The sequence below is a fragment of the Musca vetustissima genome, unplaced genomic scaffold, assembly GCF_032173495.1.
Source record: "Musca vetustissima isolate MV318-11 ecotype Yass unplaced genomic scaffold, APGP_CSIRO_Mvet_v1 utg90833, whole genome shotgun sequence".
Classification (NCBI taxonomy): Eukaryota; Metazoa; Arthropoda; class Insecta; order Diptera; family Muscidae; genus Musca; species Musca vetustissima.
In genome coordinates this window covers 9,210-81,298 of record NW_026873261.1, presented here as the reverse complement: position 1 = coordinate 81,298, position 72,089 = coordinate 9,210, and the positions used below count along the sequence as shown (strand labels likewise).

The following is a 72,089-nucleotide window of genomic DNA, read 5'->3' as shown; positions in this document are numbered from 1 at the left end:
ATCTGGCCACCAGTCTTGCATAGTTCGGCTGGTAACTCATCGGTTCCTGCTGCTTTGTTGTCCTTGAGCCGATTAATTGCTTTTATGAACTCATCTTGGCTAGGTGGTATACACTCTATACCATCATCTCTTATTGGTTCTAGGGTATCTTCTTCAACGCCACTATTTGATACCAGAAGCTTTTCAAAGTGCTCCTTTCAGATCCTCAACACGGTGTCTGTATCTGTCACCAGGTTTCCTTCTTCATCTCTACAGGAGGATGTGGACTTCATTCTGACTCCTGTACTTCATTCTGACTCCTGTACATCTCGATTTGCTCACGCTCACGTTTTTCTTGTTCTTTCTTCTTTTTTTCTGAAAACACGTTTCTCCTCTCTCCTAATTCTCCAACACGTTACGTGTTGCTACTGTCTGCAGGGTTGCCCTATACGCTGCGTTTCATATGCTGTTCTAGGCGCTCGTAAAATATGTCTTTGGTCTGTTCATCTTTATCTTCGGTCGGAGCATGGCCGCAAATGAGACTGATGTAGAAGAACTTCGCTTTTATACGGATTATAGCAATTCGCTCATCTACTGGAGTGAATCTGGAGACGAGGTTTTTTATTCTCCTGTTAACCATAAATCCGCAGCCAAATCCATGTCTCGTTGCATGGCAGCTATAATACAGGGCGTAATCGTTTGATTTACTTACGCCTGTCCCTTTCCATCGAATTTCCTGTAAGGCAATAATATCGGCTTTGTACTTCTTGAGTTCGCCAAAGCGAACACTACGCCTGTTCTGTACAACGTGCGCACATTCCAAGTGCACTTTCGCAGATCGTGGTCCTTTATACGTTAGCGGGGGTCGTCAAAATTAGGGAGGTTTGGTTTTCTTTTTCTTAGCTTTTTCATAGTAGGTTGGGGTTTCCGAGAGTGGGCAACTAACCCGACGCCTCAACCTATTTTTTAAAAGTTCTTATGGGTGAACTCGCGGCACATATTCGCTCACTATTCCAATCGGATGATGACAATAGCTCCCCAGGTGGCACCGCGGGGAGGTCAGTGTCCACAATTGAGATGAAAAAGGGACCAAGATAAGCCTGGACTTCGCCATGTTAAAGCCAATCAGAGCCCTTGCTTGGTATCTATCATCCCCTACGCCACCCAATATATATCTAAATCTGAACCGATTTTCTCCAATATCAATAGGAATCGTTATTGGGGTAAATAAGCGACCTTTGCCAAATTTCGTCTAAATCGGATCATAAATTCGACCTGTACTTTGCTCACAAAAATACGTGGACGGACAGACAGACGGACATCCATATAATCGGCCCAAAAAATCTTGGTGAACGGTATAAAAAGGGCTTATACATTTTTCTACTCTAAAACTGTACCTCATCGAAATATCGGTTTTAGATCCCACGTCTCCTTGGACGTACTGATTTTTTTTTTTTTTTTTTGTAGAAATAAAAAAATCTTTCTTTTATTTCGGTCAAATCATATTCAAGCCTTCTAAAATGTTTTCATTTAGAAGTTGGCATCATTTCCCCAGGAGGATCATTCCAGTCTTCAGTTTTCTTTGGGCATAGTAATATTTTTACCAGACCTAAATCAAATATGAGGATGGAGTATCGGTACACACCTAAAGTGTAAATATTTTGAAAACTTGTAAATCTCGTATGAAGAGAACAGAATATTTTTATCAGATTCAGATCATGTTAGAAGATGGTGCCCATCATTTCACTACTTCTTGTAGCTTCCACACAAAGGATCAACATTTTGAACACTTATGAATTGTATATGAAACGAATGCAGTATCGCATTTAATCCATCGATTGCACATCGTTGTGTTTTTAGCTAAACTAGATTGGGTTTTAATATAGAACCCATTGGTACCGTCCTTGTTGGTACCTCACCGCCATTTATGAATGTCCCCAACGATTAATGGCATTCTAAACTTTCTAAAATATTTGGTTTTAGCATAAATGCCAAAAAAAAAGCGTGCCTTATTTAAATTTTGGAAATTTTAATAAAAAAAATATTATGAAATAAATAAAAATAAATTTCAATTCTGGATCTATGACCAAGTTTTTCCTCTAATTACATTTTATTAGCTAAATTAATATACCAACACTTATAAATCATACATGAACTATTGTATGACATAATAATCCGACCATAAGAATTAACAACCAGCCATCCATCTCCTCCATCCCTTGAGCGTATGACAAGTTCCTTTGCTAACTGCTACCAAACCATCCTATCCTCTTAAGCAATATTGGTAAGCGAAAATATTTGCAGCAAAAATAACATTAAATCGAAAACAATAACCGAAACCTAGAAAGGAAGAAGAAAAAACAACAACACACAGAAAACATTACGACAACATGCAAGAAAACAACAAAACGGAAATGAGAAAATGATTAGAAGCAAAAAAGAAAATAAATACGTTATTTTTTTTTTTTGCAAATTTCTTTCAACTTTCACCTACTCACCTGCGTCAGGGTCTCACTGTTCAGCTCATAGAAATCGTAGGCCGTAAATTTGATGGGATTTTGCCGAATTTGTAAAATGAAATCGTCCAGCAACGGCGATTTCATCGGCGATGATGTCAGCTTCGATAGTATGGCCGATGTCTATTAAAAGAAACAATGAAATATGCCAAAAAAAATTAGCGATTACTTAGAGAATGAGGCATAGAATGAATTGAGGTAATCGAATATATAATCACTGGCTCAGACAGTGACTAATATGGTAATGGAATTTGCACAAAAAAAATGTTATTGAAAAGAATGAAAAATTTGAGACATTTACAAAGGTCATGGAGTATTGAAATATATTTAAAAAATGTTCAAAATATGCACACTCCAACAGTTGAAAATCACGACATTAGATCCAATATTTAAGGTTTTTAAAAAAATGCTATTAAGTGCTCAAAAATTTCAACCTTGTTCAAAAAAAAAACAGGTAAAAAAGCGGTAAGTTCGGCCGGGCCGAACTTTGCATACCCTCCACCATAGATATATTGACAGGTACTAGAAATGAAAACATAGGGAACATATCAAAAAGTGGACCTATACCGACATTTCTAAAAACGGATTATGTAAACCATAATACAAATTTTAGAAAATTTTAAAGGATAATTATACCCTCAGCCTTATGGCTAATGAGAGTGTATACACTTTAACACGTGAAAATGTGCCTCATCGAAATATTGGTTCTAGACCCCATGATTCTTTGGACCAAATTCGTTTCTGAAAATTTATATTTCATCCAAACTTTGCCCATCTTATTATTTCTTCCAAGCTTAGTTCAAATTCTGGAACTTCCAATCAGGGGCTAGGTCTAAATGCAGCTATAGTTCATTATCGAACTTTACGTTCTAATTGTTTATCTCTCTATCCTCCGCAGAGGACAAAAGAGTCTTAGAACCAAGCTCAAAACGCGGAACAAACCAGATAACTATTTTAATATAAACCAGTAAGGAAAGTAGTAAAGTCGGACGGGGCCGACTATATGATACCCTTCACCACTATGGGTATATTAAACAGGACTATTAACATGAAATTGGATGAAATAATATATGTGATAATGTGAATCTACCTGGATATATCCATAAAGTATGTAAATCGAAAAATATGTCAATCTGACTAACATGAGGAGTTTGATGTCCAATTTATTTGAAATCGGGCGAAAATATATGTGGAAGCTCTATCCAAATATTAAGCGATTTCAAGCAAACTTGTCACAGGTTAGGTTATACTAATTTCAGAACGTTTTGTTCCTATTGGTTCCTTGTTGCGTCAATTACTTAAAATATGTGAGCTATATATGTGGGAGCTATTTAGAAATCTGGACCGATTTTCTCGAAACTTGGCAGACATCACTCTAGGCTCAATTCAGTACGTTATGCCAAATTTCGTGCAAATCGAAAGATATATAGGGACTTTGGGGCACCATTTACATGAAATCGGACGAAACTATATATGGGAGCTATATCTTAATCTGGACCGATTTTCTCGAAACTTGGCAGACATCATTCTAGACCTAAATGATTAGGCTGTACCAAATATCGTACAAATCGAAAGATATATAGGGACTTTGGGGCACCATATACATGAAATCGGACAAAACTATATATGGGAGCTAAATCTGGACCGATTTTCTCGAAACTTGTCAGACATCACTCTAGGCTCAATTCAGTACGTTATGCCAAATTTCGTGCAAATCGAAAGATAAATAGGGACTTTGGGGCACCATTTACATGAAATCGGACGAAACTATATATGGGAGCTATATCTAAATCTGGACCGATTGTCTCGAAACTTGGCAGACATCAATCTAGGCTTAGTTCAGTACGTTGTGCCGAATTTCGTGCAAATCAAAAGGTATATAGGGACTTTGGGGCACCATTTACATGAAATCGGACGAAACTATATATGGGAGCTATATCTAAATCTGGACCGATTTTCACGAAACTTGGCAGACATCAATCTAGACCTAAATGATTAGGCTGTACCAAATTTCGTGCAAATCGAAGGATACATAGGGACTTTGGTGCACAATTTACATGAAATCGGACGAAACTATATATGGGAGCTATATCTAAATCTGGACCGATTTTCTCGAAACTTGGCAGACATCACTCTAGGCTCAATTCAGTACGTTATGCCAAATTTCGTGCAAAACGAAAGATGTATAGGGACTTTGGGGCACCATTTACATGAAATCGGACGAATCTATATATGGGAGCTATATCTAAATCTGGACCGATTTTCTCGAAACTTGGCAGACACCAATCTAGGCTTAGTTCAGTACGTTGTGCCGAATTTCGTGCAAATCAAAATATATATAGGGATTTGGGGCACCATTTACATGAAATCGGACGAAACTATATATGGGAGCTATATCTAAATCTGGACCGATTTTCATGAAACTTGGCAGACATCATTCCAGACCTAAATGATTAGCCAGTACCAAATTTCGTGCAAATCGAAAGATATATAGGGACCGATTACATTAAATCGGTTAAATATATATATGGGAGCTATATCTAAATCTGAACCGATTTTTCCCAATTTCAATAGGGTTCGTCCTTGGGCCGAATAAGTGACCTATGCCAAATTTCATCCAATTCGGATCATAAATGCGACCTGTACTTTGTTTACAATTTAACACCAACAGACGGACAGACGGACAGACGGACGGACGGACGGACATGCATAAATGGACTTAAAAAGTGATTATATGCATATTCTCAAAAGGAACCATGTGTCTATCTCGTTTCCTTTTGTCTGTTACAAACATATGCACAAAGACATAATACCCTGTACCACAGTGTGGTGAAGGGTATAGAAAGGGGGTTATATGGGGACTAACCCAAAAAGGGGGCGAATATTAATAATTTTTGGTAGAGAGATTTGTTACCATATACGACTACAAATTACCAAATTGAACCCCCAAATACCGAAAATTGGGTGTACCCTTATATGGGGGCTAGCCGAAAAAATGGACCTATATTCATAATTTTTTGTGGAGAAATTTGGAACTTATTAAGAACCCAATGTACCAAATTTCAGCGTATTCGGTTGAAAAACGCGCCCAAGAACCCCAAAATACCGAAAATTGGGGGGTACTGTTATATGGGAGCTATGTCTAAACGTGGGCCGATATATCCCATCTTTGAACTTGACCTGCCTGCAGACAAAAACCAACCATATTCAAGATTTCAGCATCCTATCTCAATTCCTTCAGAAGATAGCGTGATTACAACAGACGGTCGGTCGGACATGGCTAGATCGATTTTTATTAGAATTAGAATTTATTTAGAATTTTACCTTGATCAAGAATATATATATATATATATATATACTTTATAGGGTCGGAAATGAATATTTCGATGAGTTACAAACGTAATGACAAAATTAATATACCCTTCATACTATGGTGGAGGGTTTAAAAACAGTAAGGAAAGTAGTAAAGTCGGACTGGGCCGACTATATGATACCCATCACCACTGTGGGTATATTCAACAGAGGACCATCAACATGAAAATGGATCCATAAACATGTCTTTCTGCAACCTATACTAAATTTTTCATTTGGTCAGATACAAGGTTGCTTCAAGCTAGGTTATTTTAACTGCAATACGTCCTGAGGTCCTTGGTGAACCATTTATCTATCGGACGAAAATATATATGGGAGCTGTATCTAAATCTGGACCGATTTTCAGGAAACTTTACACACATCATTCTAGACCTTATTCAGTACTCTGTGCCAAATTTCGTGCAAATCGAAAGATATATAGGGACTTTGGTGCAACATTTACATAAAATCGGACGAAAATATATATGGGAGCTATATCTAAATCTGAACCGATTTTCAGGAAACTTAACACACATTATTCTAGACCTTATTCAGTACTCTGTGCCAAATTTCGTGCAAATCGAAAGATATATAGGGACTTTGATGCACCATTTACATTAAATCGGACGAAAATATAAGTGGGAGCTATATCTGAATCTGAACCGATTTTCATGAAACTTAACACACATCATTCTACTCTTGATTCAGTACTCTGTGCCAAATTTCGTGCAAATCGAAAGATATATAGGGACTTTGGTACACCCTTTACATAAAATCGGACGAAAATATATATGGGAGCTATATCTAAATCTGTATCGATTTTCAGGAAACTTAACACACATCATTCTGGACCTAATTCAGTACTCTATGCCAAATTTCGTGTAAATCGAAAGATATATAGGGACTTTGGTACCCCATTTACCTCAAATCGGACGAAAATATATCTGAACCGATTTTCTTGAATTTCAATAGGGTTCGTCCTTGGGCCAAATAAATGAGCTGTGCCAAATTTCATCCAAGTCGGATCGTAAGTGCGACCTGTACTTTGTTTACAATTTAACATCTACAGACGGACAGGCGGACGGACGGACTGATGGACATGCATCTCCAATAGGCTTGCATTTTTAAAGAATGTTTTCCGGGCATCTATAAAAGGCGGGATTTTTAAAAAAATATATATTTTTTAAGTCTTAATTTTATTTTTTCAGCGGATTAAAAATATATATTTTCAGGGATCTCTAATGGTGTGCTGATTTTTAAAGAATATTTTTTCAGGCATTTCCAATGCCCGTGAAGATGGCATGGACTTTTAATAATATTTTTCTCAAGAATCTACAATTGGCGTGGGTGTTTAAGGATTATTTGTCTTTTGTTTGCAGCCACGTCAAGTTCGAAGATGAACTATATCGATCCACGTTTAGGCATAGCCCCAATTTCTATTTTGGAGTTCTTAAACGCGCTTTAAAAAATATTATTTTATCCCTTTAAAATATATTAAAAATAAAAACCAAGTCTAAAGCTGTAGCCCTGGCTGGCTTACAGGCGACACAGACTAATGGGTGCTCATTTTCTACCGAATATCAGCTTCTTCTCAACAATCGAACCTGCTCTAATCTACAGCATAATTAGAAACATAAAGTGGTTAGGAGCATACAACCTTGGCACGTAACACTTTTTCTGTCTGACTCATAGGGCCATCGACCTTCATTCTTCACTCCTTTGATTTACTAATGTTCTCACCCCTACAGATCTGTCCTTGGTCTCCTCTCTTCACTGTATCTCTTCTTGTGGATGATCACGGCGGACCTAACCGGTCTCAGAGTGTTGCAGTCACACATGTGACTACACATCCCCAAACCTAACCTATGCCTAAAGCTGTCCCTAAAAAATGTTTTCCTTTTAATCCCCACTTATAGCTTTACTTCGAAAAAAATATATATTTTTTTAATTCCAATTTAATTGTAATATAGCTTATAACTGTATTAAAAAATTACATATATATTTTAAAAATCCAGGTTTGGGAAAAAAAAAATTTTTTTTTGCGACTCACCATTTGCGAAAACTTATCACACACTCGACACAAAAATATAAATTTCAAAATGTTTGGCAATATACTAAATACCAACTTTGCTATAAATGTCCATTCAAGTTCCACTTCCAGTACAGTCACGATAATAATATAACACACTTCGGTGAATTCCAGAATACACAAATTGTGGATAAGAAATAAACGGCTGCCATATAGACGAGAACCACACGTCGAGAGATGGGCAATTTTTTGATAGATCCATTTCAAGGTAACCAAACATTGCAATTGATTTGGATGGGAACCAGATGTGAAATGATTCCGTTCTTCTATACTAAGTTTGATTTCTCCATAAGTATTCTGATTATTGACATTTGTATTTCTATAATTTGCAATATTATCCTCCTCCTCCACCTTCGTTAAATACAGATCTACAACTTTGTTGAGCTGATTTAAGTTTGTCACAAGTTCCCAGCTGAACAATAACGCCTGCAAATAAACACTGGTCACTGCTAATCGGGGTAGCAAATAATAGCAAATATATTCAAAATCCAAATCAACATCACTGTAATCCAAGTACAATTCCGCAATTAGCCATGCCCCTTCGAGCAGCCAATAATAATCGAATTGACTTATCCTCATCAGAGGTTGCACGGAATTGTAAACATTTAGTACTTGCAGGGTATTCGAAACCTTTTGAAATTCTGCAAAAATCTGCCGCTCCTGATGACGCTGAGCTATGCAGCAGAGACACATAAACACATGACAGGATTCATATCCGGACTCTAAAAATTGCCAAATTATAATGGTGATGCTGTTATAACCCCATTCGCCATTCACAGTTTGCGATACCGTGTAGATGTATGAAATCCACAGGCCAATGGCCAATAGGAAGGTTGTGTAAACGATCAGCAACACTTCAAGGTTGTTGTTTGGGGCAAAACATGTCAGACCCGTTAAACGTAAATACCAGAGATAAATTATTTTCAAAATTCCGCTTAGTCGACAACTATGTGTTGTGTGTGACCGGTATGTACCTTGCATGACTTCGTACTGAATGGGAAAATGTATTTTTCCCATTAGTGGTGAAAGTGAAATTTTTATCAAAAATGGCAATTATTTAATGTCAGGGTGGGTAATTAATTAAAATGTTATTTTTTAATTTATTTACAAATGGTCTTAGGTTACATTTTTAAAGTCCCTTAAGGGAGCCTAAGGCGTGGATTTTTTTAAAGAATATTTTTTCAAGGACCAAAAGACCTAAGGCGTGGATTTTTTTAAAGAATATTTTTTCAAGGACCAAAAGACCTAAGGCGTGGATTTTTTTAAAGAATATTTTTTCAAGGACCAAAAGACCTAAGGCGTGGATTTTTTAAAGAATATTTTTTCAAGGACCACTAAAGCGTGGATTTTTTAAAGAATATTTTTTCAAGGACCACTAAAGCGTGGATTTTTTAAAGAATATGTTTTCGAGGACCAAAAGACCTAAGGCGTGGATTTTTTTAAAGAATATTTTTTCAAGGACCAAAAGACCTAAGGCGTGGATTTATTAAAGAATATTTTTTCAAGGACCTAAAGACCTAAGGCGTGGATTTTCTTAAAGAATATTTTTTCAAGGATCAAAAGACCTAAGGCGTGGATTTTTTAAAAGAATATTTTTTCAAGGACCAAAAGACCTAAGGCGTGGATTTTTTTTAAGAATATTTTTTCAAGGACCAAAAGACCTAAGGCGTGGATTTTTTTAAGAATATTTTTTCAAGGACCAAAAGACCTAAGGCGTGGATTTTTTTAAAGAATATTTTTTCAAGTACCAAAAGACCTAAGGCGTGGATTTTTTAAAGAATATTTTTTCAGAGACCATCAAGGAGTGAATTTTACAATTTTCGAACTCACCATTTGCGCAAACTTATCACAAACTCGGCACAAAAATATAAATTTCAAAATATTTGGCAATATACCAAATACCAATTTTGCTATAAATGTCACAAGTTCCCAGCTGAATAATAGCGCATGCAAATAAACACTCGTCACTGTTAGTCGCGGTAGCAAATAATAGCAAATATATTCAATATCATAAATCTCCAGTCCTCTGTACTCCAAGTACAGTTCCGCAATTAACCATGCCCCTTCGAGCAGCCAATAATAATCGAGATGACTTATCCTCATCAGAGGTTCCTCGGAATTGTGAACATTTAGTACTTGCACGGTATTCCAAACATTTTGAAATTCTTCAAAAATCTCTCGCTCCTGATGACGCTGAGCTATGCTGAGCAAACACAATAACAAATGACAGGATTCATATCCAGACTCTAACAAATCCCAAATTATACTGGTAATGCTAGTATAAACCCAATCGCCATTGACGTTTTGCCATACAGTGTAGATGTATAAAATCCTGAGACCAATGACCAATTTTAAGGTTGTGTAAACGATCAGCGACACTTCGGCATTAGTATTTGGGGCATAACATGTCAGACCCGTTAAACGTAAATACCAGAGATAAATTATTTTCAAAATTTCGCCGTTTCGACAACTATGTGTTGTGTGTGACCAGGTTGTACCCTGCATGGTTTCGTACTGAATGGAAAAACTGTTTTTCCCATTAGAGGTGAAAGCGAAGCGGGGGTTTTTTTTTATCAAAAAAAGGCAATTATTTAATGTCAGAGTAATTAATAAAATCTTTTTTTAATTCAATTACAGAAATTATTTTTTTAAGACGTTCTTCCAGTTTTTTTTTAATGAATTGTTAAAGTTTTATAAGTCCTAGGGGCAGATTTTTTAAAGAATTAATTGGAGTAATTTTTTTAAAGAATATTTTTTCAAGGGCCATCAATGCGTGGATTTTTTCAAGAATAGCTTTCAAGGACCAATACAAGGCGTGGATTTTTTAAAGAATATTTTTCAAGGACCAATACAAAGCATGAATTTGTTAAAGAATACTTTTCAAGGACTAATACAAGGCGTGGATTTTTTAAAGAATATTTTTCAAGGACCATAAAGGCGTAATTTTTTTTAACAATATTTTTTCAAGGACCATAAAGGCGTAATTTTTTTTAAGAATATTTTTTCAAGGACCATAAAGGCGTAATTTTTTTTAAGAATATTTTTTCAAGGACCATCAATGCGTGGATTTTTTCAAGAATAGCTTTCAAGAACCAATACAAAGCATGGATTTGTTAAAGAATACTTTTCAAGGATCAATACAAGACGTGCATTTTTTTCAAAGAATACTTTTCAAGGATAAATACAAGGCGTGGCTTTTTTATATATATTTTATATTATAGAATATTTTTTTCAAGGACTAATACAAGGCGTGAATTTTTTATAGAATATTTTTATCAAGGACTAATGCAAGGCGTAGATTTTTAAAGAATATTTTTCAAGGATCAATATAAGGGGTGGATTTTTTAAAGAAAATTGTTCAAGGATCAATACAAGGCATGGCTTTTTTAAATAATATTTTTCAATACTAATACCAGGCGTGTATTTATAAAGACTATTTTTCAATACTAATACCAGGCGTGTATTTATAAAGACTATTTTTCAAGGATCAATACAAAGCGTTGATTAATTTTTTTTAATAATTAAAAAAAGTATTTTCTCAAGGATCAATACAAGGCGTGGACTTTTTAAAAAAATATTTTTTCAAGGACCCATACAAGGACCATACTAACACAAGGCGTGGATTTTTTAAAGAATATTTTTCAAGGATCAATATAAGGGGTGGATTTTTTAAAGAAAATTGGTCAAGGATCAATACAAGGCGTGGATTTTTTAAAGAATATTTTTCAAGGACTAATACCAGGTGTGTATTTATAAAGAATATTTTTCAAGGACTAATACAAAGCGAGGATTAATTTTTTTTAATAATTAAAAAAAATATTTTCTCAAGTATCAATACAAGGCGTGGACTTTTTAAAAAATGTTTTTTCAAGGACCCATACAAGGCGTGTATTTTTTAATAAATATTTTTTCAAAGACCGATACAAGGCGTGGTTTTTAAAAAATATTTTTTTCACGGACCAATACAGGGCGTGGATTAAAAAAAATATATATTTTTAAAAATTATTAAAAACAAATATTTTTCGCCAATACTAGGCGTAGATTTTTATTTATTCAATGACCAATACAAGTCGTGGATTTAAAAAAAATATATTTTTTCGGGGACCAATACTAGCTATCAAATCGATAGCAAATAAAATATTTCCCAAAAATATTCCGGGGCCATATAATGAAGCGCCAATGCGGGAAATCGCCAGCATTTGATTGTAAATGTGTTTCATGGCCACCAGGCGTTTTATTTGAAATGGACGAAATTTGATTTGGGTTCTCCTTTCACCATCTTCGCGACATATCCAACCCGGACTTTCATTTTGCTTATAAGTTTTACTAAACCCAGGTTTATTATGGACCTCCAGACAGTCATGTAACTTCTTCAATTTTGCATCCAACTCCAGCACAATAAATGTCATTTGCGTTAAGACATTCCACACCCCTTGCACGGTATAGAAGTAGCGTATCGCAAATGACACATAGTCCCACCGTTTCGTTTCAAAATAGACCATAATTATGGCTCCGATATACCAGGTTAAATCAAACAAAATGAAGTAAATATTCCCGAATGAATATCCATCGTTTTTAAGCGTATAATAGAGTCGCAATTGTAAAGTATCCTCAATATCCTGGAATATTTGATGAAGCCACTGTTCCTTACTTTTCATGAGTATAGCCCACAGACAAACGGCAATGTGGGCTAAATGAAAAATAATGTACAAAATAATCCACGTAATGTTCATCACGCTTATCAAGCCGTCCAACGACTTGTGCATGAAATATAACCGCAATTCATTTATTTCGAAAATGATTATCAGACCATTGAATATTTGCAGACCTATTTCAAGGTACCGATTTTCGGAACAACATTTCAGGCCGAATAAACGAAAATAGTTGTCATGAAGTTGTTTCACAATGCGACTAGCCATTTTTACGTTCAACACTGGTACTGGAAATTTCGTTGTATTTGTGAAATAGAAATTTTCCATTATCGTAATTAGTTAATGAAATGAAATAAAAAAATTAAGCTTCGATATTATATGCTAAGCTATTGCAATTGGAAGCGTTGAACTTAAACTCAGGGGAGATAAAAATATATTCTCTGAGTTTAAAGCCTTGAACGTGTTTTTTTTTAATATGGAAAATATTCTTTAAAAACACACGCCTAACGGATTTTTTTTCTTTTAATGCGGATTTATGAGTGGATTTTTAAAAAAATGTTGCCAGGCGTGGATTTTTTTAAATCTGACCAAGTCCTTTTTCAAAACATGAAATATGAGGATTTCTTGAAAACTATTTCAAGTTCAATTTAAATAAAATATAAATATAAATAAAAAATTAAATATACATAAAAAATATGCTTTAAAAAATCCACGCCTTGTTTTGTTACCTGAAAAAAATATTCTTTTAAAATCCACGCCTTGTTTTGTTACTTTCTTTAAAAAAATCCACGCCTAACAGAAGCTTGAAAAAATATTCTTTAAAAAAATCCACGCCTAACAGAAGCTTGAAAAAATATTCTTTAAAAAAATCCACGCCTAACAGAAGCTTGAAAAAATATTCTTTAAAAAAATCCACGCCTAACAGAAGCTTGAAAAAATATTCTTTAAAAAAATCCACGCCTAACAGAAGCTTGAAAAAATATTCTTTAAAAAATCCACGCCTTATTTTAATACTTGAAAAATATTCTTTAAAAAATCAGGAGCTTGAAAAATATTCTTTAAAATCCACGCCTTATTTTAATGCTTGAAAATTTTTCTTTAAAAAATCAGGATCATGAAGAATATTCTTTAAAAAATCCACGCCTCTTTTGTTGCTTGAAAAAATATTCTTTAAAAAATCCACGCCTCTTTTGTTGCTTGAAAAATATTCTTTAAAAAATCCACGCCTTGTTTTGTTGCTTGAAAAAATATTCTTTAAAAAATCCACGCCTTGTTTTGTTGCTTGAAAAAATATTCTTTAAAAAATCCACGCCTTGTTTTGTTGCTTGAAAAAATATTCTTTAAAAAATCCACGCCTTGTTTTGTTGCTTGAAAAAATATTCTTTAAAAAATCCACGCCTTAATGGATCTTGAAAAAATATTCTTTAAAAAATCCATGCCTATGGTGGGCCTTGAAAAACTATTCTTTAAAAAATCCACGCCTTAATGGAGCTTGAAAAAATATTCTTTAAAAAATCCACGCCTTAATGGATCTTGAAAAAATCCATGCCTTAATTTAATGCTTGATAAAATATTTTAAAAAAAATCGACGCCTTAATGGATCTTGAGAAAATATTCCTTAATAAGACCACGCCTAACAGGAGCTTGAATATATATTCTTTAATACGTCCACGCCTAACAGGAGCTGGAAAAAATATTCTTTAAACCAGTGAGCGGAGCAATATAGTCGGACGGGGCCGACCATAGGATACCCTACACAACTACTACGGAACTCAAATTTTCTGCGGATGTTTATTCCGAGCCTGGGCAATATTTCGTGATATTTGCATATTTTCCGAATATTACGAGTATTCACTACAGCTATTGTCCAGATTCCCTTCACCGTGGGTTGTGTTGTGATGTTCGGCTTTCATTTGTGGTCTATAGATCGACTCGAAATTAACACAAAAAATTAAGTTTTCGGTCCACTTCATTCCAAAATTATCTTCACCGAAAATTATAGGCGTTGTTCTTGACCATAACTGGAACCTCATGGAACATTTCAAAGCGATCACCGTTATAGTTTCGCACTCTAGAGTGATAATGGATTACTAAATAATATACGAATACGGAGATACCTGTAAATATTTAGGAGCAACTCCCACATCAAATTGGTATTAATTTAAAGGTCAACCACTCCTCTTGGATATAATATAAACTTCTCGGGTCTATGTCCTTCAGGAGTAAATATATACGCTATAAAATACAAATTTTGTAATTTTTCACACAAAAGTCAGAGTCCATTTGACCCGCTAAATATTGACCGATCTGCTTATTCTGTGGCCCAATCCTTTTCTCTCTGGAGCGACCAGAAAAACCGACAGAAATTTAGTATTTGGTCCATTTCATCCCCTAAATAATAACCGATCTTTCCCAAAAACAATAGGGCTCTTCATTGGCCAGAACCCAACCTACATGCAAAATTTCGTGAAGATTGGTCCATAACTGTGGCCTGTATCGTGTTTACAAATTATAATGGACAGACGGACGGGCGGACGGACACACATGTCTAGATCGACTCAGCTAGTCGAGATATGACGATCGGTATACTTAAAGGTGGGTCTAGGACCAATATTTCGCGGCGTTACAAACTTTGGGGGCTGCACAAAGCTATAATACCCTGACAACATAGTTGTGTAGGGTATAAAAATCCACGCCTAACAGGAGCTTGAAAAATATTCTTCAAAAAATACACGCCTAACAGGAGCTTGAAAAAAATATTCTTTAAAAATACACGCCTGTGTTGGTCCTTGAAAAGTATTCATTAAAAAATCCGCGCCTATGGTGGCCCCTGAAAAACTATTCTTTAAAAAATCCACGCTTTTTTCGGTCATACCTTACCTTTTCGCTGAATTTAGTACACCGACGACACAAGAAGACATATTTCACAATTGGCGGTAATATCGAATAGAGATTCATAATTATTTCAAATCCCTCGAACACACCATGTGTCATTGTGGTAATAATTATGTAACAATATTGTGTTAAATCGGAGACAAATAAGACATTTGCCAATAGCACACCGGGTCCATACAATGAAGCAGCTAACAGGGAAATTTCATGTATTTGAGTGTAAATTTCTTTCATTGCCAAAATTCGTTTCAATTGAAATGGTCGGAATTTATTGAGGTGTTTCCGAGTCGAATTTCCAATATGATTTGCATCTCTGAGAACATTTTCTACATCCGGCTTCTGTATATAACCCTTCCTGGTCCATGGTTTATTGTGCAATTCCAAATGTTCATTTAAATTATCCAACTTCTCCTCCAAGTCTGTGATAATAATTGTTAACTGGGTTAGAACATTCCATACCGCCTCCACGGTATAGATGTAACGCATTACGAAAAATAGATAATTCCAATTTTTCTTTTGAAAATACCATACCGATATGACACCCATAGCCCAGGCAATATCGAAAACCACAAAGGAAATTTTCCACAAATGACATCTCATTTCCTTCGATTTGGTACTCTTAAAATATAGACATAATTGGAAATTATCCTCAATATCGAGCAACAGTTGCTCCATCACCTTCTCGGCGTTTTTCATTAGCATGGCCCACAGACATAGAATAATGTGCACCACATGAAACGTAATATATAAATAGATCCATGTACTACCAATTACGCTTTTCATTTCGTTCGATTCGATATCCAAAATATAGAGACGCAACTCATTCATCTCATAGATGATAAGGGAGCCGTTGAATATTTGTAGGCAGAATTGCACATTGCGATTTTCGGAATGACACGTTAAACCGAAAAAACGAAAATAATTACAATGAAATTGTTTCACAAGGCGACTGACCATAACCTCCGATTCAAATGATGGTAATTAAGTTACTGGGAAGGATGTCACATTTGTCAAATGTCACGACCTCCGCTAGCCATCTTTTTTTTTAATTTGTTTATTGTTTCAAATTTTAAAAATTAATACTAGACCATTTTTCATGAACATATATTTACAATCAGATCAGAATAATAAAGGTGGGTGGAATTAATGAGGATAACATAGAGCAGAGTTTTAGGCGCGGATCTTTAAAATAATATTTTCTGATAGAACAGAGTTTCAGGCGTGGATTTTTAAATGAATATTTCCTAAGGTAATAGCAGAGTTTTAGGCGTGGATTTTTAAATGAATATTTTCTAAGGTAACAGCAGAGTTTTAGGCGTGGATTTTTAAATGAATATTTTCTGATAGAGCAGAGTTTTAGGCGTGGATTTTTAAAGTATCTTTTGAGGCGGATTATAAGTGTTTTAGGCGTGGATTTTTAAAGTATCTTTTGAGGCGGATTATAAGTGTTTTAGGCGTGGATTTTTAAATGAATATTTTCTAAGGTAACAGCACAATTTTAGGCGTGGATTTTTAAATGAATATTTTCTGATAGAGCAGAGTTTTAGGCGTGGATTTTTAAATGAATATTTTCTGATAGAGCAGAGTTTTAGGCGTGGATTTTTAAATGAATATTTTCTAAGGTAACAGCAGAGTTTTAGGCGTGGATTTTTAAATGAATATTTGTTGATAGAGCAGAGTTTTAGGCGTGGATTTTTAAATGAATATTTTTTGATAGAGCAGAGTTTTAGGCGTGGATTTTTAAATGAATATTTTTTGATAGAGCAGAGTTTTAGGCGTGGATTTTTAAATGAATATTTTTTGATAGAGCAGAGTTTTAGGCGTGGATTTTTAAATGAATATTTTTTGATAGAGCAGAGTTTTAGGCGTGGATTTTTAAATGAATATTTTTTGATAGAGCAGAGTTTTAGGCGTGGATTTTTAAATTAATATTTTCTGATAGAGCAGAGTTTTAGGCGTGGATTTTTAAATGAATATTTTCATAGTTTTAGGCGTGGATTTTTAAATGAATATTTTCTAAGCAGAGTTTTAGGCGTGGATTTTTAAATGAATATTTTCTAAGGTAACAGCAGAGTTTTAGGCGTGGATTTTTAAATGAATATTTTCTAAGGTAACAGCAGAGTTTTAGGCGTGGATTTTTAAATGAATATTTTCTAAGGTAACAGCAGAGTTTTAGGCGTGGATTTTTAAATGAATATTTTCTAAGGTAACAGCAGAGTTTTAGGCGTGGATTTTTAAATGAATATTTTCTAAGGTAACAGCAGAGTTTTAGGCGTGGATTTTTAAATGAATATTTTCTAAGGTAACAGCAGAGTTTTAGGCGTGGATTTTTAAATGAATATTTTCTAAGGTAACAGCAGAGTTTTAGGCGTGGATTTTTAAATGAATATTTTCTGATAGAGCAGAGTTTTAGGCGTGGATTTTTAAATGAATATTTTCTGATAGAGCAGAGTTTTAGGCGTGGATTTTTAAATGAATATTTTCTGATAGAGCAGAGTTTTAGGCGTGGATTTTTAAATGAATATTTTCTGATAGAGCAGAGTTTTAGGCGTGGATTTTTAAATGAATATTTTCTGATAGAGCAGAGTTTTAGGCGTGGATTTTTAAATGAATATTTTTTGATAGAGCAGAGTTTTAGGCGTGGATTTTTAAATTAATATTTTCTGATAGAGCAGAGTTTTAGGCGTGGATTTTTAAATTAATATTTTCTGATAGAGCAGAGTTTTAGGCGTGGATTTTTAAATTAATATTTTCTAAGGTAACAGCAGAGTTTTAGGCGTGGATTTTTAAATGAATATTTTCTAAGGTAACAGCAGAGTTTTAGGCGTGGATTTTTAAATGAATATTTTCTAAGGTAACAGCAGAGTTTTAGGCGTGGATTTTTAAATGAATATTTTCTAAGGTAACAGCAGAGTTTTAGGCGTGGATTTTTAAATGAATATTTTCTAAGGTAACAGCAGAGTTTTAGGCGTGGATTTTTAAATGAATATTTTCTAAGGTAACAGCAGAGTTTTAGGCGTGGATTTTTAAATGAATATTTTCTAAGGTAACAGCAGAGTTTTAGGCGTGGATTTTTAAATGAATATTTTCTAAGGTAACAGCAGAGTTTTAGGCGTGGATTTTTAAATGAATATTTTCTGATAGAGCAGAGTTTTAGGCGTGGATTTTTAAATGAATATTTTCTGATAGAGCAGAGTTTTAGGCGTGGATTTTTAAATGAATATTTTCTGATAGAGCAGAGTTTTAGGCGTGGATTTTTAAATGAATATTTTCTGATAGAGCAGAGTTTTAGGCGTGGATTTTTAAATGAATATTTTTTGATAGAGCAGAGTTTTAGGCGTGGATTTTTAAATGAATATTTTCTAAGGTAATGGCAGAGTTTTAGGCGTGAATTTTCAATGAATATTTTCTAAGGTAATGGCAGAGTTTTAGGCGTGAAATTTCAATGAATATTTTCTAAGGTAGTTTGGTTTTATGTTCATTAACATTTAGAAATATATTATTTATTAGAAATCTTACCTTTATCGTGCAGCTATTACAAAATCGGCATAAAAATAAGAACTTCACAATGGGTGGTATTACCGAATATAAATTTAATGCGATTGTACTCCATTCGATAGAATAATGTGTTATATTGGCTATAATTAGATAGCAATATAGTGTCAACTCACAACCCATTACCATATTGACCTGTAACACTCCTGGACCATATAGCGAACAGCAGTTCTGCGAAATTGCATGGATTTGAAGATAGATTTGTTTCATTGCCAAAATACGTTTCAATTGGAATGGTCGCAGTTGGACACTAGGTTGAACTGCCATATTGGAACTTGGAATATTTTTATGTCCTGGCCATGGTTTATTATGCAACGCCAGATATTCATTTAATTCGTTTAATTTGCCATCCAGGTCCATGGCAACAAATGTCAGCTGCAAGAATATATTCCATACCGCATCGACGGTATACAAATATCGCGTGGCAAAATATATAAAATCCTCTTCCTTGTCTTGGAAATGGACCAATATCAGGGCTCCGATGACGTAAAAAATGTCGAAGAACATAAAGAATATTTTCCAAAAATAAATCCTTCGTTTACAATTGTCATTTGGTGTCGTTTGGAATAGGCGCAATTGAAAATTATCCTCAATATCTTGAAATAATTCATATACGATCTTCTCTTGTCGTTTCATTCGAATAGCCCACAGACTATTGGAAATGTGCGCCAAATGGTAGAATGTGTATATGAACATCCATGTCACTGTTATGACACTTTTTACACCGTCCAACAACAAATTCAGAAAATATAGTCTCAATTCATTGATCTCAAAGATGACAAGGCAGCAATTGAAGATTTGTAAAAAGGTTTGAAGAAGGGGGAATTCGGAGCGACAGCTTAAGCCCAAAAAACGAAAATAGTTACAATGCACTTGTTCCCAGAAGCGCTTAGTCATAACTTGCTACACTGAAGGTAATTAAGGTACTGGAATTTCGTTTTCTGTTACCTTGTCGGAGCAGTATATTGAGTACGTGATTAATTACACTTTTTAATAACTGATAGATAGATATATTTTTTCTTTTTTTATTGATAACAGGACAAATACCCACCATGTCTTAAGTGTATAATACAAAACATCGTCGAATAAGGTGAACGCAATTTTTTTTTAAACTAAAAAATATTATCTTCTCCCCGGTTGGAGCTTGAAAAAATATTTTTTAATGTACCCATAAAGCAACGACGTAGCCAGAAGTGGTTCCTGGGGCCCAACATTTTTGAAAATACAAGCAACGTTTTAGGCATGGATTTTTTAAAGGAATATTTTGATAGAGCAGAGTTTTAGGCGTCGGTTTTAAAGAAATATTTTCAGATAGAGCAGAATTTTAGGCGTCGTTTTTTAAAAGAATATTTTCTGATAGAGCAGAGATTTAGGCGTGGATTTTTAAAGGAATATTTTCTGATAGAGCAGAGTTTTAGGCGTGGATTTTTAAAGGAATATTTTCTGATAGAGAGTTTTAGGCGTGTATTTTTAAAGGAATATTTTCTGATAGAGCAGAGTTTTAGGCGTTGGGTTTTAAAGGAATATTTTCTGATAGAGCAGAGTTTTAGGCGTGGATTTTTAAAGGAATATTTTCTGATAGAGCAGAGTTTTAGGCGTGGATTTTTAAAGGAATATTTTCTGATAGAGCAGAGTTTTAGGCGTTGATTTTTAAAGGAATATTTTCTGATAGGGCAGAGTTTTAGGCGTTGATTTTTAAAGGAATATTCTTCGATAGAGCAGAGTTTTAGGCGTTGATTTTTAAAGGAATATTTTCTGATAGAGCAGAGTTTTAGGCGTTGATTTTTAAAGGAATATTTTCAGATGGAGCAGAGTTTTAGGCGTGGATTTTTAAAGAAATATTTTCTGATAGAGCAGAGCTTTAGGCGTGGATTTTAAAGGAATATTTTCTGAAAGAGCAGAGCTTTAGGCGTCGGCTTTTAAAGGAATATTTTCTGATAGAGCAGAATAGGAAGTAAATATTCCTAACAAAAAGTATCGATAACCGTTCATATTTTAAGATATCCCCCATAAGAGTTTTGGCACGGTGTAACATTATTATCAGTATGTGGGGATTTTTATTACGTTTCATAACCGATTCGGCCTTAAATTTTAATTTAGGCCTCTCATTCCTTTCCTGCCGAAATAATAATAAAGGTGTACCAAACGGTACCACCAAAATTTTTTAAGATTTGTAAGAAAGAGTTTCGTTTGATATTTGCGAATTTTCTTTTACAGAAAAAATTAAAACCAGGGTACAAATTGGGACCAAAGGTTCTGTGATTTTTTTCTATTGAAAATTGACTGTGATTTTTTTCTTGAAAAATAAACTTTAGTTCAGAAAATTTGCAACCAAGAGTTTGCGGTTTTTTTCTATAAAAAATTGGTCCCAATTGTCGGCCATTTTTTTCTGCAGAATTGTAGCCCAATTGTCTGCGAATTATTTTCTATACCAAACATTGCATTCAAGGGTCTGTTATTTTTCTATAGAAATAAATATACTAAAGGCCAGTGACTTTTTTTATCAAAAAATTGGACCCAGATATCTGTAGATTATTTTCCACAAAAACCTTGGACCCAAAAATGTTTAAATTTTTTCTATAGAAACAACATAAGTTTGTGTGACCGTTAATTTTTTCTATATAAACAACTTAGATCCAACAGTCTGCGATTTGTGTCTATAGAAAATAACTTTGTCCCAATAGTCTGTGAATATTTTTCTATAGAAACTAATTGCACACAGGGCAAGGCCCAAGGGTCTGTGCTTTGTTTTCTATAGAAAACATTTGCAACCAAGGCTCTGGGATTTTTTCTATACTAAAAACTTGGACTTAAAGCATGTGAGATGGTTCGGTTGGTTTGAGACGGGCTTGTTATATTAAAACATTGAAACCAAGTTTCTGTGATTTTTTCTATTGAAAAATGTGGACTCATGGTTCAGTGATTTTTTCTACAAATTTAATAATGTAATTTTTTCCTAATAAAAACTGTGTGAATTTGTTTCTGTAGAAAACATATGCCGCCAAGGTTCTGTGCATTTTTTTTCAAAAAAGGAGGCAAGGGTCTGTGATATTTTTTCTACAGAAAACCAGTAGGGAAAGCTCAAAAGTTGGACGGGGCCGACTATAAGATACCCTTCACGACTTTAAGGTACATGCAAGACATGTTTGGGGGACTACCCCAAAAAGGGTGCATATTAATATTTATTTGTAGGGAAATTTTTTACCATATACGACTACAAAATACAAAATTTCAGCGAATTCGGTTAAAAAACGTGCTCAAGAACCTCAAAATAGCGAAAATTGGGGGTACCCTTATATGGGGGCTACCAGAATAATTGGACCTATATTAATAATTTTTGGTGGAGAAATTCGGAACCCAATAAGAACCAAATGTACCAAATTTCAGCGAATTCGGTTGAAAACCGCACTCAAGAACACCAAAATACCGACATTTGGGGGGTACCCTTATATGGGCGCTACCAGAAAAATTGGACCTATATTTATAATTTTTGGTGGAGATATTTGGAACCCAAAAAGAACCAAATGTACCAAATTTCAGCGAATTCGGTTGAAAAACGCGCTCAAGAACCCCAAAATACCGACATTTGGGGGGTACCCTTATATGGGGGCTACCAGAAAAATTGGACCTATATTTTTTGGTGGAGATATTTGGATCCCAAGAAGAACCAAATGTACCAAATTTCAGCCAATTCGGTTGAAAACTACGATCAAAACCCCCAAAATACTGAAAATTAGAGGGTACCGTTATATGGGGGCTACCAGAAAAAATGGACCTATATGAATAATTTTTTGTGGAGAACTTGGGAACCCAATAGCGACTCAATATACCAAATTTCAGCGAATTCGGTTGAAAAACGCGCTCAAGAACCCCAAAATACGGAAAATTGGGGGGTACCCTTATATGGGAGCTATGCCTAAACGTGGACCGATATATCCCATCTTCGAACTTGACCTGCCTGCAGACAAAAGACGACTTTATGCAAAATTTTGGCGCTCTATCTCAATTCGTTTAGACGCTAGAGTGATTACAACAGACGGACAGACGGACATGCTTAGATCGTCATAGAATTTTACGCTGATCAAGAATATATATACTTTATAAGGTCGGAAATGATTATTTCGATGCGTTACAAACGGAAAAACAAAACTATAAACGTCCAACGAGTCCAACAAATGGTAAATCATATTCTTCATTGTAGACAATAAGTAGAGAGCCACAGAACCAGGCAATGTCGAGGGGTATAAAACCCACAAAGATCAATGTATTCCAAGAATAGTTACTACTACTTCTACTCCTCCTCCCGATCTTATGAAACAAATTCAATTGCAGTTTATCATCAATGTCCCTCAGCCATTGTAGAATTTCCTTTTCCTGTCAACTTCTTAGAATCGACCACAACGAGTTGATGACATGACTCCCCTTATAAATCAGATACATGAATATGAAAGCGATATGCACAATACTCTTTATGGCGTCCCACTGAATATCTGCATAAAACGCGCGCAGTTCGTAAAACTCGAACACGACAATAGCACAGCAATAGATTTGCAGGAATACCTGAAGATAACGACACTCCGAACGATAAGTTAAACCCATAAAACGAAAATAGTTACGGTACAACCGTTTGCCGAGTTCGCTTTCCATGACTAATCATTTTTGGTGTTTTTTTCTGGCTGGCATTGGTTTGGGATGTGTTTTTTTTTTTATTTTCATCTATATGTATATTATATTGTAATGTCAATTGTTCTATGTCAAGGTTGTAATCAGTCATATTGGAAGTTCAATCGTGAATTGCATATTTGCCTAATTGGTCGCATAGTGACAGAGATGGAAATGTATTAAAAAAAATTGGAACCTTGCCACACACAATTCTAATATTATTTCTAAAGAACTACCATGAGACGTGGAAATTTAAACTATGTACCTCAAATTAATCGGTATATTTATATGTGAATATATTTTTTTACCAAGAAATAACCAAACAGTAACATCCACGCCTAAAACTATGTGGGGTCTCCTTGAAATATTCTCTAAAAATCCACGCCTAAAACTATGTGGGGTCTCCTTGAAATATTCTCTAAAAATCTACGCCTAAAACTATGTGGGGTCTCCTTGAAATATTCTTTAAAAATCCACGCCTAAAACTATGTGGGGTCTCCTTGAAATATTCTTTAAAAATCCACGCCTAAAACTATGTGGGGTCTCCTTGAAATATTCTTTAAAAATCCACGCCTAAAACTATGTGGGGTCTCCTTGAAATATTCTTTAAAAATCCACGCCTAAAACTATGTGGGGTCTCCTTGAAATATTCTTTAAAAATCCACGCCTAAAACTATGTGGGGTCTCCTTGAAATATTCTTTAAAAATCCACGCCTAAAACTATGTGGGGTCTCCTTGAAATATTCTTTAAAAATCCACGCCTAAAACTATGTGGGGTCTCCTTGAAATATTCTTTAAAAATCCACGCCTAAAACTATGTGGGGTCTCCTTGAAATATTCTTTAAAAATCCACGCCTAAAACTATGTGGGGTCTCCTTGAAATATTCTTTAAAAATCCACGCCTAAAACTATGTGGGGTCTCCTTGAAATATTCTTTAAAAATCCACGCCTAAAACTATGTGGGGTCTCCTTGAAATATTCTTTAAAAATCCACGCCTAAAACTATGTGGGGTCTCCTTGAAATATTCTTTAAAAATCCACGCCTAAAACTATGTGGGGTCTCCTTGAAATATTCTTTAAAAATCCACGCCTAAAACTATGTGGGGTCTCCTTGAAATATTCTTTAAAAATCCACGCCTAAAACTATGTGGGGTCTCCTTGAAATATTCTTTAAAAATCCACGCCTAAAACTATGTGGGGTCTCCTTGAAATATTCTTTAAAAATCCACGCCTAAAACTATGTGGGGTCTCCTTGAAATATTCTTTAAAAATCCACGCCTAAAACTATGTGGGGTCTCCTTGAAATATTCTTTAAAAATCCACGCCTAAAACTATGTGGGGTCTCCTTGAAATATTCTTTAAAAATCCACGCCTAAAACTATGTGGGTTCTTCTTGAAATATTCTCAAAAATATCTTTTAAATTTGATTTGAAAATTTAGTTTTCAAAAAATATACATTTTACACTACTTACCTTTCCAGTGAAAGTACTACAACATCGAGATAGAAATAGGCTTTTGACAATTGATGGCAATATGGAGAATAAATTTAGCAATATTTTGCGGACATCGACAGCACCATTCGTCAAATTTGTAATAATTAAATAACAGTAAATGGTTAAATCCGTGGCAAATAATATATTGGCCAAAAATACTCCGGGACCATAAACCGAAGAACAACTACGTGAAATGGTATGCATCTGATTGTAGATTTCTTTCATAGCCGAAATGCGTTTCACTTGAAATGGACGGAATTTTGTGTGGGAAGTTTTCTCCCTAGTCTCCCCCTTAATATTACTTTCTTCTTTGATTTCTCTATAAATATGTCCTGCGTATGGTTTGCTATACACTTCTAAACATTCAACAAAAGTATTCAAATTCTTCTCCAAATCCATAACAACAATGGACATTTGTAGGTAAACATTCCACACAGCTTGCACCGAATAATTATATAATCCGACAAATATGACATAATCTAGTCGCTGCTTTTGATAATAGACAATGATCAACGCCCCCAAATACCAAACTACATCGAAAATAATGAAAAATAAATACCAAACATATTTTCTATTCATCGTTTTGAAAGTCGTCGGATGGTAAAGACGTAACTGAAAATCGTCCTCTATATTGTGAAGCAACTGATGTATCCGTTTCTCTTCCGTTTTTCTTAGCATAGCCCACAAACAATCGATAATATGGCAACATCGAAAACTAATATACAACAACATCCATGTCACACTTATGACACTTGTCAGACCATCCAAGGTCATATCCCGACAATATAAATACAATTCATATATTTCGAAAATGATAATGCTGCAGTTGTATAGCTGTAGACCGATTTCGAGATGACGATTTTCCGAACTGCATGTTAAACCCAAAAAACGAAAATAATTTCTTTGAAAAAGTTCAAGGCAGCGGCGTGTGTGCATTACTTGTTATTTCGAATTTAAATACAATACTAGAATGAATATTTGTTACGTTAGTCTGATACGAAGTCCCATTAAATTCTTAATTACGTCAAAGATTATTGATTACTTTCGTCGTTTTATTATTGCTGTCAATACAAAGGACATAAAACCATGGGCATACAGCGAATAGAAAATATTTCTTAAATAAGCCACGCCTAAAACTCTGCAATACTCACTAAAATATTCTTAAATAAGCCGCGCCTAAAACTCTGCAATACTCACTAAAATATTCTTAAATAAGCCACGCCTAAAACTCTGCAATACTCACTAAAAAATTCTTTAAAAATCCGCGCCTAAAAGTCTGCCGATACCTCACAAAAATATTCTTTAAAAATCCACGCCTAAAAGTCTGCCGATACCTCACAAAAATATTCTTTAAAAATCCACGCCTAAAAGTCTGCCGATACCTCACAAAAATATTCTTTAAAAATCCACGCCTAAAAATCTGCCTATAAAATTCAAGCCTTAAAATCTACCGATAAAATCCACGCCTAAAATCAGTTTTTGCCTTAGAAAAATAAAAAGATTCTCAAAACTTACCTTCGATTCACAGTTATTGCAGATCCTGCATAAGAAAACGCATTTCATCGTGGGCGTTACAATTGCATACAAATTGGCCAATAGTTTGTGAACATGCCGAATTCCTTGCATAATATTCGTTATATGCAGATACAAATCCAGAGTCAGATGCATGAAAAATAAAATATTTGCCATAAATACGCCTGGACCATACAGAGAAGAACAATGCTGGGAAATGGCATAAATCTGAGCATAGATGTTGCGCAAGACCATAATTTGTTGTTGCATTTGTAATGGATGAAATTTGTGTGTCATCGATGGGTTTCTTTCACCATATCTATGCAGATTATTCTGCATATAAAATACTTCCATCAAATATTCATCTAAACATTTCAATTTCCCCTCCAGTTCCATCGCCACGAAGCCCATTTGTAAATAAATATTCCACACCGCAGCGATGACATAAAAATAACGAATCATAAATATTAAAAATTCCAAGGTTCGTCCTTGAAAGTAAAAATACACCAGGGGCATTTCGAACCAAAATATATCGAATAGGAAAAAGAAAATTATTTTCCAATTCACCGCATTCTTTCGATGGTGGTGGGAATGCAATTGAAAATTCTCCTCAATATCGTGCAGTAATTCCAGCATACGTCTCTCTTCACCACAGTCCCATATGGCCCACAAACAATCACCGATATGGAAACTATGATAGAATATAAATAAAAATCTCCAGGCAATGGTAATAACACTTTGGGCGCCATCGAAAATTTGGCGATTCCGGCAATAGAGATACAATTCAAATATATTCCAGATGATGAGGAAACAATTAAAGATTTTCAAGAAAATTCGAATTTTACGTTTTTCCGAATGACTCTTCAGGCCCAGAATGCGAAAATAGTTGGAATACAGACGTTCTATTAAGCGTCGAATATCCATATCGTGTCGGGTAAAGGGAATTTCTGCAACTGAACTCCCCTAACAAATGTTTACTCCGTATTTGTATTTTCTATTAATTAAATGATGTAAACTGAATAATTACAAACAATTAATTAAAATCGGATACTTCATCGCTCTCATAGCTAAAGCGAATTATGAATGGCAAAGTGAAAATTCAATACGTAGGTATTTTAGATTTTTAATGAATATCTTTTCAAGGGCCACCATAGGCGTGGATTTTTTAAAGAATAGTTTTTCAAGGACCACCATAGGCGTGGATTTTTTTAAAGAATAGTTTTTCAAGGCCCACCATAGGCGTGGATTTTTTAAAGAATAGTTTTTCAAGGCCCACCATAGGCATGGATTTTTTAAAGAATAGTTTTTCAAGGCCCACCATTGGCGTGGATTTATTAAAGAATAGTTTTTCAAGGCCCACCATAGGCGTGGATTTTTTAAAGAATAGTTTTTCAAGGATCCAAAAAGGCGTGGATTTTCTTAAGAATAGTTTTTCAAGGCCCACCATAGGCGTGGATTTTTTAAAGAATAGTTTTTCAAGGCCCACCATAGGCGTGGATTTTTTAAAGAATAGTTTTTCAAGGCCCACCATTGGCGTGGATTTATTAAAGAATAGTTTTTCAAGGCCCACCATTGGCGTGGATTTATTAAAGAATAGTTTTTCAAGGCCCACCATAGGCGTGGATTTTTTAAAGAATAGTTTTTCAAGGCCCACCATAGGCGTGGATTTTTTAGAGAATAGTTTTTCAAGGCCCACCATAGGCGTGGATTTTTTAAAGAATAGTTTTTCAAGGCCCACCATAGGCGTGGATTTCTTAAAGAATATTTTTTCAAGCATCCAAATAGGCGTGGATTTCTTAAAGAATATTTTTTCAAGCATCCAAATAGGCGTGGATTTCTTAAAGAATATTTTTTCAAGCATCCAAATGGGCGTGGATCCAAGGATCGAAAAAGGCGTGGATTTTTTAAAGAATATTTTTTCAAGGATCCAAAAAGGCGTGGATTTTTTAAAGAATATTTTTTTAGGGATCCAAAAAGGCGTGAATATTTTTAAAGAATATTTTTTCAAGGATCCAAAAAGGCGTGGATTTTTTAAAGAATATTTTTTCAAGGATCCAAAAAGGCGTGGATTTTTTAAAGAATATTTTTTCAAGGATCCAAAAAGGCGTGGATTTTTTAAATAATATTTTTTCAAGGATCCAAATAGGCGTGGATTTTTTAAAGAATATTTTTTCAAGCATCCAAATAGGCGTGGATTTCTTAAAGAATATTTTTTCAAGCATCCAAATAGGCGTGGATTTCTTAAAGAATATTTTTTCAAGCATCCAAATAGGCGTGGATTTCTTAAAGAATATTTTTTCAAGCATCCAAATAGGCGTGGATTTCTTAAAGAATATTTTTTCAAGCATCCAAATAGGCGTGGATTTCTTAAAGAATATTTTTTCAAAGATCCAAAAAGGCGTGGATTTCTTAAAGAATATTTTTTCAAGCATCCAAATAGGCGTGGATTTCTTAAAGAATATTTTTTCAAGCATCCAAATAGGCGTGGATTTCTTAAAGAATATTTTTTCAAGGCCCACCATAGGCGTGGATTTTTTAAAGAATAGTTTTTCAAGGGCCACCATAGGTGTGGATTTTTTAAAGAATATTTTTTCAAGCATCCAAATAGTTCCCTATTTTTTTCAAAATTATCCTCCAAGTAACTACACTACTTACCTTCCTCGTGCATTTTTGACACAACCAGCATAGATATAATCCCTTAATTGTCGATGGCAGCAACGAATACAAATAATTCCAAATCATATGCATCTCAAGCGTATTTCGTACAAGATAAACAATAATTATATAACAATATCGGGTTATATCGACAACAAAGAGGAAATTTGCCAAACCTACTGCAGGACCATAACGGGTGGAGCAGTGACGTGAAATTTTATAAATTTGGAGGTAAATATGTTTCAGTGCTAAAATTCGTTTCAACTGGAATGGTCGGAATTTTGGGGATATTCGTTTATTTCCTATCGAAGATTGGAACTCCACTTTGTCGCCCTGCAGATTCTCACTCGTTTTTCTGTAAAAATCCAGTTTTTTTAATTATTTATTGTTCTCTTCTAGTGACCGGTTGAGTAAATAACTCCAAATATTCCGCGATATTATCCAGCTTCTTATCCAAATCCATAATTACAAAACCCATTTGCAGATAGACATTCCAAATGGCAGTGACTGCATACAGTAGGCGGCCCACAAATCCTATAAATTTCACTTCGAATCCTTGCCGGTACATGATTATGCAAACTCCACAAAACCATCCAATATCGAAGGGTATTAAACACAAATAAATAAATCGTTTCCAAAAATCTCTCCCTGACGTCTCGGTAGAGATCTCCACTTGATGATATAATCGTAATTGTAGTGTATCTTCGATATCCTTTAGCCAGAGATGGATTTCTTGTTCTTTCTTTACTTCAATAATCGCCCATCGACAGATGATAATATGACTACCCTTGTAGAGGATATACAGCAAATTAAAGACAATAATCATTACACCCGTTTGACTATTCGGTATCATCATTGTCTCTAAGTAGGCATACAATTCGTAGAATTCGAAATTTCCCACCAAACAGTTAGATAACTGCAGGACTCGTTTCAAATACCAATTTTCCGAATGACATGTTAGGCCCATAAAACGTAAATAGTGACGATAGACTCGTTCAAAGTTGTTCATGGTCATGTCGACACGCTGGAACTGAAATGAGAGGTTAAACGATTGAATCGATTGTTTGTGGACTTTAAAAAATTTAAATTAATTGAAATGTCATCATGGGGTAATATTTTCACAATATGTCTATTCAATTGTGATACTATGTCAGGCCATATAAAATAATTATTATTTCATAACATGTTTGTTTAATAATTTACAGGAGCCGGTTCCGTGCTTATAAGTGTGTATTTATACCCTTCACCACACTGTGGTACAGCGTATTATGTCTTTGTGCATATGTTTGTAACAGGCAAAAATAATGGAGATAGACCCATGGTTCCTTTTGAGAATATGCATAGAATCACTTTCTAAATCGATTTATGCATGTCCGTCCGTCCGTCTGTCTGTCTGTCCATGTTAAATTGTAAACAAAGTACAGGTCGCATTTATGATCCGATTTGTATGAAATTTGGCATAGGTCACTTATTCGGCCCAAGGACGAACCCTATTGAAATTGGGAAAAATCGGTTCAGATTTAGATATAGCTCCCATATATATATTTTACCGATTTAATGTAAACGGTCCCTATATATATTTCGCTTTGCACGAAATTTGGTACAGGCTAATCATTTGGGCCTATAATGATGTCTGCCAAGTTTCGTAAAAATCGGTCCAGATTTAGATATAGCTCCCATATATAGTTTCGTCCGATTTCATGTAAATGGTGCCCCAAAGTCCCTATATATCTTTCGATTTGCACGATATTTGGCATAACGTACAAAATTGAGCCTAGAATGATGTCTGCCAACTTTCCAAAAAATCGGTCCAGATTTAGATATAGCTCCCATATATAGTTTCGTCCGATTTCATGTAAATGGTGCACCAAAGTCCCTATATATCTTTCGATTTGCACGAAATTTGGCATAACGTACTTAATTGAGCCCAGAATGATGTCTGCCAAGTTTCATGAAAATCGGTCCTGATTTAGATATATCACCCATATATAGTTTCGTCCGATTTCATGTAAATGGTGCCCCAAAGTCCCTATATATCTTTTGATTTGCACGTAATTTGGTACAGCCTAATCATTTAGGTCTAGAATGATGTCTGCCAAGTTTCGTGAAAATCGGTCCAGATTTAGATATATCTCCCATATATAGTTTCGTCCGATTTCATGTAAATAGTGTCCCAAAGTCCTAATCATTTGGGCCTATAATGATGTCTGCCAAGTTTCGTAAAAATCGGTCCAGATTTAGATATAGCTCCCATATATAGTTTCGTCCGATTTCATGTAAATGGTGCCCCAAAGTCCCTATATATCTTTCGATTTGCACGAAATTTGGCATAGCGTACAGAATTGAGCCTAGAATGATGTCTGCCAAGTTTCGTGAAAATCGGTCCAGATTTAGATATAGCTCCCATATATAGGTTCGTCCGATTTCATGTAAATGGTGCCCCAAAGTCTCTATATATCTTTCGACTTGCACGAAATTTGGCATAGCGTACAGAATTGAGCCTAGAATGATGTCTGCCATGTTTCGTGAAAATCGGTACAGATTTAGATATAGGTCCAAAATATAGTGTCTTCGATTTCATGTAAATGGTGCACCACATATATCTTGCGATTTGCACGAAATTTGGCATAACGTACTGAATTGAGTCTAGAATGATGTCTGCCAACTTTCGAGAAAATCGGTCAAGATTTACATATAGCTCCGATGTATAGTTTCGTCCGATTTCATGTACATGGTGCACCAAAGTCCCTATATATCCATCGATTTGCACGAAATTTGGCATAACGTACTTAATTGAGTCTAGAATGATGTCTGCTAAGTTTCATGAAAATCGGTTCTGATTTAGATATAGCTCCCACATATTTTTTCGTCCGTAAATGGTGCACCAAAGTCCCTATATATCTTTCGATTTGCACCAAATTTGGCATAACGTACTGAATTGAACCTAGGATGATGTCTGCGTTGTTTCGTATAAAATCTGTCCAGATTTAGATATAGCACCCTTTTATTATAGATTGATTTTAAGTAATTGACGCACCAAGAAACCAATAGGAACAAAACGTTCTGAAATTAGTATAACCTAACCTGTGACAAGTTTGTTTGAAATCGCTTAATATTTGGATAGAGCTTTCATATATATTTTAGGCCCATTTCAAGTAAATTGGGCATCAAACCCGTTCGAAATAGTCAGTTTGACATCAAGTTTTGTCGACACGCTGGAACTGAAATGAGAGGTTAAACGATTGAATCGAATGTTTGTGGACTTTAAAAAATTTAAATTAATTGAAACGTCATCATTTTGTCCCATTTTCACAATATGTCATTCAATTGTGATACTATGTCACCATATAAAATAATTATTATTTCATAACATGTTTGTTTAATAATTTACAGGAGCCGGTTCCGTGCTTATAAGTGTGTATTTTTTAAATTCAATTTTTCCAAGTGACCTATAAGTGGATTTTTTTGGAAAATCAAAAACCTTATAGTTAAGAGATCAGAAATTGAAACATTTAATACAATTATCCTTAGATATCCTTAGATAATGACTTATTCTTATATTATGTAATATCCACTTTTATTTATGCCCCTTTTTATATCGTTCCAGTGCTAACCGTTTTGACATCAACTATAAAATACAACGAATACGTGACCGATAAAGGTGAAAATATTTCAATACCATGCATAGCTGATGGTAATATCATGTGGGTCAAAGAGAATGGCAGCAATAATAATACCATAATACAGGTGAGTTAGTGTGTGTGTGTCTGTGTGTTAATGTGCTATAATAAAATGTTCGTACGGATATGTGCATGTCAGGATAATATTATATTTAAAAATCTGTGGAAAGAGATATTTTTTTTTTTAAATTGAAATTAATTATTTATTGGATAAATTTACATTAATTTTTCTATAGAAACGGAACACGATGAGCGTACACTTATTGACAATAGTTATACGCTCTATTGTTACTTAACTTACTTTGCTGGCTTGCGACAGAACTTTCGTTCCATAAGCTGAGCTTAAAAAAAGATTGCAAGGCGCGTCGGTCTTTTGCGCAGTTGACTCATCAGCTTGCGCGAGTACCCATGCGCAGCTGACTCATCTGCTTGCGCGAGTACCCATGCATCAGATCCATATAACAGCGCGGGTAGTATCAGCGTCTTATAGAATGTGAATTTGGTCTGGCGGGAGGTGGCCTTGCTTTTGTGTTATTTGCTCAGAACATAGTAGCATTTTTTGGTCATCACTATCCTTCTCCGAATTTCAAAACTGATGTCATTCGTTTTATTTATGGCGGTACCAAGGTATATAACATCTTTGACTACCTCGAAGCTGTAGTTCTCAAGTTCCACAGTTGGTCCGAGTCTACTGGACGCCTTGCGCGTTGATACCATCAGATTGGTCTTCTCGCCGTTTACTGAGAGACCCACTTTGGCAGACTCCTTCTCGATTTGTTCAAAGGTAGCTGTTACCGCTCGAGTGTTCGACCCATTAGTCGATGTCATCGGCATAGGCGAGTAACATGTGTTGTTTGGTGTACAGAGTGCCATTTCTGTTCACCTTTGCCTCTCGTATGACCTTTTCTAGCAGGATGTTAAATAGAACACACGACAAACTGTTACCTTGTCTGAATCCTCGTTCGGTATTGAAGGGCTGCGATAGGTCCTTTCCTACTTTAACTGCTGACCTTGTGACACTTAAAGTTATCCTGCATAGCCGTATTAATTTTGCAGGATGCCGAACGTAGACATGGCTTTCAACACCTCTGAACGGATAGGGCTGTCGAATGCGGCTTTATAGTCAACAAAGAGGTGGTATGTGTCGATGTGTTTTTCGTGGGTCTATTCCAGGATTTGGCGCTGAGTGAAGATCTGGTCAATGGTGGATTTGCCAGGTCTGAAGCCGCATTGGTATTGTCCGATGATGTCATTGACCATTGGCTTCAATCGTTCACACAGCACACTGGATAGCACTTTATATGCGATGGGAAGGAGACTTATTCCTCTATAGTTGGCACATATCGTCTTGTCTCCTTTTTTGTGCATGGGACACAGGATGCTCATTGGTTCCAAAATTATACATTGGCTCCTGGCATTTTTTATAGCATTCATCTCCCCAGGTGGCAGCCAAATTGAGATGACTAATCAGTTATCTATCATCCCCTGCGTATACATGTTGACAATAGTTATACGCCCTATTGTTCTCTAATATAAACTGGTCACGATGGGAGTATACATGTTGTCAATAGTTATACGCCCTATTGTTCTCTAATATAAAATAAACATTAAGATCACGAAAGGAAGCTCTTAAAATCTGGTATCAGATTTTGATCGAATCATTTTCTGAGACCAACAGAATCGTAGATTTGTTAAAGAATATTTTTCCAGGGACCAATAGAAGCGTGAATTTTTAAATTTTTTAGAGTCCTTTTTATTCCCTTCACCCCACTGTGGTACAGGGTATTATGTCTTTGCGCATATGTTTGTAACAGGCAAAAGGAAACGAAATAGACACATGGTTCCTTGTGAGAATATCCATAGAATCACTTTTAAAGTTGATTTATGCATGCCCGTCCGTCCGTCTGTAAACAAAGTACAGGTCGCATTTATAATCCGATTTGGATGAAATTTGGCACAGCTAATTTGTTTTGCCCAAGGACGAATCCTATTGAAATTGGGAAAAATCGGTTCAGATTTATATATAACTCCCATATGTATTTTCGATTTAATGTAAATGGTGTACCGAAATCCCTATATATCTTTCGATTTGAACGAAATTTGGTACAGCGTAATGAAATTAGGTCTAGAATGATGTGTGTTAAGTTTCCGGAAAATCGGTCCAGATTTAGATATAGCTCCCATATATATTTTGGACCGATTTAATGTAAATGGTGTACCGAAGTTCCTATATATCTTTCGATTTGAACGAAATTTGGTACAGCGTAATGAATTGAGTCTAGAATGAAGTGTGCTATGTTTCGAGAAAATCGATCCAGACTTAGATATAGCTCCCATATATATTTTCGTTCAATTTAATGAACATGGTCTACCAAAGTCCCTATATACCTTTCGATTAGCACGAAATTTGGTATAATGTACTGAATTAGGTCTAGAACGTTGTGTGTTAAGTTTCCTGAAAATCGGTTCTGATTTAGATGTAGCTCTCATACATATTTTCCGCCGATTTAATGTAAATTATGCAATAAAAAGGCCCAAAGTTTGTCCGATTGCTCCACAGAATAGAATATAATGTGGTTAATATAGGTTAATCTCTGGCAAGTCTCATTGAAATCGGTTCAGATTTTGATATAGCTTCTAAATGTATATTTTCGTCCAATTTTACACAAAATTGACAGAAATTTTGCACAACCTACTGAAGTTAGTATAACCTAGAAGATGGATATAAATGCTTCACCGTACTGAAATTACTATAACATAACGTGTGGCAAGTTTAAATGAAATCGGTTTAGATATAGCTACTATATATAGTTTCGCCAGATTTTAAGTAAAAGGTGCAACAAAAACCCAAAGTTCGGCCGTGTGCTACAAAATTTTGCAAATTGTACAGAATTTAGTTAAGAAGTATTGTAAGAATCGGTTATGATTTAGATATAGCTTCGTCCGACTTCAAGTAAAGTTAGGCCGATTTACGCAACATTTTGCACAACGTACTGAAGTTAATATAACCTAGCGTGTGTAAAGTTTTGAAATCGGTGCAGATTTGGATAGAGCTTCTATATATATTTTCTCCCGATTTTGAGTACATGATGCACCAAGAACTCAAAATGTGGGCGATATGCGCAAAACCTACTGGGTCAGAAAGAGCACATGTCTGTCTCTCGTATAAACTAGGATTATTGACTTCGCTCTCAAATTAACAAAATGGCGGACCTTTGAAAAAATATTTTTGGAAAATCGCCGATTTTTTACCAAAAACCAAGTTAAAATAAAAAATAAGGATGATCTTCACGGATTAGCTTTATCCTAGTTCATACGATAGCTATACACTCACAGAGAAACGTGTAAAAATTTGGAATCGAATGGGTCATTAGTTTTTGAGTTATCGTGCCCGCCATTCACAAAAGAGAGAAACGTAATAAATCGGCCATATCTTCAAGAGTTCTTGAGATTTTCTCTTACAATTTTGTAGGGACATTCATGAATTAGTGTAGATACAAATTAAATCAAAAAAAATGTTGACCCCTAGAATGGGGGGGTCCCCTTAAATTGATTTACATAATTTGTCCCATTGTAAGAAGCAACCCTGTATCTGACCAAATGAAAAATTTAGTATAGGTTGCAGAATGACATGTTTATGGATCCATTTTCATGTCAATGGCCCTCAAAAATTCGACGTCTGTTAGGATTAATCTGTTGAATATACACAAAGTGGTGAAGGGTATCATATAGTCGGCCCAGTCCGACTTTACTACATTCCTTACTGTAGCTGAAAAAGTTGTTTTTTTTTAAGGGAACCCCACCCATTCTCGATTTTAATTTTTGAAGATTTTCAATGGGCTGGTAAATCAATACCAATGCTTGTTAAGTTTTGTAACTTTTGCACATATATAATTGAAGATTTAAAAGAGAAGAAAAATAATTTACAACATTTTTTTGTTATTGTTTTGTTGTTGTTTTTTGTAATTAAAGAAAAGTCCTTATTTTTGATGGCGGGCATGATAACTCCTCACTGGAGCATCGGAATCCGAAAATTCCAACGGTGTTAGAAAATGTACATGTGTGGCTCTCGTATGAACTAGGATTATAGACTTCGCTCTAAAATTAACAAAATGGTGGACCTTTGAAAAAATATTTTTGGAAAATCGCCGATTTTTTACCAAAAACCAAGTTAAAAAATAAGGAAGATCTTCATTGGCTTTATCCTAGTTCATACGAGAGATATACACTCCCAGAGAAACGTTGCAAAATTTGGAACCGATTGGATTATTAGTTTTTGAGTTATCGTGCCCGCCATTAGCAAAAAAATGTTTAGAGAAAAACTCGTTTAAAGTTTGAGAAGCCCTTTAGCCGTCACTTGATGCTGACACAATAAATCGGATATATCTTCAAGAGTTCTTGAGATTTTCACTTGAAATTTTGTAGGGACATTCTTTAATTAATGTAGATTCGAATTATATCAACAAAAATTTTGACCCCGAGAATGGGGGGGGTCCCCTTAATCAATGTTCAATGGCTACGAGTAATGGGGGGAATACAGCGTTTTATATGAATTTTGGGACAAAGGTAGTGTTGGGCGTATACATGTTGTCAATAGTTATACGACCCATAGTTCTCTAATATAAATAAAAATCTAAGAAGTGTTTTTAATAATATTTTATTGAAGGGACAATATAAGGGTGGATTTTTAAAAAATATTTTTTGTGAGGCCAATAGAAGCGTGGATTTATAAAATAATATTTTTTGAGGGCCCAATAGAAGCCTGGATTTATAAAATAATATTTTTTGAGGGACCAATAGAAGCCTGGATTTATAAAAGAATATTTTTTGAGGGCCCAATAGAAGCGTGGATTTATAAAAGAATATTTTTCAAGGGTCCAATAGCGTGGATTTATAAAAGAATATTTTTTGAGGGCCCAATAGAAGCGTGAATTTATAAAAGAATATTTTTTTAGGGACCAATAGAAGCGTGGATTTATAAAAGAATATTTTTTTAGGGACCAATAGAAGCGTGGATTTATAAAAGAATATTTTTTGAGGCCCCAATAGAAGCGTGGATTTATAAAAGAATATTTTTTGAGGCACCAATAGAAGCGTGGATTTATAAAAGAATATTTTTTTAGGGACCAATAAAAGCTTCGATAGAAAAAATCTATTTTTTACTATAAAATATCAATCTGTAGTGCCAGAAGAATGGAAGGGCGTATACATGTTGTCAATAGTCATACGACCTATTGTTCTTTAATATGAAATTAAAATCTAAGAAGTGTGTATTTTTTAATATTTTTTAGGGAGCCATATAAGGTTGGATTTATAAAAGAATATTTTTGAGGGATTAATAGAAGCTTGGAATTGTAAAAGAATATTTTTGAAGGACCAGTAGAAGCGTGGAATTGTAAAAGAATATTTTTCGAGGGACCAAATAGAAGCGTAGATTTAAACCAGTGAGCGGAGCAGTATAGTCGGACGGAGCCGACCATATGATACCCTACACAACTACCACGAAAATCACACTTTCGGCGGTTCTATATTCTGAGCCTGGGCAATATTTCGTGATATTTGCACCCTTTTTACAGATTATAGATCAGCAACTCCTATTTCTAAGTCTTGCATATTTTCCAAAATCCTTTTTTCTTGAAGAGAATTTTTACGCCATAGAATAAAAAATTGGTCACTTTAGGTTTTGATTGATTTGACCCTCGGAAACCGATCATCATATAAACAGCCGCTCTAAGTATTTGGTCAGATCCCCTTCACTTTGTAAAATATATGATGTTCTGTATATAATATTTGCCTCTAAAGCGACTAGAAAATCGGACAAAATTAAAGTTTTCGGTTCATTGCACCCCCTGAATGAAATCTTAACCTCACCGAAAACTATAAGCCTCGTCCTTGACCATAATCGGAACTTCATGTACAATTTCAAAGCGATCAGCGCGAAATTTCCGTCCTCTAATGGAGTTATGGTAATAATATGCACATAGTCACCTTTACTTAATTACGTATAACTCCCGCATCGGAATACATACAGCCATACAATTGGTACCAATTTGAAGGTCAACAAATCATCTTGGACATACTATCAACATCTCGAGTATATGTCCTTCAGGAGCAAGTATATGCGTCCCAGAATAAAAATTTTGTAATTTTTCACACAAAAATCAGGGTTCATTTGACCCGCTAAATATTGACCGATCTTTATCAAAACAGGTATGCTTATTCTTAGCCCCGATCCCCTTCTCCATATAAAATTTCACGATGTTCGGACCATAACTGCGGCCTCTGGAGCGACCAGAAAATCATACAAAAATAAAGTTTTTGGTCCAATTCATCCCCTAAATATTAACCGATCTTTCCCAATAGGGGTCTTCATTGGGCAGAACCCATCCTACATGCAAATTTCGTGAAGATTGGTCCACAACTGTGGCCTGTATCGTGTTTACAAATTATAATGGACAGACGGACGGACGGACGGACACACATGTCTAGATCGACTCAGCTAGTCGAGATATGACGATCGGTATACTTAAAGGTGGGTCTAGGACCAATATTTCGCGGCGTTACAAACTTTTGGGGTTTCACAAAGCTATAATACCCTGACAACATAGTTGTGTAGGGTATAATAAAAATCTAAGAAGTGTGGATTTTTAAATAATATTTTATTGAGGGGGCAATATAAGGGTGGATTTTTAAAAAAAATATTTTTTGTGAGGCCAATAGAAATAATGATTTTTATAGAATATTTTTTGAGGGCCCAATAGAAGCGTGAATTTATAAAAGAATATTTTTCAAGGGTCCAATAGCGTGGATTTATAAAATAATGTTTTTGTGGGCCCAATAGAAGCGTGGATTTATAAAATAATGTTTTTGTGGGCCCAATAGGATATAGGATCCCGTTTTCCGCGATATAGTATTTGGTTTTGTTTTAAAAAGCCTCTTCGACGATGATTATATATTTGCTTTAGTTTATATATTCATGGCCTTATTTTTTTCTTTGAAAAATTATTTCTTCATTATTTCTAACTGCCATTTCGTTTTCCTTTTTTATTTTCGCCTAATCTCTTACAGACGGGTAAATATTTAATTCTACGAAATGTCTCAGCCTCTGATCGTGGTATCTATGTGTGTTTTGCCGCTGTAACACCACGAAAAAGTATTGCCACCACCACAAAAGCCCATGATGATGTTCAGCAATCCAAAGTGGTGGAGGAGGTTGATGCCACTAACATCGAGAAAGAAAGTCAAAATGAAATTACCCAAGTGACGAAAAATCAGACAAATATTGTCTCCAACATCGAAGAGCCTTCTGTAGAAAATAACCAAATAAATATAAAAACAAAAAATGCTTCAACTACCTCAATGCTTCCAATGCCTAAGGATGCTACAGACAGCAATAGCCGCAGTGTAGCATCTATACCAACAACAAAAACAACAGAAACAGCTTCACCGCCAGCCTCCGCTTCAGCCAACAATATTAGCAGCAGCATCAATGAAACAATGCCAGCAACAAGTAGCAGTTCAAATGATGTCACCAACATTCACAGCACCACAGACACCACAAGCGCCACCAGTAGTATCCCAAGCAGCAGTCACAACACTTCCAGCAAAAGCAACAACAACAACAGTACTAGTAGTAATATTCGTAGTAGTAGTAATCCCAGCGAGGAAATCCTTATAACCACAACCACCACCACTACACTTCTCCCATCCCCCGAGGGAGGTGAACACGAGAAACAGAAAGACGATGTTGATGATGACGAGGATGCTGTGCAGGAATTTCAAGCATTTCAAAAAATCAATCTTACCGTTCGTACCCCACCTGGTCCCGTTTCACAGTTGTACTTTAAGGCCTCCACGATTTTGGGTTTCCTTGTGTGGCGTTTTAATAAAACCAATTCCGGTGGATATCCGGTGCGTAGCTTTACAGCGGAATTCCGTAACGTTTCGTATGATACACCGCCGTACAATAGTAGCTTTGAACATCAATGGAGTCGCATGGATCCCATTAATATTGCACCGAATGTGGTAAGAAAAAGCTAATATTTTTCTATGATATTCCAGTTAAGGGTTATGGTGGGCCTATACATGTTGTCGGTAGTTATACGACCTATTGTTCTTTAATGTAAATCTATTTCAAGATCATAGAAGAATTTAAATCTTCAGACACTTGGATTTTTCAAAAAAAGTTTATAAAAGATTATTTTAAAGGGAAGCGCCAATAAAATTGTGAATTTGAAATAATGTGGGTAATGTCGAGCGTATACATTTTGACAGTAGTTATACGACATAATGTTCTTTAATATAAAATGATTCAGATGTGCGGATTATTAAATAAATATTTTTAGGTATCAATGGAATATTTTTAAAGGGACCAAGAGACGCGTGGATTTATAAAAGAATATTTTTTGAGGCACCAATAGAAGCGTGGATTTATAAAAGAATGTTTTTTGTGGGCCCAATAGAAGCGTGGATTTATAAAAGAATGTTTTTTGTGGGCCCAATAGAAGAGTGGATTTATAAAAGAATATTTTTTGAGGGACCAATAGAAGCGTGGATTTATAAAAGAATGTTTTTTGTGGGCCCAATAGAAGCGTGGATTTATAAAAGAATATTTTTTGAGGGACCAATAGAAGCGTGGATTTAGAAAAGAATATTTTTTGAGGGACCAATAGAAGCGTGGATTTAGAAAAGAATATTTTTTGAGGGACCAATAGAAGCGTGGATTTAGAAAAGAATATTTTTTGAGGGACCAATAGAAGCGTGGATTTAGAAAAGAATATTTTTTGAGGGACCAATAGAAGCGTGGATTTAGAAAAGAATATTTTTTGAGGGACCAATAGAAGCGTGGATTTAGAAAAGAATATTTTTTGAGGGACCAATAGAAGCGTGGATTTAGAAAAGAATATTTTTTGAGGGACCAATAGAAGCGTGGATTTAGAAAAGAATATTTTTTGTTTTAGAAAAGAATATTTTTTGAGGGACCAATAGAAGCGTGGATTTAGAAAAGAATATTTTTTGAGGGACCAATAGAAGCGTGGATTTAGAAAAGAATATTTTTTGAGGGACCAATAGAAGCGTGGATTTAGAAAAGAATATTTTTTGAGGGACCTATGGAAGCGTGGATGTATAAAAGAATTTTTTTTGAGGAACCAATAGAAGCGTGGATTTATAAAAGAATATTTTTTGAGGGACCAATAGATTTATAAAAGAATATTTTTTGAGGGACCAATAGATTTATAAAAGAATATTTTTTGAGGGACCAATAGAAGCGTGGATTTATAAAAGAATATTTTTTGAGGGACCAATAGATTTATAAAAGAATATTTTTTGAGGGACCAATAGAAGCGTGGATTTATAAAAGAATATTTTTTGAGGAACCAATAGAAGCGTGGATTTATAAAAGAATATTTTTTGAGGAACCAATAGAAGCGTGGATTTATAAAAGAATATTTTTTAAGGAACCAATAAAAGCGTGGATATATAAAAGAATGTTTTTTTGTAGACTAAATAGAAGCGTGGGTTTATAAAAGAATATTTTTTGAGGAGCCCTTAGAGGTGTGAATTTATTAAATAATATTTTTTGAGGAACCCATAGAGGCATGAATTTATAAAATAATGTTTTTTGAGGAACCAATAGAAGCGTGAATTTATAAAAGAATATTTTTGAGGGACCAATAGAAGCGTGGATTTATAAAAGAATATTTTTTGAGGAACCAATAGAAGCGTGGATTTATAAAAGAATATTTTTTGAGGGACCAATAGATTTATAAAAGAATATTTTTTGAGGGACCAATAGAAGCGTGGATTTATAAATAATATTTTTTGAGGGACCAATTTTATAAAAGAACATTTTTTGAGGGACCAGAGAAGCGTGGATTTATAAAGAATATTTTTTGAGGAACCAATAGAAGCGTGGATTTATAAAAGAATATTTTTCAAGGGCCAACTGAGGCGTGGATTTATTAAAGAATATTTTTCAAGGGCCAACTGAAGCGTGGATTTATAAAAGAATATTTTTTTGTGGAACCCTAAATAGAAGCGTGGATTTTTAAAGAATATTTTTTGAGGAACCCTTAGAGACCGATAGGCGTGGATTTTTAAAGAATATTTTTTGAGGAACCCTTAGAGACCGATAGGCGTGGATTTTTAAAGAATATTTTTTGAGGAACCCTTAGAGCGTGGATTTATAAAGAATATTTTTTGAGGAACCAATATAAGCGTGGATTTATAAAATATATTTTTTGAGGAACCAATAATATGGATTTATAAAAGAATATTTTTTTAAGAACCAATAGAAGCTTGAATTTCCAGAAAAAATGAGTGACCAATAGAATCGTGGATTTTTCAAAGATCATTTTTTTTTTTTTTTTTTTTTTTTGATAAACCAATAGAATCGTGGATTTTTTTAAGACTATTTTTTATAAGAAACTAATAATTAAACTATTTTTGAGGGACAAATTTTTAAAAGAATATTTTCAATGGACCAATAGAAGCGTGAATTTATAAATGACTATTTTTTGAGGGACCAAGAGAAGCGTGGATTTATAAATGAATATTCTTTAGGGACCAATAGGTGCGTGGATTTTTTTTAAGAATATTTTCAAGGTTTTTGTTTTTTTTTAAGAATTTTTTCTTTGTGATATTTTCTATGATTTCGTGACAAGTGTAATAGTGGGCGTATACATGTTGACAGTAGTCATACGTCATAATGTTCCTTTGTATTAAATTATTCAAATGTGCGTATTTTTAAGTATTATTTTGTAGGGACCAATAGAAGCATGGATTTTTTAATGAATATTTTAAAGGATTTTTTAAGGAACAATTTTTAATGATATTTTCTATGATTTCGTGACAAGTGTAATAGTGGGCGTATACATGTTGACAGTAGTCATACGACATAATGTTCCCTTATATTAAATTATTCAAATGTGCGGATTTTTAAGGATTATTTTTTTAGGGACCAATAGAAGCGTGGATTTATAAAAGAATATTTTATGGACCAATGGAAGCGTGGATTTATAAAAGAATATTTTTTAGGTATCAATGGAAGCGTGGATTTACAAATGAGTATTTTTTTAGGTACCAATGGAAGCGTGGATTTATAAAAGAATATTTTTTGAGGAATAATAGAAGCGTGGATTTATAAAAGAATATTTTTTTAAGGAATATTGGAAGCGTGGATTTATAAAAGAATATTTTTTGAGGAATATTAAAAGCGTGGATTTATAAAATAATTTTTTTTATGGACCTATAATAGGCGCGGATTTATAAAATAATATTTTTTGAGGAATATTAGTAGCGTGGATTTATAAAATAATATTTTTTTGAGGAATATTAGAAGCGTGGATTTATAAAATAATATTTTTTGAGGAATATTAGAAGCGTGTACTTTTAAAGCAAATTTTTCAAAAAAAATTGTAGAATCTTTTTTCAAGTTTTTTCTAAGTACCAAGAGATGCGAATATTTTAAGGATGACCAACTCCCTTTTTTGTTTCTTACTTACAGAATATTGTAGAGGTGAATTTTTTACAGATATTTTTCCGGTACCATTAAGATGTGGAATTTTTGCGTCAACTAAAAGCGTAGATCTTTTGCGTTTTGAAAATAATTTTTTTAAGTATTTCCTTCCCCTTAAATCACTTCTCAGTTTAGTGGGCGCGTATACATGTGAACGTTAATCATACGGCACTATGCAAATTTTTATTTTCATTCTGATTGAAGGGCGTATACATATCGACGTTAATAATACGCCCGCATGGGCAAATTGGCGTGTTCATTCTATTTGCTAATTATACCATGCTAATAATATACCAACTGAAAAGAAAATCGTTTGAAATACGCTTGTTCTACAAATCAATTCATGCTTTGTTAAAACATATCCATTGTTTAACAATTGCGATTGTCAAAACTAATTGACTGTTATGAGCTCTATTAAAATTGATTGGCATCTGCTGCGAACTGCTAATGATAGGTTTTTGGCCCAAAAAAAAAGTGCAGATCTAATTTTGATATGCAACAAAGCATTTAAATGTACACTTTTGTGTAAATGACATTCATTGCGAGATTTAGTCTGTGTGACCTACAGCCAGCAGCTTGAGTATGATAGGCTTCGGATGTCAGTTGTTCCATGCTGATATTCGATTTGGAATGTTGTGTTTTAAAAGAATATTTTGGAGAGCCCCAGACGTAGCTTATTTAAAGAAGATTTTCACAGCGTGGATATTTTATAGATGTTCACAGTTCTAGGCGTGGATTATTTAATGAAGATTTTCACAGCTCTAGGCGTGGATTATTTAATGAAGATTTTCACAGCTCTAGGCGTGGATTATTTAATGAAGATTTTCACAGCTCTAGGCGTGGATTATTTAATGAAGATTTTCACAGCTCTAGGCGTGGTTTATTAAATGAAGATTTTCACAGCTCTAGGCGTGGATTATTTAATGAAGATTTTCACAGCTCTAGGCGTGGATTATTTAAAGAAGATTTTCACAGCTCTAGGCGTGGATTATTTAAAGAAGATTTTCACAGCTCTAGGCGTGGATTATTTAATGAAGATTTTCACAGCTCTAGGCGTGGATTATTTAATGAAGATTTTCACAGCTCTAGGCGTGGATTATTTAATGAAGATTTTCACAGCTCTAGGCGTGGATTATTTAATGAAGATTTTCACAGCTCTAGGCGTGGATTATTTAATGAAGATTTTCACAGCTCTAGGCGTGGATTATTTAATGAAGATTTTCACAGCTCTAGGCGTGGATTATTTAATGAAGATTTTCACAGCTCTAGGCGTGGATTATTTAATGAAGATTTTCACAGCTCTAGGCGTGGATTATTTAATGAAGATTTTCACAGCTCTAGGCGTGGATTATTTAATGAAGATTTTCACAGCTCTAGGCGTGGATTATTTAATGAAGATTTTCACAGCTCTAGGCGTGGATTATTTAATGAAGATTTTCACAGCTCTAGGCGTGGATTATTTAATGAAGATTTTCACAGCTCTAGGCGTGGATTATTTAATGAAGATTTTCACAGCTCTAGGCGTGGATTATTTAATGAAGATTTTCACAGCTCTAGGCGTGGATTATTTAATGAAGATTTTCACAGCTCTAGGCGTGGATTATTTAATGAAGATTTTCACAGCTCTAGGCGTGGATTATTTAATGAAGATTTTCACAGCTCTAGGCGTGGATTATTTAATGAAGATTTTCACAGCTCTAGGCGTGGATTATTTAATGAAGATTTTCACAGCTCTAGGCGTGGATTATTTAATGAAGATTTTCACAGCTCTAGGCGTGGATTATTTAATGAAGATTTTCACAGCTCTAGGCGTGGATTATTTAATGAAGATTTTCACAGCTCTAGGCGTGGATTATTTAATGAAGATTTTCACAGCTCTAGGCGTGGATTATTTAATGAAGATTTTCACAGCTCTAGGCGTGGATTATTTAATGAAGATTTTCACAGCTCTAGGCGTGGATTATTTAATGAAGATTTTCACAGCTCTAGGCGTGGATTATTTAATGAAGATTTTCACAGCTCTAGGCGTGGATTATTTAATGAAGATTTTCACAGCTCTAGGCGTGGATTATTTAATGAAGATTTTCACAGCTCTAGGCGTGGATTATTTAATGAAGATTTTCACAGCTCTAGGCGTGGATTATTTAAAGAAGATTTTCACAGCTCTAGGCGTGGATTATTTAATGAAGATTTTCACAGCTCTAGGCGTGGATTATTTAAAGAAGATTTTCACAGCTCTAGGCGTGGATTATTTAATGAAGATTTTCACAGCTCTAGGCGTGGATTATTTAATGAAGATTTTCACAGCTCTAGGCGTGGATTATTTAATGAAGATTTTCACAGCTCTAGGCGTGGATTATTTAATGAAGATTTTCACAGCTCTAGGCGTGGATTATTTAATGAAGATTTTCACAGCTCTAGGCGTGGATTATTTAATGAAGATTTTCACAGCTCTAGGCGTGGATTATTTAATGAAGATTTTCACAGCTCTAGGCGTGGATTATTTAATGAAGATTTTCACAGCTCTAGGCGTGGATTATTTAATGAAGATTTTCACAGCTCTAGGCGTGGATTATTTAATGAAGATTTTCACAGCTCTAGGCGTGGATTATTTAATGAAGATTTTCACAGCTCTAGGCGTGGATTATTTAATGAAGATTTTCACAGCTCTAGGCGTGGATTATTTAATGAAGATTTTCACAGCTCTAGGCGTGGATTATTTTAAGAAGATTTTCACAGCTCTAGGCGTGGATTATTTAATGAAGATTTTCACAGCTCTAGGCGTGGATTATTTAATGAAGATTTTCACAGCTCTAGGCGTGGATTATTTAATGAAGATTTTCACAGCTCTAGGCGTGGATTATTTAATGAAGATTTTCACAGCTCTAGGCGTGGATTATTTAATGAAGATTTTCACAGCTCTAGGCGTGGATTATTTAATGAAGATTTTCACAGCTCTAGGCGTGGATTATTTAATGAAGATTTTCACAGCTCTAGGCGTGGATTATTTAATGAAGAATGCCCCTCCCTATTCCGCTCGGTGGCATTATTTTGTTAAGAAGTCAATTAAGCGTAAATAGAGACCATTCATTTAAATTGTATTGCCGAGAAATTTTCAACGAGATTGACATTAAAAGCTGCTACGCACAGACAGACAGACCCCACCTCCACACGCATTCATTGCCAACATTCAATATTGTTGACAGAGCTAATGAATGGCCGGAAAGAGAACACCGAGACTGTCAACATTGTATTTAACAATAATTAACAAGATTTATTTAATGTTGGTCATTTAATTATTTATTTGCCACTTGGTTTTTATTTTTTTTACATTTTTCCTGTTTTTTTACTTCAACAATTCTGTCCTACCCCGCCTCTGAATTTTCCTTTACGGAACTCAATATTTTTTCTCTCTTCACCACAGCGACAAATGGAAGTGTATCGCCTGGAACCCAACACCACATATGAGTTTCGCATGTGGGCCAACAATCACTTGGGCAGTGGCGAAGTGGTTACAACGAATGTCACAACCCTGCCGGAAACGAAAGAAGAAGGTAAGTCCAAGCAATTTCCTTGATTGTTCGCATTACAACTATCTTTAGTTCTGTATCAAATGTATGTATATGTGTGTAGTTGTAAGGATAATGTCGTATATTTTTTATTGTTGTATTTCATTATTGTTAAGTAAGTAAATAAGTAGGTAATTGATAGTAGGGGAGTGTTTCATTTGTGAGAATAATGACACATTAAATGTGTTAAGGCTGCAATTAGCAACAAAGTTAGGTTAAGGATCATGCCTCATACGAGTATTGAAAGAGGCGAGAGGTGAATGTGGCAAATGTGAGGAGAAAAAAAATAATTCGCCAATAATTCCAGAGGGATCATAACAGTTCAAGGCGTGGAAAATTTTAAGAATATTTTTGGAGTTCTTCACGTAGATTATTTGAAGAATATTTCCAGACCGATTATTTAGCTCAAAGCATGGATTATTTAATGAATATTTCGGAGCTCTATACGTAGATTATTTGAAGAATATTATTACAGCAATAGGCGTGTACTATTTAGGCAATATTTTCGGAGCTCTAGGCGTGAGTTATTCATATAATCTTTAGAGCTCTAGACATGTTGTTAAACAACATTTTCTGAGCTCTAGCGTTATTTTTTAAAGAAATTACTTGAAGGATTAACACAGCTCAAGGCCTGGCTTTTTAAATTATTTTTTTTTTTCGAAGCTCTAGGCGTGGACTATTTATGAAAATTTTTTTTCGGAAACTTAGGTGTAATTTTTTTAAAAAATAGTTTTCCGGGTTTATGTGTGTGGCGTTGATTTTTTGTCCGGTTTTTTAAAGATATTTTCCGGATACCTATGCATGAATTTTTTAAATAATATTTTCTCAGAAGTAGGCGTGGATTTTTTTTGAAATAATATTTTCTCAGATCTATGCGTGCATATTTTTAAATAATATTTTCTCAGATCTAGGCGTGGATTTTTTAAAGAATATTTTCTCAGATCTAGGCGTGGATTTTTTAAAGAATATTTTCTCAGACCTAGACGTGGATTTTTTAAAGAATATTTTCTCAGACCTAGACGTGGATTTTTTAAATAATATTTTCTGTGATCTAGGCGTGGGTTTTTATACCCTTCACCACACTGTGGTACAGGGTATTATGTCTTTGTGCATATGTTTGTAACAGGCAAAAGGAAACCGGATAGACACATGGTTCCTTTTGAGAATATGCATAGAATCACTTTCTGAGTCGATTTACGCATGTCCGTCCGTCTGTCCGTCCATGTATTTTTGTAAACAAAGTACAGGTCGCATTTATGATCCGATTTGGATGAAATTTAGCATAGGTCACTTATTTGGCCCAAGGACGAACCCTATTGAAATTGGGAAAATCGGTTCAGATTTAGATATAGCTCCCATATATAGTTTCGTCCGATTTTATGTAAATGGTGCACCAAAGTTCCTATATATCTTTTGATTTGCACGAAATTTGGCACAGCGTAATGAATTAGGCCTAGAATGATGTGTGCTGAGTTTCATGAAAATCGGTTCAGATTTAGATATAGCTCCCATATATAATTTCGTCCGATTTTAAGTAAATGGTGCACCAAAGTCCCTATATATCTTTCGATTTGCACGAAATTTGGCACAGCGTAATGAATTAGGCCTAGAATGATGTGTGTCAAGTTTCCTGAAAATCGGTTCAGATTTAGATATAGCTCCCATATATAGTTTCGTCCGATATTACGCAAATGGTGCACCAAAGTCCCTATATATCATTCGATTTGCACGAAATTTAGCATATCGTATTCAATTAAGTCTAGAATGATTTGTGCTGAGTTTGGTGAAAATCGGTTCAGATTTAGATATAGCTCCCATATATAGTTTCGTCCGATTTTACGCAAATGGTGCACCAAAGTCCCTATATATCATTCGATTTGCACGAAATTTGGCAGAGCGTTCTGTATAAAGTGCAGAATGATTTGTGCTGAGTTTGGTGAGAATCGGTTCAGATTTAGATATAGCTCCCATATATAGTTTCGTCCGATTTTACGCAAATGGTACTACCAAAGTCCCTATATATCTTTCGGTTTGCTCGAAATATGGCACAGCGTAATGAATTAGGCCTAGAATGATATGTGTTAAATTTCCTGAAATCGTTGAAATCGGTTGAGATTTAGATATAGCTTCTTTATCTGACCAAATGAAAGAAATTAGTATAGGTTGCAGAATGACATGTTTATGGATCCAATTTCATTTTGCTGGTCCTTTAAAAATGCGATGTCTGTTAGGATTCATTTGTTGAATATACCCAAAGTGGTGAAGGGTATCATATAGTCGGCTCTGTCCGACTTTACTACTTTCCTTACTGGTTTTTTAAATAATATTATGCCAGATCTAGGCGTGTATTTTTTAAATAATATTTTCAGAGGGACTTTAATAGTTCTGTTTTCTGTCAATTAAATATTTGATATTTAAATTTGGTATGGTAAAAGTTAGGAAACCCAGAAATTCAATATTAAAAATAGATAATTTTTTAAAATTCCTTTGATGTCGTTTAAATGTTTAGACTTCTAAATTATAAAATTAATAGTTTAAGTTTTAAGTAATATTATTATAAATATAAAATACAACATAGCTATGGTCACTCTAAGACGAGCTACTACTACAAAGTGTGTATATTTAAAGGCAATTTTCGAAATTCTTAAAAGAAAGTTTTCCGACGGATTAGCAAAGCCCCAAGGTATTGATATTTGAACATAATGTCCTGAATTTCTAGTACACTTCAAGGCTTAGATTTTTAACCCCTTGAGCCCCGAATTTTTTCCGTAATCATAGACACATTTTCTGTTCACAGATTTAATGGAACTATCCTAGATAGGATATGGACAAAATTCGACATCGCTATATCCTTGCTTTCGGGAGATACAGTACATTCTTTCTGAAAAATAAAAGCCCAATATCAAGAAAACCAAATGCAAAATCGGCGAAAAAATGATTATAAGTTATTCTTTATATTCTGTTTTACAAGAATCAAAAATAATTCTGACGACAGTATTCGTATATTTCGAATACGAATAATTTGGACTGTATACACAAATTAGTACTGTACACATTTTGCCCTCTTCTCTGTATTAAAAAGCTCATAACTTTACCAAAAATTTGAATTTTTTAGACTTTCCTTGTGATATGTGTCGTCCATAATCAGGTCTTGACAGGAAATCCAATCCAGGAAATCCAAAGAATGCATATCTACTAGCTGTATAATAAATATAAGCTCTAAAACATTTTGTTGCATGTGGGCAACATTGGGCCACAAAGGGTTAAAGACAATTATCCGAGGGACTAGCCTAAGGCATGGATATTTAAAGATAATGTGCCGACTACCTAAAAGACAATTTTCCTTTGGGACACCACAGCTGAAGCCATAGATTTTTAAGGCAATTTTACGAGGGAATACCAAAGTTCTAGGCATGTATATTTTAAGACTGCTTACAAGACTATTTTTCAAATGACTACCACAGGGCATGGCAAATTTAAAGACAATTTTTCTAAGAAATGCCACAACTCAAGGCTTGGATATTTAAAAGAATTTAAAAAGCTAAAGGGGTGCATATTTAAAAAAAAATCCGAGGGTGTGCCACAGCTCAAAACGCAGATATTTAAAGTTCATTTTTCGACTTCCTCAAATGCAATTTTCCGATGGTCTATCCCAACCCAAGACGTGTATATTTTGAAATAACTTTCAGACTATTTCAAAGACAGTTTTCCGATAAACTATCAAAGCTCTAGAAGTAAGTCCACTTTTTGACTACCTCAAAGACAAATTTCTGATAGAATATAACAGTTCAAGACGTGAACATTTAAAGACAATTTTCGGAGGGACTGCCACAGCTCAAGATGAATATATTTTAAATCCATTCGCTGACTACCTCAAAGATAATTTTCGTAGGGACTGTCAAGACGTGGATAATTTGAGATCATTTTCCGACCACCTCAAAGACATTTTTCGGAGCTCAAGACGTAAAAAATTTTGAGAAAAAACTTCGAGGGACTACTAGATCTCAGAACTTGGATTTTGAAATCCATTCCCTGACTACAGCTCATGGCGTGAATATTTTAAGTCCATATTCCGAATACCTCAACGTGGATATTTTGAGACAAATTTCAAGGGACTACCATGGAAAATTTTGAGAAAAAATTTCGAGGGACTACTAGATCTCAGAACTTGGATATTTGAAATCCATTCCCTGACTACAGCTCATGGCGTGAATATTTTAAGTCCATATTCCGAATACCTCAACGTGGATATTTTGAGACAAATTTCAAGGGACTACCATGGAAAATTTTGAGAAGAAATTTCGAGGGACTACCAGATCTCAAAACGTGGATATTTGAAATCCATTCCCTGACTACAGCTCATGGCGTGAATATTTTAAGTCCATATTCCGACTACCTCAACGTGGATATTTTGAGACAAATTTCAAGGGACTACCACATTAATTTCTCAAAAATGTTCAAAACTCCCTACCTTCTGTGGAAAGGTATAACAAATTCTACGTTGTGACCAAAGCTATGTGTAGTTTTAGCATTTGCCTTTCAATGGCGAATGTTATGTTGTTGTTATTTTACAAGTATATATAAATTGATATTAATTGTTTTAAGTGTGTAACTATTTATATTGTGTATTTTTTTGTCTCTTCTATTTTCTCTTCCATACATATCCTCCACCTCTATTTTTATTTCATAACCTAACGATATTTATTTTTTTAATTTTCTTCCTTTTTTCTTCTCCTTGCCTATGTTCCTCCCTTTCCTATTTTCTTTAATCATTCCACATACCTCCACCTCTCTCTGCCCCTCTCCCTTCTTGTTTTTCTTTCTTTCTTGTAGATTTAATACGCCTTATACAACCCGATTTAGATAATTTCGATCCACGTATCTGGATTGTTGCCGTCAGTATAGTACTTGGAACCTTTGTGATATTAGCTATTGGATTATGTATAGTTCTGACCCGAGAGTGCTATCAATCATCTCAAGCCGGTACTGAACTCACACACTCAAATACAATTCATTGTGTCGCCACAGCTGATTGTAGTGATAGTGGTAGTGCCTGTGCTAGTGGTTGTGGTCGTAGTAGTCGTTGTAGTGGTCATTATCGAAATATCAATCAAAATGTTACAGCTTGCTCGCCTACTCCTTCTTCTCCTCCTCCATCTACAACTGCTCAGGCTACGCCCGCAACTATCACAAATATTTATAATAATCATCACCACCACCGACACACACAAACACTGGAACACAAAAGGGAGCAGCAACAACAACGGCATCAGGACCTCCAGCATCAACATCATCATCATCATCCATACCAGTCAAATAAAGATTCAAATCGATTCGAAACTAATCAAATCAAAAAACAACAAAACAATCAAAATCTTAATCGATTTACCAATCAATTAAAATTCAATCAAGTCCTTAATGGGGCTCTGAACTGTGGTGGTAGCGATGGTGGTGGCAGCAGCAGGAGAAGCCCTGGTGCTAAGCCACCTACGGCTACCATCGGTGGCAGTGCTTTTTGCTATAATAATCATCATCATATTGTTGTTATTGTCGATGTTGTTGATGATGGTGGTGATGCGGAGGGTGGCGAGGTTGCTGGCAATGACAATGAAATTGTTGGTGTCGATATTGTCGATGCAGTAATACTACCATCAGTGGCTACTGCCACTGCATCGCCATCCAATACCGGTGAGGTTGCCACAGATGATGTTGTTGTTGCTGCTGCCTCCGTTTAGATTCAACTACTTCTAAATGTGGGCAAATATGAATCGATTCAGACAAAAAACCAATCCACAAAAACAAACAAACAATTGTTGCTGTTACTATTATTGTTGTTATTGTTAATATATTATAATTGTTGTTATTGTTGCCAAACGCTTTTCATTATTTTGTGTGCGTGTGTGTTTTTAATTGCCTTTGGTTTTACAATCATTGTTGTTGCTGTTATTGTTGTTCGATTAATTGTTATGTTACTGTTATTTTCATTTTGTGGCAACATTTTGTGTTAGCTTTTTCTGTTGGGTATTTCTATGTAAGTGTGTGTGTGCTTAGATGCTGGTCTCGGTTTGTGTGTGAGCAAAAAATGTATGTATGTGTAAATATACTCTAACATTATTACAGCTTGTAAAAATTTGATAGCAAAATTTTAAATGAGCAAATTTAGCACAGTGTTTAGAAGTGGACAAATGGCGAATAAAAATATCTATTGAAGTCCTATGGAGGTCCCCAAAGGCGTGGATATTTAATGACAATTTTTTCGAACAACTACGAAATATCAAGGGGATTACCACATATCAAGGTGTAAAATATTTAAAGAAAATATCAAGGGATGGATATCTAAAGATAGTATTTCGAACGACTGCCACAACTGAAGGTGTGAATATTTACAGACAATATTCTGAGGGACAATCATAGCTCAAAGAATGGACATTAAAAAAAACAAATTCCATGGCATGAATATTTTAAAAAATATCCGAAAGACTATCATAGCTTCTGAATATTTAAAGTAAATTCCCGAGGGACTATCACAATTCAAGACAATTTTCCGACTATCTCAAAGACAAATTTCCGAGGGACTATCACAGCTCGATACGTACATATTTAATGACCATTTTACAAGGGATTACCACAGCTCAAGATGTTGATATTTAATCACAATTTTCCGACGACCTCAATGACTATTTCCAAGGGACTGTCATAGCTCAAGACAATTTTCAGAGGGACTGCAGCTCCTGAGGTGGATATTTAAAGACAATTTCCGAGGGACTACCAAAGCTCAGAGCGTGGGCATGTAAAGACACATTTCCGCAGGAGTACCATAACCCAACTCTTTGATATTTAAAGACAATTTTCTGACTACATAAAATAAGGACTACCACAGTTCCTGGTATGGAAGACTACCTCAGCTCAAGTAGAGGATATTCACGGTCATTTTTGAGTGTATCCACATCTCAAGACGTGGATAATTTAAGAAAATTTATCGAAGGACTGCCGTAGCTCAATGTATGGATATTTAAAACTAATTTTCTACGGACTACCACAGCTCAGGATTTGGATATTTAAATACAATTTCCAAGGGACTACTACAGCTCAAGGCATGGATATTTAAAGATAATTTGTTGACTACCTAAAGACAAAATTCCGAGGGAGTACCACAACTCACGACCGGAATAATTAAAGACAATTTCCGGCGCCCTGAAATGAGGATTACCACAGCTCCACAATTTTCCGAAGGACTAACACAGCTCAAGGAACTAACATTTAAAGGACATTTTTGAAGTGACTCCACGTCTCAAGACGTGCATATTAAAAAAAAATTACCGATGGAATACCATAGCTCAATGTATGGATATTTAAAAATAATTTCCCATGGTCTACCACAGCTCAGGATGTGAATATTTAAAGACAAATTTCCCAGGGAACATAAGGCATGGATATTTAAAAACAATTTTCTGACTACCTAAAAGAAAATTTTCCGAGGGAGTGCCATAACTCAAGTAGTGGATTTTTAAAGATAATTTTCAGACTCCCTCAAAAAAGGACTACCACAGCTCCTGGTGTGGATATTTAAAGGCAAGTTTCTGACTACATAAAAGTCAATTTTCCGAGAGACTACCACAGCCCAAGAAGTAGACATTTCAAGACCATTTTTTGGAATAATTCCATATCTCAAGATTCAAAATAGAAAATTTATATAAGGACTTCCGCAGCGCGTGGATAATTAAACGCAGTATTCTGAGGGACTATCATAGATCAAATAGTCACATTTAAAGACAATTTTTTGACAACTTAAAAGACAATTTTCCGAAGAGCTTCCACAGTTGAAGACGTGAATATTTAAAGACAATTGTTCGACTACCTGGAAGAAAGAATACCACAGCTCTTGGGTGGATATTCAAAGATAATATTCAGACTACCGAAACTATAATTTTCCGACGAACTACAGCAGCTTGTGGTAGCATATTTTAAGACACTTTTTAGAAGGACTACCACATCCCAAAGCGTAGATATTTGAAGGCATTTGTCGAAGGACTACCATAGCTTAGAGGTGGATATTTAAACGCAACATTTCGACAACCTGAAAGACATTTTTTCCGAAGAATTACCACAGCTCAAGGCATGGATATTTAAAGAAAATTAATAGAAAGACAATTAATCGAAGGACTAACACAACTCGACTTGGATATTTTCAGATAATTTGTCGAAGGACTACCATAGTCTAAAGTGTACAATTTTAGAAGAAAAATTTCCTAATTTCTGAAAGTATGAAATTTGTCTTTAAATATCCACTTCATTTTTTCCATAAACAACCACAGCTCAAGGCGTGGATATTTTAAGACAATTTTTGGGGGGAATACCTCATTTCAAGGCGTAAATATTATAAACGATCTTCAAATTTAATAAAGTCCTATAAATACCCCTCTATTTGCAGAAGTCTCATACAAGTCAAAAAATGGACCTATATTAAAAAATTGTCGACAACCCGAAATTTCAAATTACAGCCACATTGATTAGAAAATGCGACTAAAATCTTTAAAATATCAAAAACGAGGTGGGACTTTTATATAGAGGGCTATGGTAAACCATGTACCTTTACTGATCATTTTTCAGCGAAGATATATTTTATTCACTATGCAGCCCGAATGCTTACTTGTATTGAAAATTACCTTTCCAAAGTGGCTAAACCGCAAAACCAAATTTCCAAGTTATACATATCTAAAATATTACGATTCCTCTCATTTCTTCAACAGAATTTTATTCGAATATGATTTCTTGAGTTTTCAACATATATGTCAAGGTCCTATCAACGGAATAACAAATTTAATATACCCAACACCCTATTTAGGATGGTATAAAAATATATTTCTATATTTAAAAGGTCCATTGAAGGTCATTTATCTGTAGAAACTTTTCTACCTAGTTATACCCTAAGCCTTATGGCTAATGAGGGTATATACACTTTCCCTACGACAAAAATGTGCCTTATAGACATATCGATTTTAGACCCCGTGTGTCTTTGGGCGAAATCAGTCGCTGTAAATGTACGCCCGTATATCAGTCTATGATGAGCCGACGCCTATGCCCATTACAAAGTGTAACGGGAGAAAACTATGAGGAATGATGCACGGTGTTGACTCTTCCGTGGTTCGAGGTGAACTCATTTTATTTAAAATATCTTCTTAATTGTAAACCTACATATTAATACATAAAACTACAATGCATTTCAAATGCGCACATTGAACGTGTAAATAGATTTGGATTTGGACACATTTATGGTCTCTATTTATGATCACCCAATCCTATGATTTCCCTAAATGACATGCTGTGTGTGCGACTGCCCATGACACAATAAATAGGTAGTCCATTTGGCGCAGCTGATGTCTCGATAACTGTCAAAGTGCGCAATTTCTACTTGAATTCGATGTGCAATGTTGCCAACCATGTGAAACATTATAAGGAACATTTTGTTTTGATACATCACCTTATTATTGCATCATGGCACTGCCTATCTAAATCGCAGTCATTAGCACCCACAACATGAGGGATATAAATAACATATTTTATGATTTACATTAAAATAGAACTCATAGAAAGCAAATATTTTCATTAGACTGTCTGACTCCAAGTAAAAGCTCTTACGTACAGTTCACTAACTGTACAGTCTATCTGTATGTCTGGCACCCAAACTTTGCGCATCAATATTTGTACCAAAGTTTGAAAATAGGGGATATTGATCCACTCCCTCCGCTACGTCCCAACAAAATCGTAAAAATTTTGGGAATGGTGTATCCGATTTGAACCAACCTAATATTTTATCCAAGCCAGTAAAACAGTTTATGATGAGATATTTTGGTTCACTCATTCCATAATTACCTTCCCACACAACTTTTAAAAAATGATGTTTGCATATGAATGCATCTAATCGAATACCCTATCAGGATAAGAGTATACTATAATCTTTTTATATGTCATGGGCTCTTGTCTTTTGCTTGTTTTCTATGGATTATAGATCTTCCAATAAAACTTGACTTGTATTCGAATCCGTTAATACTAAACACTGTGCAATTGTGTTCAACCATTTGTCCTCCGAAACCCAAAAGACATAAATTCAAGCTGACAAAATAAAATCATCTATGTGTAAATATGTTCATTGCTGTGAAAAAGTTAGTATTTTAAAAATTTATATATGTGTGTATGTATGTTGTATATTCATAATTATGCATATTTGTTCTGACGTATTATTATTTAGAAAATAGCAAATCTCTCGAGAACATTATAAAATATTCATCATTTTTAATAATAAATATAATGAGCATTTGGAACACTTAATTAAACGAAGTTATAAGCGAACGTACGATTTTTTTATGTTTTAAAATGCTACATATTAAATATTAATAAGCATTTGTAAAAAGGGTTAATATAACAGTGGATATACCCATACATACGACCATAATAAGGGACCGTAATGCAAAAAATGTAGTTACCGTTGTATTAAATTCAACGGCGGCTGATTATATGTACCCGATTTAATCGGAAATGGCTTCCACCATGCTCGTGTGTGTGTGTGTTTTTTTTTTTTGTCATGGGAGCGACATTAGATCCCCGAATGCCTGCTCCGAACCCTACTGGTTCAAACCTTGGTTCTGTAGTGTTTGCCAGAACCGCATCCACCATAGATCCAGACCATAGATCCATCTCTGTGAAATGCAATGGATGTAGAGAATGGGTGCATTTTCGATGTTCTCTGGATCTGGATTAAACCGCATCCAGGAGATCTTCTAAAGGAGTTACATCGTTTCTCGTCGGTATACGAGACATCCCCGCAGTCTCCTCAACAGCAAAACACTTAACACCACATATTGTTGTTCTACGACTAGAAAATCCATCATTCTTGTAGATCAACAGCGATGGTCTCTGCAACAAGATCACTGGAATTGTGGAGTTTATGAGTCATCATGGTCGATGAGATCCAGGAAACAAAACTGACCGAGAACTGCGGCTTACAGCGTTTCTAGAATTACAATGTTGTTTGGAAGGATTGTACCAGAAGCGGAGGTGGGGGACTTGCATTCTTGTTACACCATTCTGTCCAGAACAGACTCGGCTCAGACCACCTTACTATCATCCTATCCGTCAACAGGCCATCGACTTTATTACCTCCGAACACGATACTTTCTTGAACCATGGGAAACCTGATTTACCAATCACCAATTCAGAGAGCTGTCCGTTCCCTCAAATCCTCGGGAAACTGAGAGAAATGTACGTAAAATTATCACTACTGCTCGCCATCATTAGGAAGTTATTAGACGCAGAAAAGGACCAGAGGGGTACAGCGATGACTGAGCAAATTTGTTAAGTTGTTGATAAGGATGGCACCACGAGGATATGATGATATTGCCACAGTTCGCCAGACAGTACCATACCCCCATCTGGCCCGACTTTATTACCTCTGAACGCCATACTTAATGAGGATACCGCCACGAAGATAAGTGGAGATTGCCACAGTTCGGCAGACATTACCATTGTGGCACTAGATAAATGGCATAATCTGACAACCCTTTATTTCATTTAGCTCTGATCACCTATCTATCATCGTCTTCGCCAACAGCCACCCAACTTTATTACCTCTGATCGCCATATTTTCTTGAACCATGAGAAAGCTGATTTATCATGATGTCGTACGACCCCTGAAGACCCAACAGAGAAATCTCTGTTCTGAAATCTAAGAAAAAGTGGCTAAACCGCCTGAAGCAATGCCACATTGACACCGGAAGAAGTAAATTTTGGACAATGGATAAACCACTTTCGAATATTGGAAGAAAGGATGACAGGACGGCTGTCACATTTAACGGCGTAACTGTGACAGATTTGAAGAGGTGTGTTATAACAACCGAGCACATTGCTTGGTATTTTTTACATTGAGCAACCCGAGGGTGGCAAGGCGAAAATGAGAGATTATAGGATGTACCACCACAAATTCGGAAGGAGGGCGTCCCAGATGCCATAAAAATGTTAAGTCGTCCAAAGCGTTGGACCCGGATAGAATATCTATGATTATACATAAGCAGATGTATAAACCCGGAATTGAGTACTTAGCATCGGCCCTAAACTTGTCGTTATCCACCCACATAGTTCCTGAAGACTGGAAAATAAACAGTGTAGTCCCGCTACTGAAGCTTGGCAGGGATGCCAGCATGGGTGAATCATACAGGCCTGTCGCCAGTAGCAAAGACAGCACAACAACAGCATTACTCGCCAATTCCACACACATTATCATAAGACTTAACCAAAAAAGGCCGTGCAACCGAACAGTTATGGTGGCACTTGACCTATTGAAGGTCTTCGATACCGCCAACCTTGCCAAGCTGTTCGATGAAATAGAAAAGACAAATATTCGACCGTGTTTGAAACGTTGATAATCAACTATGTTTGTGGAAGCCAGACGTATGTTGAATTCAGAAACAGGAAGTCCAAACCCCGTAGGGTGGAACAGGGTGTACCCAAAGGAGGGGTCATATCTCCGTAATTGTTTAACCTCTCTGAAATTATACAACCACCGGACAGAATAGAGATCGTAAAGTATGTGGTTGATTGTACGATCATGGCGCCAGGTTCCATTGTTGATGCCAATTTTGAGAATTAAAACTTCTACATAGCTGAAAAGTAGAAACAAGATCCTCAAGTCGCTAGCCGGCAGCACTTAGGGCACTGACAAAGAAACCTTGTCGACTTCTTATAAAGCAATAGGCTTTATTAAATAGGTCAGTGATAAGCTATGCAACACCAGTTTGTTTTGCGAATGTAAGTGATACGCAGTGGAAGAATATCCAAACCTGCCAGAATGCTATCCTGTGATCTGTAACAGGGTATCTTCCCATGACGCCAGTAGATTATCTTCCCGTGGAGACGAAGATCTTATCCGTCCATCGACACAACTATATGTTGTCAATACAGTACTTGATTGGGTTGTATCTCCGTGAACCTTATGGTAACAACTCCCCCGCCCAGACACATTAGGGAAGATCTCCGTGCTGTAGAGAGAGAAAGGTCCAAAGGTATAATCGTGATCAACAATCCTTTCAAGTGGAGCTATATCGTGTGAATACCATAATTGGAGATCACACTTCATCCATCGCAGCAGATGAGAAGCAGCTGCCCCGACATACACGAGTTGTCTTAGTTCAACTAGGATCAGGATGGTGCAACCGCCTGAATTCCTAATGGGCAACAAGAATTGAATTGGTTTGATAACTAACACATGTCCTGCATGTGGACTAAGACCACACGACACGTTGCAGCTTTTCAATTACCCAGCTTTGCCGAACTCCATATGGACACAACCCATTCAAGTTGCAACATTTTTAAATATGGAGATACAGGAGACGACAATCCATAACCCATAATATTATGTATTTTATTGCTATTTTTTAATAGTCATTGGTCTCATATCGAGCAACAACTTGGATTCGTTACGATTTATCACCCGAAATCATATGACTCGATAGAGTTCTGTTATTCCGAAACGAACATGTTGAAAATAACTTATCCGGAAAAGGAACTATCGGCATTTCAATAAAAAGTCCCTTTTCCGAGTTTCCTGCTAGCCGGGAACCATCTGTGTAACAATAGTTGTCTGACGGCATTTGTGTTAGGGTTCCGCTGTCAGATTATCTGGACTTTCTGCAGCCAGCACACTAGCAACGCGTGTTTCAGTATTGGTCTAATAACGCCATTATAGATTCAGTGTATCATCTTTGAATTGAATAGGGTTTCAATTTCGTCATTATCGACAGCTTCTACGATATCTACGCACACAGCTTAAGTATACATTTTCGTATCGAAGGTGTTTCCAATGTGATGTACCACATCATGCGAAGAGGTTTGCCTAGATAATTGAAAAATATCGAAAGGCTTCAGAATAGTGTGTACACCTTAGGCTGTAAATTTTCTTGTTCAATTTTGTCGCGATAATCCAATTTTTACTAATTCATTATTTTTTTATGTGGGGGAAAAATTAGTTGGGCGCCAAGACATGACTCTACGGCATTTGACCCATCAATAACACGTAGAAGAAAAGAAGAACTCATCAAAGTAGTGTCAAACTTTCCACATGAAAGCCGATCTCTTTTTAACTTTCTATCTTATAGAAATATCTTCTTCTTCATCATAATACAAAATCAACAGCAACAATTAAAATCACAATAAAAATCATGTTCTAATTTTGCATTAAGATTTAATTCACAATAAACCTATTTCCTACGTTTAATTTTAGAAATAGAATTTGCACTGAAAGCGGTTTAAGTCGACGCCATCGTCGTTGAAGGTAGTGTTGAAGAACGACAACCAAATATGGACAATCTGTCAAAACTTTCTAATCTTATTTTATTTATTAATTTCATTTTTTTCTTCGTCCAGCACTAGTAATAAGGAATTTAAAACTAAACAAAATTTGTTTTGAATTGATGCTTTAAAGTGGAGCATGGCATAATTAAACAAGGTAGTCTCCTGCAATCATATGTTTCCAATTTTTTCAAAAATTTGCCTTTGACAGTATTCAGCTTTCAAAATTTAAATGAAAATATCTTCCTTCGAAATGTACGTATGTGTTCAAAATATTTTGAAGTTCCCTGCCTCTAAAACTTGTAAATATAAGATGTGACAACAATGGCCAAATCTTGAGAGCAATGTTTAGGTTTAGAAAATATATTTAATTTATTGAAAATATGCCAATCAACATACAGGAAATTTCATGGAATTCATTTTTCATATTATTTAAAATTAATAGATCCAAATTAAAAAGGATTGCAATCATTAAATTCTCAAATAAGACTACCTTCTGTAATTATGCCATGATAGTGGAGAAAGATATGATCAAGGACTTTTAATAAGGTTATCCTGGAAGATCAGCTGATTCTTATGTTTGCTGTCAAAGAACATTATTGTGAATTGATTTGACATTATGTGAACGTAAAGAATGTCAACATTTTTGATATTGAACTTGAAAAATAACAGCTGTTTTACGCTATCTGAGTGATCTTAATCATGGGCTTTGCAGATTTAATAAAGTAGGCGCGTCAGCACAGCTGTAGGTACAATTAAATGTCAAAAATATTGTTGTAATTTGAAACCAAAAAATAAGAACAGAATTATAAGTGAAAATCTCAGAATTTTGAAGATTAACATTTTCAAAAAGAAATTTTGTAATCAAATCTTATTTATCGGTTCTTTTTTTGATGATGTCTCGATTAGGAATGTTTCGATTTTTGCTTCTAATCAAAAAGTCGATTTTGGACTTTTCGATTTTTGCCTTAGACTAAAAAGTCGACTTTTCGATCTTGTCAAAACTGTTCAAAATCGACTTTTACTTATTTCTGCAAAATCGACTAAAAATTTGATTTTTTTATGAATTATTGTGAACAGATACAGTAAAGTTCCGGAAAGTGAAATTTTTGGGCAATTTGAGCTTTGTGATAAAAAACCAAGTATATATGAAGAAAATCGAAAGTCGACTTTTCGATTTTTTCCTAGATGAAAAGTCGACTTCGACTTTTAGACTTTTCAAGAAGTCGATTTACTTATCCCTAGTCTCGATTAACTGTCAAAGTGCGTAATTTCTACTTCAATTCGATGTGCAATGTTGCCAACCATGTGAAATGTTATAAGGAAAAATTTGACAGATGGTTAAGACAAAAACAAAGGTTTTTGTTTTGATACATCACCTTATTATTGCATCATGGTTGTAATGAATTGCTAATGCGGTTACCTTAAAAAATTTAGCTTGGACAAGCTTCATTGAGTTGCATTCCATTCCTATTAAAAAGTTCACCCAGGATGATCAGCTGCAAATCAGCTGATTCCCAAATTTGCTGTCAAAATACATTATTGTGAATTGACTTAATAATAGACCACGGTAACATTGTATTATAAAGGAAATTACCAATTTATAAAGGGAAATAATTTATATTATGCCAACATGGCATGTCATGCTTCAATGTGTGTCCTCCATTTAGATCCTTTTATTTGTACAATACTTTAAGCATCAGTTTGAAAAATATAATTGGGTTTTAAAATATTTTTTCATATATTTTTCTATTTATTGTAAATATTTGAATTTGTATTTTTTTCTTTTGTGCCTCTCTTTCTCTAGCGCATCAGGCGCAAAATTGCAATCACATCCGTAGGGAAACAATTTGAAATAATTATAAATATTTATATATAAATACATATATTACTTATAACGCTACTACTACTATATGTTTAAATGTTCAATGTTATGCTTTGAGTTTGAAAATGTCAATTTATTATTAATAATAATAAAAAATCATTACAATAAATTACGCCAAACAATCAAGCTTTTTATGTGTTTCATGGCAATGACAAATGGAGTTACACAATATTTCTATAACTGTATCTCTCTCTCTTTCTCTGTCTGTGTCTTTTTCTTTCTTTTCTCATTCTTTGTTTTCTCTTTCTCTCGGTCTTTTCACTTCTAACTGCCTGTCTAATTTCATTTATTTTGTTTTCTATCACTTAAATACAACTCTGAAATCCTACTCTGTGGGCTTTATCACCGCTGCCATTGTAAATGATCGCTTTATTATTGGCCACACCAAAAAAAAAATAAAAAATCAACTTGAAATAAATCTTTTTTAAAACCATTTATTTATTTTTCTTCTAATCCCCTTTTTTTCTAAATCAACTAAAATCCCCACTATTTCCCCACCAATACCTCTTTTTCCCCCTTTCTCTCTTTTCTTGTCTTCATTCAACTTGTCTTTCCTCTAGAATTCGAAAATGGTTGGGATAGCATTGAATTAATACCGAACATTATCTTAAATCCTGGTTTCTCCGAAACGGAAGATGGCCAATCACCGCCCATTACAGCCGTTCCCCTGCCCACATTCACCCGCACCATTGTGTTCGGCGACGAAAGCGACAGCTGTGAATCGGAATCGGATCATGAACCGCGCATGGAGAAATTCAAACGTAAGTTATCGGTATTCTTTACAGATCCCACCATCAAACGTATTTGAGAAACGTACAAACCAAAGTCTAGAATATTGAAAATGTTGAATTTCAATTTGTTGTTATTTATTTAGTAAATTGTTAAATTATTTTCTAAAACATATGAAAAAAAAAATAATTTATATTTTGTTTCGAAAAATCGATGTAAAAAATTAACCCAAACCGAAATCCCAACAATAAATTTTAGCATAGATAATAAAAAAAAAATAAAATAAATAAATTATCAAAATGAAATGTGCTTATGGTTAAAATTGTTATAAACAAATATATATAAATACAGATAAATAAAAAAATATATACACACAAGAATATATAAATTATTTAAATTTAAGAATTTGTTATAAAACCAAACGAGCTTTTGTTACAAAATAAAATTGAAAAGAATATATTAAAAAAATGAATAAAAAAATGGGATTTAAGAAAATATATAGAAATATATTAAATTAAGAAAAAGAACTCGCAAGTTAAAGCTTAATGCAAACATTTTTGAAATATATTATTTTGATTCGAATAATAAACACTAATATATTTTTTTCATTTTATAAATTTAAACACATTTTTCTTTTAGATGCCTTTTAAAACATAATACACAGTATCAATTTGATTTGTGATCTATCACGTTCGTCATTCATCAGGATAAAACAGGCGACAGTCCAAACTAATAGTGTGTACTCACCTTATATAGTATATTTTGAGCGCAGATCTCTGATTTTATGTACATTTTATAAACACATTATCGCGTATTCCCCCTGGATATTTTCTTATAAATTATTTTGTTAAAATGCATTTTGTCGAGTCTTTACGGTTTCTATGTCTTTGGCACAATAAACAGGAACTCCATTTAGAACAGCTGACTATCCGATTAACTGTCAAAGTGCATAGTTTCTAACATGGCACATTAAATAGCAGCTAATGACTCGATTGACTGTCAAAGGGCGTAATTTCTACTTGAATTCGATATGCAATGTTGCCAACCATGTGAAATATTATAAGGAACAATTTGACAGTTGGTCAAGACAAAAGGTTTTTGTTTTGATACATCATCTTATTATTGCATCATGGTTTGTACTTGTATCCGACGTGCATTGTTAGACAAAAAAATTATTAGATACAATTTGACAGATGGTCGAATAAAAAAAAAAAAAGATGTTTTTGTTTTGATACATCACCTTAGTCATGATGCAATAATAAGGTGATGTATCAAAACAAAAACCTTTGTTTTTGTCTCGATTATCTGTCAAAATTTTCCATATAATATTTCAAATGGTTGGCAACACTGCACATCGAATTCAAGTATAAATTACCCACTTTGACAGTTAATCAAGACATCAGCTGCGCTAAATGGACTACCTATTCATTGTGCCATGACCTTAGTATTGCATCTTGCTGACAGCAATGCATCAGCACAGCTGAGCCCCGAATTTTTTCCGTAATCATAGAACAATTTTCGGTTCACAGATTTAATGCAACTATCCTATATAGGATATGGGCGAAATTTGACATCGCTATATCCTTGTATTCGGGAGATACAGTACATTCTTTCTGAAAAATAAAAGACCAATATCAAGAAAGTCAAATGCAGATTCGACGAACAAATCATTTTAAATTATTCTCTATATTCTGTTTTACAAGAATCAAAAATAATTCCGATGACAGAATTCGTACATTTCGAATACGAAGCGATTTAAATAATTTGGACTGTATACACAAATTAGAACTGTACACATTTACCAAAAATTTGAAATTTTTAGATTTTTCTTGTGATATGTGTCGTTCATAATAAGGTCTTGACATAGGAAATCCAAAGAATGAATACCTACTAGCTGTATAATAAATATAAGCTCTAAAACATTTTGTTGCCTGTGGGCAACATTGGGCCACAAATGGTTAAAAAATAAACGAATTACAAATGAAAATCTTAGAATTTTGACATGGTACAATTATAAAAGGTAACAGCAAATCCTAGCTGATTTGATTCCAACGTAATACTAGTGTCAATATGAATTTGACAAATTATGTTTTTAAAAATCACCCAACAGGAAAACTGGGAACGTAGACAATTTCAAATTGTTCTTTATTAAATATGCTCCCGTATTCAATTTACTCAATCTGCCTGCTGGGAAAGTTTGAGGAAGCAAATCTTTCTTCATGGAATAACTCGCAATTCCCTGCCTTTTCATATGTGTTACACATACAAGTGACAATGGCTCAATTATAGGAAAGACGTGGAAGCGATAGAAATATAAATTTGATAGATTTTCATTCATGTTTTTCAAATTTTATTTTGAGGATTCGGAAATATTTCATTTTTAAATATAATTTGTTTGTTTACATTTTTCTGTCAAATGACATTGACACTAGTATAACTTACAACAACAAATTTCCATGTGGTTGTTGTATCGTTTGTTGTACAACAACACTTGCTGTTACCTTTTATTATTATACCATGGAATTTTGAGAAGCTTGTTCGGAACTACATTTTTTATCCTTTTCTAAATACAGTTTTTTTTTAAAATCTTATGAATCGTCAGTTTTTACCAAAAAATTTTTGACATATCATTGTACTACAAGTGTTTCATGGCCCACTAAACAGGTCGTATAAAAAACGAATATTATCGGTCATTTAATCCCTCCAAATGTCAAATTTTTTGTTTACGTTTTTACACGATTAATAGTGCGTTTACAACATCTCGGATTACGTTAACCCAGTGGGTTAAAATTGTCAATTCCTTTAAATATATTTCAAATAAATTCTCATAACGAAGGTTAACCCGGAAAAAAGTTCTAATGTAAATGCCGTTTAAGTCAAAATTGAAAGCATTTTGACAGTTCTGGTGAAAACATTTCGATTATTATTAGGCCATGAGTTGTTTGTTCTAATAAATCGCTGATGCGACTGCCTTCTTAAATTTGGAGGGATGCAGTGCTTGCAGGACAATATCAAGGTCTATAAATAAGGTCGTCCAGGTAAACCAGCTGGATATCAGCTGCCTCTTAAGTTTGCTGTCAAAATCCATTATTGTGAATTGACTTCAATTATGGAAACGTAAACAAAGACATTACTTGAGAAAAAACAGCTGACTTTCGCTAGCTGGATGACCTTAAAACACAAAGGCATACTAATAAGAACAACCAGGAAGATCAGATGCAAATCAGATGTTTACAAGTTTGCTGTGAAAATCGATTATTGTGAATTCGCTTTACACTACAAAAATATAAATAACGTTCATATTTTTGACATTAAACCGTTTCGTGCTTCCTTTTTTGAAAGGTCTTGTGAAAATACATTCCTCACTGTCGTATTTAAAGGGGGGAAATGGTGAAAGGTGCGCTCCAACAACTCGGTTAGGTACATAAATCAGACACTTCAACTTGAATTCTGTCCATACATCTAGTACATAAGGTCGAAATTGAAATCTGACACGATTGGCATTCCATCTCTAAACCTGGTATCCCTAGGTCTGGACAACCAAAACACTCTTTAAAATAACTTCAGTTTTTTAAACCATATAAATAAGGTCGCCAAGGGAGACCAGCCGAATATCAGCTGCCTCTTAAGTTTGCTGTCAAAATCCATTATTGTGAATTGATTTCCATTATAATTGTGAATTGATTGACATTAGACTTGAGAGAAAACAACTGACATTCGCTATGGATGAACTTATTAATAGATCTTGGACAATATGAAAATACCAAAGGCATATTAATATAGTCAACAGGAAGATCATATGCAAATCAGCTGTTTTCAAGTTTGCTGTCAAAATCGATTATTGTGAATTAGCTGTACACTACAAAAATATAAATAACGTTCATATTTTTGACATTAAACCGTTGCGTGCTTCCTTTTTTGAAACGCCTTGTGAAAATACATTCCTCTCTGTCGTACTTAAATGGCGAAAGGTGCTCTCCAACAACTCGGTTAAGCACATAATATCTGTTATGATCCCGCATTAAGTGGTCATAGATCAGACACATCAACTTGTATTCTGTCTCGTGTCCATAAATATAGTACATAAGGTCGAAATTGAAATCTGACACGATTGACATTCCATCTCTAAACCAGGGATCCCTAGGTCTGGACAACCAAAACACTCTTTATAATAACTTCAGTTTTTCAAACCCTATAATTAAGGTCGCCCAGGGAGACCGGCTGAATATCAGCTGCTTCTTAAGTTTGCTGTCAAAATGCATTATTGTGAATTGATTTCCTTTATAAAAACCTAAACAAAATTCAATTTTTTGACATTAGACTTAAGAAAAAAAACAGCTGACATTCGCTATGGATGAACATATTAATAGATCTTGGACAATATGAAAATAACAAGGTATATTATTAAGGTCAACCAGGAAGATCATATGCAAATCAGCTGTTTACATGTTTGCTTTCAAAATCGGTTATTGTGAATTGGCTTTAGACTACGAAAATGTAAATAACGCCCATATTTTGACATTAAACTTGAGAAAAACTGCCGTTTCTTGCATTCAATGTCATCCAGGAAGACCTGCTGCATATCAGCTGCTTCTCAATTTTACTGTCAATGTCCTTTATTTTGAATTGACTTCCATTATGAAAATGTAAACAAAGTCCACATTCGCTTGCTGGGTTAAGGTCAACCAGTTGAAACGCCTTTTGAAAATACATTCCTCACTGTGGTATTTAAATGGAAAAAGGACGAAAGATGCGCTCCAACAGCTCTGTCAAGCACATAATATTTATTACTATCCCGCATTAAAATACTTGAACTTGTATTCTGCTTTGGTTTCTGGCATATAAGATCAAAATTGAACTCTGACACGATTGTAATTCAACCTCTAAACCAGGGATCCCTAGGCCTGCACAAACCAACACTCTTCAGTTTTTTAAACCCTCCATCTTAAGGAACACCTCGAAATATCTACAGGAGACCCCACAAAGTATATATATTCATTATCGGAATAAAATTCTATGTCGATTTACGCATGTTCGTTTGTTGAAATCACGATAGAGATCGTTAAGAAATGAATAAATTTTGCACATACATTACTAATACTTCTAGGATGTTTGGTATTGCAAATGCGATATATCGATCGACGTTTTGGTGTAGCCTCCATTAAAGTTACCCCCAAATATTCGATATTTTAGGGATTTTGGACACGTTTTCCAAACGAATTGCCTGCAATTTGGTTTTTTGGGTTCTCATTCATCGCTGTACCAAAAATTATTAATATTGAGCCAACTTTCAGGGTAGCCCCCAATTGACGGATAACGGATTTTGGACACGTTTCCAAAACGAATTGGCTGCAATTTGGTATTTTGGTTCTCATTGTGTTGTAGCTCATCTCCCTAACAAAAATTGGCAATATTGAGCCAAATTTCAGGATAGCCCCCATATAACGGCACCTCCGTATATTGGGTATTTTGGAAACGTTTTCCATCCGAATTGGCTGTAATTTGGTATTTTGGCTTCTCATTGAATAACACATATCCGTACCAAAAATTAATAATATTGAGCCAAGATTCAGGTACCTTCGAATATTCGGTATTTTGAGGATTTGGAAAAGTTTTCCAACACAAACCCGTACCAAAATATTTTAATATTGACCCATGGGCTACCCTGAAGCCCCCATATAACGGTATCCGACAATATATTTTTTCATTATGTGTTTCGGTAATTTTATTATGTTTTCCAGTTTGTAACAAAAACACTGCCAATTATTTTAGATTTCCCCTCCGAATATTGGCAAGAGTTTTCCTACACTATTATTTTTTTTTATTTTTAGCTTGAAAAAAAAACACATATAAATAAAAAATAATAGCTATTGTTAAAAAAAATATATAAAAATAAATAAACTGCATTAACGTAAATTGTAAAATAGTATTAAAATATAACAAATTAATAAATATAATTATTGCTGTGATAACATTTTCAATTGAAATCAATAGAAAAAACACGAATATGCTGAATTTTTCATTTTAAATTGGTATTTTTAATTTATAGACATATTTTTTAATTTCTTTTCCTGAAAATTTTAGATTTTCAAAGTTGATAAAATATTTAGATAGAAAAAAAATCTTCAAAATATTTTTTTTTTTGCAAAATGTTCTTCACTAACAAAATAATAAAAATTGTCAAAAAATAAAATAATTAGAAAATATTAGAAATTATTTCTATCGAAAAAAAAATCCCAGACCCTTAGGTCTCGCCCACGGAACATTGGATCTAATTAAAAATAATTGTTTCTTATAACAGACCCAAAGATTTTTTTTAATTTTTTCTATAGAAAAAATCTCTCGCACTTGAGTCAACCGTTTGCTATAGAACAATATGCGCAGACCCTTGAATTTCAAACCCTTGGGTCTTAACTTTTTTCTATAGAAAAAAATTCACAGACCCCTTGGGTCTTAACTTTTTTCTATAGAAAAAAATTCACAGACCCTTGGGTCTTAACTTTTTTCTATAGAAAAAAATACACAGACCCTTGGGTCTTAACTTTTTTCTATAGAAAAAAATGCACAGACCCCTTGGGTCTTTATTTTTTTTTCTATAGAAAAAAATTCACAGACCCCTTGGGTCTTAACTTTTTTCTATAGAAAAAAATTCACAGACCCTTGGGTCTTAACTTTTTTTCTATAGAAAAAAATTCACAGACCCTTGGGTCTTAACTTTTTTTCTATAGAAAAAAATTCACAGACCCTTGGGTCTTAACTTTTTTTCTATAGAAAAAAATTCACAGACCCTTGGGTCTTAACTTTTTTTCTATAGAAAAAAATTCACAGACCCTTGGGTCTTAACTTTTTTTCTATAGAAAAAAATTCACAGACCCCTTGGGTCTTAACTTTTTTCTATAGAAAAAAATTCACAGACCCTTGGGTCTTAACTTTTTTCTATAGAAAAAAATTCACAGACCCTTGGGTCTTAACTTTTTTCTATAGAAAAAAATGCACAGACCCCTTGGGTCTT

The 72,089-nt window shown here is 34.6% G+C and overlaps 1 protein-coding gene across 1 annotated transcript; it reads left to right on the top strand.

The window, feature by feature from the left end:
- The first annotated feature begins 30,452 nt into the window (after nt 1-30,452).
- On the top strand, nt 30,453-65,156 carry LOC133323715 (contactin-1a). The gene is made up of 7 exons (XM_061532639.1): nt 30,453-30,465; nt 32,964-33,103; nt 40,105-40,221; nt 40,414-41,061; nt 47,979-48,108; nt 52,957-53,106; nt 64,909-65,156. The coding sequence occupies exons 1-7, from the start codon at nt 30,453-30,455 to the stop codon at nt 65,154-65,156; spliced, it is 1,446 nt and encodes a 481-aa protein (XP_061388623.1).
- Nucleotides 65,157-72,089: the final 6,933 nt, after the last annotated feature.

Coding starts and splice junctions, on each gene's coding strand:
- LOC133323715 (XM_061532639.1), top strand. Junction 33,104..40,104: donor ATAATAATACCATAATACAG/GTGAGTTAGTGT, acceptor AATCTCTTACAG/ACGGGTAAATATTTAATTCT. Junction 40,222..40,413: donor CCACAAAAGCCCATGATGAT/GTTCAGCAATCC, acceptor CCAATGCCTAAG/GATGCTACAGACAGCAATAG.